General features: G+C 46.3%; 1 protein-coding gene across 1 annotated transcript; it reads right to left on the bottom strand.

Annotated features, from left to right (window-relative positions):
- Positions 1–12,814: 12,814 nt before the first annotated feature.
- BIN1 (bridging integrator 1) lies at positions 12,815–63,466 on the bottom strand (the record flags this gene model as incomplete). Its single annotated transcript, XM_010150896.1, has 17 exons — positions 12,815–13,570; positions 16,902–17,003; positions 18,402–18,512; positions 19,147–19,239; positions 22,830–22,853; positions 24,640–24,747; positions 27,557–27,685; positions 31,596–31,746; positions 39,243–39,325; positions 41,013–41,088; positions 42,788–42,873; positions 47,977–48,069; positions 50,723–50,830; positions 55,369–55,464; positions 57,132–57,226; positions 57,683–57,737; positions 63,386–63,466. Coding segments are annotated over 17 exons (1,599 nt in total), but the record flags the coding sequence as incomplete, so codon positions are not given.
- Between the last annotated feature and the right edge of the window lie 8,623 nt (positions 63,467–72,089).

The raw sequence follows: 72,089 nt of genomic DNA, 5'->3' as shown, positions 1-72,089 counted from the left end.
GCCTCCCAGTAGGCTGTTTGAATAGTTTCATAACCAGCACGAAAACCCAGCAGCCTCCATGCAATTATCCAGCTGACAGCTGTTTCCACTACAGCAGCACTAACATTTGCATGAGTGAGTATCAAAGCGGGACAGTTTTTGTACGTCAGCACAGGAATAGTTGGCCAGAAGACAACGAAGCAGCCTATCAAAGCTGATGCACATAACAACACAGATAACAGAAGATGGTTTCCAAGTACAACACAATGTGTTCATTCACCCTTTTTACCCCCTTTTTCTTCGCTATTTTTTTGCCTTTTTTCCACACAAGCACCTACCTAGTGACTCTCTCACACTCGAAGGCAGGCAAAGCAGAGGTGCTTTAGGACTGCCATTGCTGTGAGAAACCCCATGGCTGTCAGCAGCAGTGGTGTGTTGTAAAGTCTTGCCCTGGTTGTCTGTCCTGCAGAGAAGGGCTGCTGAAAAATCGCTGTCTTTGCTACCGTCATGCCAATATGCCCCTTCCCCTTTAGCCATGGAGAGCAAAATTTTGTTTTCTCCAGCTCAAGATCTTTCTGATGAGCAAGGGGGAATGTTTGCACCAGCCCTGACCACAAAACCAACCCCTCAGTTTTAAAAACTAGTCCAGTACTTCCTCTAACACCAGCAACAGCTTGTGGAAGCATCCATATCCCTGGTCATTCAGACTAAGATTTGAAAACTGCTTGGATGCCAAATAAACAGTACTATGCACAGGCCTGGGGAGGGCAGATTGAGGAATGACTAGTGTTGTATGTGCATGATGTGTTACACACACACACAGAGAAACACAGAGGAAGCCTTTTGGCTGCTACAGCTTCCACACAGAATGACACAGCCATGACAGCTAATGCCTTAGGAAGTTGTGTCTTCTTTGGGGGGCAGCCACATTTTTACACTCACGCATTAATAAGAAGAGTATATAGGAAGAATCATTCTTCTCCTTTTGCAAGTGCTTTGATGGAACCTAAATGAGGCCTTGCAGGAGTTAAAGAGCACCAGAACAGCGGGAAGTTCAAGTGGGAATGAAGAAAGGTCATTAAGGATTTAACCAGCTGTGTAAAACCCCCAAAGCTTAGAATTAAAAGCTTTTAAAAAGCCTTGGCTGGACTCACTGAGTCATCAAAATTTAAAGGCAGAATTATTCCAAAGGAGATGTTAACCAGACCTTTAACTCAATGATGGAGAAAGAAGTGGGGCAGGAGAGGATTTTAAAAGTTAAAGAAGAAAAAATCCCTTCAAAGCCACCGATAGACTTGGGCTGGTCAGACTACTGATAGCAGTACTTCTGAGTGGCTGTAAATCCCACACTTAATCTGCAGTGCAGAGTGTGAGGAAAACGCACAACTGGAAATTGCATGGGAAGTTGCTGTGAAAGGCTGATTGTGCTGGGTCACCCACACAGCCCCCTTCTGAGCAGCTGACCTCCTGAGGGCTGGCAGGCACCACGCCTCAGGCAGTGGTCCTGCGAGGTCTTTAATCCAACGACCAAAGGCAGCAGTAGACATTCAAGGCTGGTCAGGACTATCTGGGATTCATACTTCCTATGCTGCATCCATGGTTATATCCCGGAGTCACAGTGACCAACAGGACTGGTGCTGGTTGTGACTCTGAACATGAGATTTCATTATTTTTTCCTTGTCCTTTCACATTATTTAGCCTAATAAACCTAAGGACTATTGCATTTCAGGGCTGGGTACATCCTTCTCGACATTCAGGAGCAGGGCTCAGAGAAACAGAGGTACAGACAGGCCTGATTTTGACACCTGAAAAGTCTTCATGGGAAACTTTGTCTTTTGGGCACCCTGATTCATATTGAAAAGCACAGGGTTTAGGATTGGGGTTTTTTTCTCTTTTAATATGATGACATCTAATTGAAGAGATAATTGCACTTCCCTTCCCCTGGAGTTTCTTAAGGCACAGTAAGCCCTACTGGATTCCCTCCTGCTGATAGAGGTGAAAATGGTGCAAGCCTGGGGCTCTTCTCCTGAGGAGTACTCCTTTCATAAGCCAAACAGAGCTGGTCTGCACTCCTCCAGCTGCGTCACCTTATGTCAGAAAATGTTGATTTAGCAGAATCATAAAGTTTTGTAAAAAACTTCACTAACTTTGCTGAGAATATTTGTAGTAAAAATGTTATGGTGAAGTGTTTGGGGTTTGGTAGTGCAGTTTTCACTTCCACAATAGCATCATGTAATTAAAATCAGAAAACAGATGTTTAGAATAAAATGGAAATGTTGAAACAGGAAAATAAAGAAAATAGGAGTTTTATGTTTGGCAGAATTGTATTTTGCATCAGCTGATTGAAACTAAATTTGAACTTCTCTTGCCAATTTTCTTTTAAGGCAAAATTGGAAGTGTCAGGCTAGCCCACAAATAGAAAAATCAAACTTTTCTGTCAACTCCAATTCACATTCATCCCTGCATCATCTTCATCACACAGAATTTACTTTATCAGGACAATAATAACAGCTCTGAGTCAGCTGCTATGGCTTCTGCATGTAGGTCAAGTTCTTTGGCTTGCAACCAACCCTGTTGCAGATCCTATGAAAATCCCACTTACAAAGAGCGTGAGGATCAACATGCATCACACGATCAAGTAACAGACCACAGGAATGGCACCTGAAGTCAGGAAGCCAACAACACGGTCTAGTTTTGGGCAGGGAATATCTTCCTGGCTGGTTCATCAGGAACCCATTTGTTTATACATTATTATTATTATTTATGATAAATGGAGTGTGCTGTAAACCCAAGGCCGGAAGAAGCTATGCAGCTGGAATAAGATGCTCCTCAGATGGCTGCTCTGGGGAGACTGAAATGTTTTTGCAGAGCTAATTGCCTCATAAATTGGTTTTATTCTCCTGGCTGAGGCTAATGTCTTCTTTTAAAGTTAATAAAAAGAACTCAATTTGCTGATTGTTCTGGACTGGTACTAGCAAAAAGAGCTGCTTGGGGACTCTGGAGGGACCCAGACAATTCCTCAAAGCCATTGCAGCTTGGATGCTAAGTGGTGACAAGCAAGGTGTTCCCTGCCTGCTATTTAATCTGCTTTCCAGCGATGCTGTCATGTTGGGTACCCTGGGTATCCCCATAAATGTCTGAAGGGGAGAGATTAGAATTGACAGCCTCCTTTAGCAGACCCAGGGCTTGGGCATTGAGGAAACAGAGCACAGGTTTATGCCGAAAGAGCACATTATAAAACTGATGCTCATTGACAGAACACCCCATGCAGGCAGGTATTATGCTCTGTCCCACCAGCCCTAGATCTTACCCACAGCCAGAGCTGGGGAACAAGAGGAAGAAAACCATCATCCACTTTTTGCTCTTGGTCAGGACAGATACAAGCTATTCCCATGTACTGATCTTTACCCTGACATTCTGAGTGAGTTGTGAGCCCTTCACAACACAAACTCCCTGCCTGTCTAGCCAGGAAGCAAATAAACCCCTTATCCAACACATACCTGGATAAAACTCCCAGTGACATGACATCACCCAGAGTTAAAAATCCGTGAACCTCCTGTTGACTTATTTTCAGTATTTCTTATTTCTAGTGAAAACACTCGTCTTCATTGCGGGTGGGGAGGAGGGCAAAAGTGCTATCTCCTCTGTCACACTGGTGCTCTGGGCAATAGCATGAACTACTTCAAGGTGGGCTCATCTTCTGAGGGGTCAGCAGGTCAATCATGGGTACTGCCACGGCTTTCTCGCTTGCTTTAGATGCGAAGAATTCACCCAAATGCCAGTGCGAATAGTAGGGAACGGTGGTTAACTGTTAAGTTAACCTTAAGCTAATCTGAATTGGTTAAGATTGTACATTAACAGCAGGTTGGATTGGTTCAGCAATGAGACATGAGAGCTTTAAACAGGCATCTGTGAAACTCCCGGCACTGCAAACCCTCGGTGCCTTTACCCAGGGATGCCACACACAGAGGCAGTTGTATGACACTGAATTTGCCAGCGACCTGTTAGCAGACTATCCATGGGGCCAGGAAGACTTGGAGGCAATGGCAAGAGCCACAAATCCACCCTGTCCTCTTGCTGGAACAGTGGCTGGAAGCTCCACACAATCATTGCAGTATCCTTACACCAGCGGCAGCCACCACGCATAGGGTTGCTCTTTGATAATCGGGAAGGTGTCCAGCCTACAGCTTCCTATACGGGCACAAATTTCTCTAGAGTTAAGCAGGGACTGACTCAGGAAAGGAAACCTTAGCAGATATCCAAGGAGACTTTAAAACTTGTGCCACTCATCCCCCCTGGGCACTGAAAGGATCAAGTCCTCTCCTAGTGCTGAGTACAGGGAATTCAGCTCTGATGCTGAGCTTAATTAAATAGAAATATGAAGTAAGAAAGAAAGGCTAATTAGATAGAAATGCAGAGTTACAGGATGTGAATGCTGATTAACCTAATAATAGAGAATAATGCTGTTAAGGGGAGTTAAATGGTTTGTTTAATGGATGGAATGATCTATAGTATATAATATATAAAGTACTTAACAGTAAACATTTAATTACCATCTTCAGTTGCATTTTTCTTCACTCTGCGGAGTAAGAGTGTTTCATAAAGGAGCTACTGGATGGGAATAATTTACACTCCTGCAAAAACATCTACATCATATGGGAAAGAGCAACAACGTCTGCTTCACAGAACAGCAGAAAGCCTGAGCCACAGTGAGCAATGCTGGGAGCTGCAAGATAGGGAGGGAGGAAATAAAATACCTGTCTTCCTGACCTGGTACATCAGCACCCCTGTGGGGCAGGATGTACAGCCTTCCCCGACCTGCCTGCCCATGGGAAGGAGGGCTTGTGAGTCAGGAGATGAGCATGAGACTACACGAGATGGCTCCAGGAGCAGCTCACTGAGGATTTAGGAAGGTGGCCGCTTGTCACAGGGGAACAAAGCCAGCCTCTGGTGTGGGTTATGGGGAAAGCTCTTAGAGGGCTCTAAGCATATCTGGCTAATGGAATCCTTCACCTGAGCAGAGAGAGCAAAGCCATGGCCCAGCAGCTAAAACACCTCATCTGCTCCCAGCACAGATGCTCTCAGCATGAGATTTCCTCGGATTTCCTTAGAGGGGACAGAAGTCTGGCATACAGACGGTGTTCATGAGATATTTGGGATACTTCGTACCAAGGCAAGGCACTCACAGATTTCACAAGTGTCTCTGGGAGGCTGGGTCTCTGCACACCTACCCACAGCACCGCCTTCAACAGCAAATACAGCACATGCTGCAAAATCTATAGTCAGATCTCTCCTGCAAGCCCCTAAGAGAGACATACAGTGAAAATCCTGCACATTAGAGAGGGGAAGTCACTCCAGGAGGCTCTCACAGGTCTCTGAATTGGAAATAGGAGAAATTAGTCTGCCGCACAGGGGTTCCAAACACACTTGACTTCTGCCATAATAGCCAACATCGTGGCAGTTGCAGAAGGTGGTGTGAAGGGGAACATGATCCCCTTTAGGACACAGGGCAATAGGCTTGCACTGCTCCTCTTCCCGGTGCAGCAGCAGCCCGGGTCCCATCCCATTCATTTCACACCTTGGGCTGTGTCATGCTGACCAAATAATGTGAACATGTGCAATTTAATTTTAATGCCGTGCACTCCCGCTGCAGCTCTTCTTTGTCCTACCTTATTGCAGAGCAGCTGGAACCGAGGTGATGACCTGCACCCGCTGGAGCTCAGCCTGGCAGGGTCACCTGTGGAGCAGATCGTTTCATCCCACTTAGATTTCAAAAAACAGCCTTGCTTGCAGGTCCTCATTACTGCACGGCTCTGTCACACACCCCCCATGCCTGATACAGCATAGGTGGTACCTGAATTTCTATATATTAATCTATGAGAAAGTGCTGAGACAAGCAGAGTGCATGTGAAGAAGTCAGCCTCAGTCAGAGGGAGCGCTTCCAAATTCAGGCAAGTCATGGGAAAATGACACTGCTAGGAAAAGAAAAGCTGGTATTAGATTGGGCCCCTCCCAGAGAGTTGGGTACCTGGCTCTGATAACTAGCAAGTCCCCTTACAGATCTATCCCCCAGCGTCTGAAGAACCGATCTCACCAACTACCTGTCAGCAGCGCAACAAAACAGCTTGCACATTCCGCCCATCGCTTCTGGCAGAGGGCTGCGCCTTGCCCAGTGAGAAGTGATGCCTGCTCCGTTACCTGTACCGCAGGGCCAAGGAGAGCAGGCTGGCCATTAACTGCCCATGATGAGCTAATTAATCACGGGCACTTGCTGAATTCCTGTTCCCGCACCGTTATTAATGGCTCTGTGGATTGGGGCACGCGGCAGACGGGCAGCAGAGGCTCCTCCACCTGCTGAAGCAGCAGTCCTGCTCTGCGAAGGGCACCGGCTTCACCCAGCCAGCAAACAGGAGAACTTGCTGAGGTCTGCCCCAGACACCCACCTTCTCCTCCTTGGGGTTGCAAAGTCACTCCCAGCTCTGCTCTGGGGCTCTGCACAGGGTCTTCCCAGGCGATGTGGGCTGCCACAGAGAGACAGCCCTTGTACCCAGGGGTGCTGTGGAGCAACTGACACGGGTCAATGCCAGTCCCCTGCAGCATGTGCGGCCCCGGCCTCCGCCTCATGTGGTCCCAGGCACCCTGACCTCACCTGATTCCACGTGTGCCTCCTCCATCTGCAGGGCCCTTCCTTCTCCATCTGCACCCCCAGAGAGGATCCTGGCTCTCCCTGCACCATAGTAAGGGCTCTCAGGGCCAAACCTAAGGCTGTGCGAGCCTGCTCCTTCTCCAAACGCGCTGCCAGGGCTCATGAAGCCACAGCCTGCACACGGCCAAAGAGCCCAAGCATCACTTGCTCGGAGCAGGACACCACCGGGAACGAATTATGCAGTTCAGCAGAGGTGGCTGACAATGAATTATGCACATTGCTCCCCATCAGCCGCCTTCTCCTCTCCCATTTTCTTTATATTTCTGGGTGATGGGAATGAAACTGCATGAGGAAGGGCAAAGAGAAGGCGTGTCCAGAGCTCCCATGCCCAGGGTTTCACTCCTGCCCTGCAAGCTGCTCTCACAGCCCCAGCAGAGCTGGCCTGGCTCAGCCCGGCAGGAGACACGATGCCACACCGAGCCCAAGTCACCAACTGCAGCAATAGGGGCAGAGCCCTCCTCTTCCCCTCCCTTCCCCACAGGACTTGATTCAGGTATGTCCAAGTGCCACCGAGGTGAGAGGCTAAAAGGCATCGAACTCTCTGGGCCATCTTAAACAAAGGAACCGTGCAGAGTCTGACCAACTCCCCTCGCTGGCTGAGGCTTGCGCACCCACATGCTAAAGCAGAGGACTCTGGCAGTCCACACGTCAAGGCGCTAATTGGCACCGATTTGCATCAGATGATATTCCAACCTTCGGCCAGCACTTGCTATTTACACACAGTGTCCCGCGTGCGGCCGCACTGAGCCTGGAATAAGGCATCCCAGGGAATGACCCCAAACAGTCAGCTATGAACTGAATCCCTCTAATCCTGTCCCTCACAGGTCCTAAACCACCCCGGTTGAAGGACAGAAACACCCCTTTTCAACAGGTAAAGGAAACACCCCATTAAAGAGCAGACTCCAAAGCCAGCCTGGAAATGCAGAGCTCACCCAGAGGTGCCAACAGGCAGAAGGGGGCTGGCTGATACTTGGCTGGATGGGGTAGGGCACCCACTTGGTGTCATACTCAACAAACTTGCCTTAGAGGATGAAGATTACATCACCCTGGGGTTAATAGCTATTAAAGGTCTCAAACCTTTCCATACATGGTACTCGTCCAGTGTCAGGTCCTCACAACAGACCAGAACAGAGATGGCTGCTGGGAGAGTTTATGCTGCTGTTGTACTTGTTCAGAGAAGGACCAGCATTGCCTCTCCATCCCACGTGTGCCTAAGAAACCCTAGTGTTAATGGCACCTTGATAAACCCCTTTGAAGCTACTCACCTCTTTGAGGAGAAAGCAGCTGTGAATTCTTTCAGCTTCTTAGTACAAAGGGGAGAAAATAAAGAGACAGAAAGAGAAAAAGTGACGCAGGATTTAGGATGACACAAATTATATTTCTGAACATCGCCAGGAAACAAAATGGGACAAATCCATCTAGTACTTGTCACTGGAACTGGGCGTCACAGCTCTGAATACAATGGGAATTGTTCAGCTTTGTTTAAACAAAACAAAAATTAAAATATTTTTTAAAACACTCAAAACCCAAACATTTCTCAGGTCATTGTGGTTAAACTCAGAGACCGAGTTAACAGGAGGAACAAAGATTGCCGATACATTGCCGAAGTCATTGCCATTTGGTTCAGTTAAAGAGAAGCAGTAAGCCCAGACTGCATCTGGCAGGTTTCAAGTAGGTACCGTCTACGTGAAATGCAGACCAGGGCCAGGATTAGCAGAATACACTGTAAAACCAGGTGAACGAATTACAGCCATACACACACCAAAGTATGAGCTCATACAGACCAGTGTTCACAGCTGTTGCTTCTCCATTTAGCTTCATAAACAAAATTCCTGAAATGGCCTTCTAATTCTCAGCCCCCCCCGTGCCAGCTACACACTCCCTGCACCAGCCCTGGGGTCACACAGAAGCCCGTTCCGTCAGGAGTTTGCTCCTCAAAGTGTCTAAACCAGAAGTGTCTGCATCAGCGCCAGGCGTGACGGTTCCTGCGTGGCAAGGAACAGTTTCCCTCTGGCAGCCTGGAGAAGAAAATCTGTTGCTTGTTTTCCCAGTGGCAGCATTACTGAGCTGCACTGCGTAGGATCTGCTGACGGACATGCTTGTGCATCTTCTAGCTTTGCACTTCAGGATGGTGGCAAGTGCCCTGTGCTACTGCCAACCCCAAAAAGCGTGGGAGAGGTTGGGAAGCAGGAGAAGCTGGAGAGTGGGGTGAGATGCAGAAGGACGCAAAGGCTACCGAAATGAGAGGCGACTGCGTTAGAAGCGCAGAGGCCTTGTCTGAAGAAGATCAGTAGCTCTTCCTAGAAAGGGCTGAGAGAGACACCTCTGCATCCTCCAGCAAAGGACACTCCTGTTTTGGCTATGGACTGCACGGCATCCAAAACATCCGTAACAGCAGCAGAGAGCATTCATTTTGTCTGGCACAGAGCAGGAAAGAGGAAACTCTGAACTCAGGGTCCTTTGCAGGAGGGACACCCATTATTGTATTGACCACACACATCTTGACCATTCACATTTTGTTCTCAGTCCTAAATAAAGAGGTTCTGGGCCTCCCTGAAACCAAGGTGAGGCAGTCAGTGCATCATCCCAAAATGAAAAAGATACCGTTATCTCCTTAGCCTTGGGCCTTTTCCCTTCAAGTAGCTGTTGCAGAACTTAACTGAGCCAACATCCTAATTCCAGGCAGAATACGGAGCCCTTACACTTGTTCCAGGTCATAAGAGAGATCCCTTTGACCTGGGAGTGCTTGCCTTGGCCACGGTCTTTGGACAGTGGGACAGGAAAGGGTCCTGCAACTGTGAACAAGTCTTCAAGGACTGTGGCAAACAGATCACAAAGTGGGATTAGCTCCAAGCACCTGCATAATCCCTTTTACTGTACCACCTTCAAAGCCAAGAAATGCGAAGGTGGTAAAAGCAGAGAGTTGAGGAATGCCCATGGAAAGTAGCACAGGGTATGCAGGAGTCTGCCTGGAACAACACATTCATCTTTACCTTGGGACCTTTCCCTAATTCTATCTAATAAAGATATATTACTGACATTGCTAAGATAGAAAAAGAGAGAAAAAGCAATGCCTTATTTCTTTTTCTTATCAGTTGGGCAAATAGCAATTCCCACTGCACAATGGAATTAGGCTCAAATTGGAGTAGCATCATAAATCTATAGTCATAAATCTGTGACCAAACCGAGACCGACAGAGCAAGAACGTCTTTGTTCTGAAGCCAGGCTACAAAACCAGTCAATGACATGGGATGAGAGATGCTTTTGTTGTTCACCCAGTAAAACAATCAAATGGAAGATCGCGCCTTTGCTGTGCCAGATAGCAGGTAATCCCTGAAATGCATCCAGTGTACCTGTCAGGGGAGCAGAACTGGGCAACAGGCTTCTCTGGGTTCTCTTCAGTGGATAATGTATTCACCAAAAAAATGCAGTTTGGGATTAGCTGAAACCAGTCATCAGATTAAGAAAAAAAGGCAAAGGCAAAAAGACTATTAACATTAAAACATTTTCTTTCAGCATTTTCCAAACAGAAGGTTTCACATTTTTGCTTCAAAGCAACTTATAGCCCAAGTCACGATGTTTTGAAAAAATGAAAAAGTAACCCTACAAATTAAATGCTTTATTTTGGTTTGAAAGGATTTATATATAAAATCCCTTTTTTCCCTTTTTCATTTCACTGAGAAAAGGAAAAAAACTCAAGTTGTCTCAGGTCACCCTTACAACTTTTTTCCCCAGATTTTTCAGTTCAGCCTGCAAACTGAAAAACCACCGTGGGCACAGCCTACTTGGTGTTTACTGTCCCTCTTTCTATTGCAATCAGTCCTAAGCCAAAGAAAATGGGAAGTTGATTTCACCAGGTAATACCAACCAGAATCAAGGCATTTAGCAGATGTAAAAATGCTGAAAATGGGAGTTGTGGCTGTTTACAATGGGCTGAACATGACCCAGGGGATAAGGGATCTCCCAGCTCAAACAAACATTGCCAACATAAGCTTCCTGCTATGCCATCCTACTCTCCTATAAGGCAATTTATAAGCTGTGGGTCCGATCCTGCATTTGACCGAGACGTGCTGACACCACTTACTTGTGAGCTGTGCAGGATCCAGGTAACCCACCCTACCTGCTCTACGCAAGGGGTTTTGGGGTCGGGGGAAGCAGATGGAGAGACACATCCTCCCCACTAGCAGTATTTGGGCATCACTCATGTGACCTGAAAACCACATCCCTTTTTTGCGGAGTGTTACCACTTCTGCAGGGACAATACAGTACTGGATAGTTGCTCTGCGAGCTCAAGAAAATGAAAAGGCCTTACAGGGATTTTTGTTGGGACAGTCATCTGGTTTAAACACAGCAGAAGACAACAACAACAAAACCAGCAAAAACCCCACAATAAATTAGATATCAGCACAGCTTTCTAAATGCTCTAAAACAATTTCTTGCAAGACAAAAAAAAGCACAGCTCTGGTACTTAAAATCTTGTCATTTAAAAAAAAAAATTAATCCACAGGTTTTGCATAAAAATAAACATTTTAAGCTGACAGCATTATGTTAACTGGATCAACCCACTTTTTAATATATATATTTCTATGTATATTTAAATGTATATTTTTTTCTATGAATACTCTTTGAAGTAGTAATGGGAGTCACAAATGCATAAAAATAGATATTTTGGAAAAAAGAGTAATAATAAAGAAAACCCTGGTGAAAAATTAAAAAAAAACAAACAAAAAAATCAAGCAGGGCAGCATTCTAAAGTAGTGGCTCACCTTGGAGGTGCTCATCCAACTTGTGGAGTCCAGTCCTTCTGTATTGTGAGCAGTTACTCCTTAATACTATTGGGTTTTGTAACAGTGATGTAAAATAAAAATTTTTGCATGCTTATTTAAAATTAAAAAAAAAAATAGGAGAAGGGATTTGAGTATATAGGACAGAATTTGATGCCTGTTACATTGCTGTAAATAACTAGCACGGATCGTCTCCCAAGCTGAAAGCGGGAGGAATTCCAGCTACTCTTGCACTTATAAGAATATATTTTCTGATAAAAAGCTGGTCTGTCCCTCTGAACTGAAACTGAAGAAAAACAAAAATCCACTTTTTCCCTAGAATGCTTTTTCTGTTGTCCTACAAATAATCAAAACAGACTGGAAAAAGGTGGGATTTTCAGTAGTGTGTGTCAGCATTCGGTGCATCTTTGACAAAAGCCAGCTCCTAACATTTAGAGAGATTATTTCAGAGAGTGATCCTCTTCCTCCACAGCAGGAGGTAACCTCACTGTTAACACTCCCTTCTAGGCAAAAGGATCATGAGGGGAGGAAAGCCATAAAAAATGGTAATAGCCCAACCTGCTTGCCAGCTGCATCAGTATTCAAGTAAAGTCTGAAGTACCTTTGTGGGACTTTAGAGTCTTGGAGGGTCAGACCAGCTTATTTTAACAAGTGTAATATGCACTTTGAAACAGCCTTGTCATCTGCTTGTTTAAACTAAAAAAAAAAAAACCTCAAAAACAAACAGGAACAAAGGAAAGGTATAGGAAAGGTCTCAGCATCAATATTAGACTGCAGAGTGTCTTCTGGACGCTGACACTTTGATATTCTTACCTTCCTTAAAATATCATTAAGTCATGCAGCCACTTTAAATGAGTATTTCAAGAGTCCAGTTTTCGTAGAGGTTAACTTGACCACCAGCACAGCACTGGAGAAAGCTGATCTTACAATATTTCACTTACAGAACTCTTCAATGGAAAAGAAGAAACAATTTCCACAAATAACAATGCCAATTAAAAACACAGAAAGCAAATTGGGTTTTCCTCATGTTTTTTCTTAGACATTCTTTCAGGGGAAAAAAAAAAATTCTCATCTTACCTCTTTCTTAAAAGCAAATTTTCTAAGCAGCCAGATTTTCGAGCTATCTTCCACCTACAAGAATCTAAGCTTTTCTGAAACCACCTACAGGGTTTTGTGGGCAGAGGATTCCCTCTTCTAAATGGCATCCGCTTGTTTTGTCTTGTTCCTCCTCTTGAATTTGTCCATTCACAGGCCAATACTACTTCGAGAATTTAGGTATCTGCATTTGAAAGAACTTTGGACTGAGCACAGCTTCCCACAATCCCTCCTCTCCATGCCCTTTCCATATAGTTTCTTCTACCTTTACATGTACGAGAATCACAGTTTGTGTAACATTATTTAAAGGAAGAAAATAAAATGCGCACACACACACACACACACTGTATTGGTGAAGACTATACACTACATGTTTTTTTTCCAACAGCATTAACAGAAAGTTTGGCCTACTGTAGGTTGAACATGTAGGGATGGCTGAATTTTTACGGTTGCCATGCAAGCCACCTTCAAGACAAAACAGATGAACCCACCCAAGAGCATATGCAGCCTCTACTCTCAAGTCATTAGACAAATATTGCTTTTCCAGGGATCAGACTGACATCTTGCCAATTCAGTCAATGCAGTATTTAGAGAACCACACTGAGTTGCTTCTGCATCAGTCCTCCGATTCCAAATGCTGTTAAAACCAAAGGGGGAAGAGGGTATTTCACTTGCCATATTATTATTAATATGTATATATTTTGATAACACTTTGAATTTCAATTTACTTCTTGAACCTTGCCCTTTGAGAAGAACACACCCTTTAAGTTGCCGGGTTTTTTTCCAGGCTTCTGTTCCTTTAAAATTCTCTCTTCTTTTCATTTCACTGTTCTTTTTCAATTATCTACCAGAAAAATTGCTTTCTTCCAGCAGAAATGCGGCTGGTGGGCTTGGGCTTTCACTGCACCCGCTCTGTGAAATTCTCAGGGAAAACCCCTCGGCATTGGTCAAGTTCCTTACGCTGGATCCAGTCAGACTCCTTCACGCCCATCAGCCATCCTTCATCCTGGAGGAGAAGACAGAGATCAGATGCTGAGGGATAGATGTCAGCAGGGATTTTTCTTACAGGGTGCAGGCCACAGAGGTGTCAAGGCATTATCAAAGCCATGCTCATGTTTGGCTTGGAGACAATCCAGGAAGAGGATGAGGAAGAAGGAAAAAAATGCTTTCATTCTCTCTTAAACAGGGAGAAGTCTACATCCCACCAAGTCTGTACCAGAACTCCTATCTGACCCAGAGTGTCTGGAGATAGTGAAATCATAAACAACTAGCAAGTGTATTAGAAACATTTCATAATTTGCACCCACTGCAGCAGGAGAAATTCTGCGAAAGAAAGTCTCTAGAGCTACAGGACGGGAATTACCTATCTCACATTTTGCAACCTAAATATGAGGGGTCTAGCAGTCTCCACAGTCATAAAAGAGACAGGCACCTCTGCAGTGCAAGTCATCCCATTCATCGTGGGCACAGATCCTTTGGAAAGGATGAATCATTCCTTGGAGGTGTTCATCCCCTGCTCCACTCAGGGCACCTGGATGATGAGCATTTTAGAGAAGTGGCACAGGCAAAACCAAGTCTTGTTTGCTATACTGAAATTCTGGTCTATGAGAAGTGGGAGCTGAGCTCCCAAACGTGTGCTACACATGATGTAAAACTCAAGGTGTCTCACAAGGGTCCTCCTTAGCCACCAAACCTACACATCTATAAACAGGGATGAATTTTCACTGCAGCAAATGGCATCCAGCCTGGTAGAACCTGCTCCAGAGGAGAAACCAACTTCCCACCCTCTGCCTGCAGGGTGTCTAGCATCAAGATTTCCGCTCCATCCAAAGCACAGGAGGGAGACGAGATACTCTGGTGGGAAGGCTGCGCTGCTTGCTGCTCAGGTGTGCAACCACCCTATTCTCTGCTTGCCTTGGAGGGAGATGCCACCATCAGCATGCAAATATATCCACTCACGCGAGTCATTTGCAGCGGGGCAGCCTAGGGATTGAGACTGCAGCATGAGGGAAGAGAGCTGCACGGGGTACTGCTGCCTCCAAACTCAACGGCCTGCTCCGCATGCACTCCTCTGGGACAGAGGTGGTGGGCATGCACCAGGCTCGCTTAGAGACAGGTTACCACATCCATCTACATAACCTGCCTGGGCAGAAGTGTTCATGCAACTCGATGCTCTACGCTGTGGGGAAACAAGGCATGCGCATGTGGTTCACACAGTTGTTGTGACACTTCTGCTTTCCTGGAACGGGTAGGAGTTACCTGGGTATTCACCCAAGGCCAAGCAATGCCTCCCATGGGGCACATTTTGCTTTCTGCTGCCACTCTGCAGCTTCTGCCCACTTGTCCTGTTTTCTGCACACTTCATGTGGCAGCAGCTCAGCCCAGCCATGGTACCGGAGTTCCCTGCTCCTCGCAGGCTGTACTGGGTGCCTGCAGGCTCAGTTAGCCCCTGCTTCTGCCTTAGATTTGAGCATTCAGGGGATGTCATGGGAATGGCATGAGATGGGAGCCCATCTGCAGCAGCCAGCTGCAGGGGCTGCGGGAGGACTGACGTGCCATAAATCAGGAAGACAAATGACAAAGGACACTGGGCCCAAGTGTCTGGAAGGCAGCTTCCAGCTCACAGCACAGCAAGCACAAAAGCTCATCCATTTGCACATAGCGTGTGCCATACAGCATGCATCACTCCCACTGCATCCTGCTACAAAGGGTTTCCTCAGCTGCAGGGATTAGACACGAGGACCCAGATTGACTCTTGCCACTTTTGAACCGCATCACTTCAAGTACCAGCTTAGAAGTGCTGCTGCCCTCAACCCTTTCTTCTGTCAAGAGAGATGAATCCAGACCTGGCCAATGTACCCACAAACCGACACCTAAGCTGCAAGACAGGGACATGGATCACAGCCTATGATCCTAAGCTTCCTCCACTGTCTTACACAGTTCATGCACATGTTAACAGCCAGCATTTCCTGGCTGGGTATGTCGAGGTTAGGGAAATGCACTGTAGCACAGGATACACTGTAGGAGGGTTAGAGGGCTTCAGTGCAGCTACAGCATCATGTTAGCAACACTCAGAGCTCACCCTCTGCAGCTTGGAGAGTCTCGAGTTCATGGCTGTTGCACCCACATCCAGCTAGAGTGCAAACACAGGGCATTGAAAAACTGCTCCACAGATGCCATCTCCTACCACAGGAACTAAGGGAGCTGCCACTCATTTCCCATCCAGAAAGCTTTCTGAGAAAGAAATGCTCACAAATGCTTGTGCAGGGCAGTCCCACTCAGTGGAGAGTCTTCTCCCCATAAGGAATCGCTGCGTCTTCCCCATACAACCTTTCCCTCCAGAACACCGAGCTCTGCGGGAAGTGCCAGCACATTTTAGTGCCATTTCACAAGCAGCAGCAAGATCTGCCTCCATCATTCCCAAAGCCAGCAGCTCCACCACAAAGAGGATCCACATCTTCTCTGGCCAGTGAACTACACCACCTTCCCTTTAGCCCTTGTGGAATCCAGATCTTGTCTGGGCTTGGCCAAACCCAAAACGCTGGTGACTACTGAATCAATTTGGAGAATTCCCTTCCTTTTCCAAACAAAAACCTGGAAACATGAGCACGAATTTTATAAAATCACCACCTCGCTCAGCCAAAGTAGTAAAACTGCTGGAAGCCCTCAAACACAGCACGCGAGGAGGATTTACTCAGGGCTTCTAGAAAGAGCTCGGATTAGAGAAAAACACCGGCAATTAACCAGGTTAGAGATGGACAGTTCTCTGGGGCTGCGCAACCTGCTCCAGCCTTTGGTTCTGCTGCCATCTCCTGACCAAACTTTGCCTTTTGGAAACAGCCACTGCTATGCTGAAGTGCAAGGCATCATTCACGGCAAGCTGCCTTCTCAGAGCTCCAGCGTTTCTCAAAAATGGAGGAAACATCATCATAAGCTGTGGGTCACTCCTGCCAATGCCACAGACTGCACTGCAGTGGTCACAGGGAATGCACATCAAGTTTAGGAGCAGTGAGAAGGCAAAGGATGGGCTTGGTGGGGCCCCCTGATCAAGGAAGCAATGGTATTGGCTCAAATGCCCTGACAGGGACAGGAAGCCACAGCTATTTCACATGCTTTATGCAGGATAACGTCTCCATTTCCCAGTCACAAGCAGAGTGCTCCCCTCAGTTGCAGGAAGCCAATCTCAAGCTCAAGGACAACCGGTTTTCCCACCAGCTCCCAGCCACAAACTGATGGCTCTGCATCCAGCCAACCAACTGTTAGTGGAGGGAGAAGCAGCTCTGGAAATCCCTTTGGCTCCTCACAGCCCAGGCTCCCACCCTGTCTTCTCCACTCACCTGCTCCTCAGGGTTCTCAAATGGAATCACAAGCACCACGTCCCCAGCCTTCAGCTGCAGCTCGTCGCTGTCGGTGGCCGTGTAATCATGCATGGCCTGGACCTATGGGGAGAGGAGAGGTGAGCTTGGGCGAAGCCAGCCCTCTCTCACCCAGCTCTGTAGCGAGTAACAAGGCTTTCCAATTCATTGGCTCACTGGATGATTCCGGTTGGAAAGCACCTTTAGAGGCCATGTGATCCAATCTGCTGCTTGAGGCAGGGCAACCTTGGATCACAAATGCCACATCCACGGCAATAACCTCTTCCCGGAATCCAATGGTTACGTGCTTGTTCATACAGCCTGGCATGCAGCTCCCCTCTGCCACAAGGGCATCCTGGCAAGTCTCATTCAACTTGTTATGCATCAGCCCCTCTCCATCCTTCCTTAGAAGGGTTGAATTCCCAAAGTATGGGCCTACAAAACTCACAGAGTAGAAAGCCTGTATTCATTCAAATTATGCCCTGCCTTGTTTTTGCAGCTGGACTGCAAGAGTAGTAGAGACTATAGCCTCCCATCTCTGTCACAGCCAGCAGGTAGAGGAAACACAGCGAAAAGTATCAGTTTGGATCTTTGAGTGATTGTATCCTGCCATGTTTTCTCTCTGGTATTCAATCTAATTCCTATCAACACCTGCATTACAGCCTTTCTGCTTCAAATCACAGCCCTCCACTGCGAGCACTACAGTCTATAATGCTGCCTGTAACCAGTCTTACTGTGACGAGTCTCCTATTGCCCTTCAGGGGTTTGTCATTCTTCTGCATTTGGTGGAACTTCCAGGGAAAAAGAAAAAATTTAAAAAAAAAAAAACGGAGCACAGACATGCCTAAAGCGGAAGGAAAGCCTTCCTATAGTAGCAGGCTGTCATTTCTCACTTTCAGGGCATGATCCATCTGTGCTGTCTTGCTATCATATTCCATTATTAAATGTTAAATTTGTGGCCTATCTTCACTCAGAACCACACCTTTAAAATAAGCTGCAAGTGATCTTTGGCATATTCAGAACACCCACCTGAATTCCCTGTCTAATCCTGTATTTTTTTCCTGTTCATCCTAGATTTTTAGTTTCCCCAAACACGAAGTCCTCTGTCCCTACTGTTTCCAACTCTTCTTCATTTGCCACTTGCATCTAAGTTAAAGTTTGGAGCACAACATCTTATCTACTATCCAGAGTCTGCAACTGACACTACCACAACACCAGAGAGAGAAACAACAGCAACAGAGAGAAGGAGGAAGTTTGCTATACAGCACAGCCAGACATTTACACCCTTATGCTCTTACACAGTCCTTTGAAGCATCTGGAACTGATGAAGCTGGGCTACTGGGTAGAAAGGTGTATCCCTCCTTCAGCTTCCTTTCTCCCTTCCAATGGAGCATAGCCCATGGCCATGCTGAGCAAAAATAGTCAATTCATTACAGGAAAAGATATCACCAGGAACTCAGTGCCCCACCACCATACACTCACTTTGAACAGAAATCCTGGGGGCATGTCAGCTCTTTCAGATGAAGCACCTCCTTCCACAGTGCCATTGACAGTAGCAGGGAAAGTTTCCACGACGACAGCAGGCAGAGAACTCTGGTAGGCAGCAGCAGAAAGGAAAGGAATAAAAGCCATTGAGAAAAGAGAATCCAAAATTGACACTCCAAGCCCACCACAGAGAATCCATATCCCAAGCCCCATGGCTTCAGCGAGTTTTCCCAGCACACCAGTTAGTGACAGAAAAACCCCCAGCGGCATCAGAGGCAGCAGTGAGAAGGCAGAAGAGGTGACCACTGTCTTCCTGGACTTAAAGCTGAGGTGAAGGGCGCCAAAGTGGAGGATCAGGTTGGGGGACCCTTCCTGAAGCAGCAAAACAGCTGCAAAATCCTCAAAGGAACAAGCAAAAGCACAGGGGAGAGAGAGGGAGCCTCTGTGTGTCCTCCCAGCCCTTCCTGAGTAGAAAGAGTGAGCTGCTGACGGGCGGCAGCTCTGCCTTAGCGTGGCTGGGGACAGCAGTGACGGTGGCAGTTTAAAACCCCGTGTGCCCACCGATTCAGCAAAGCCACTGAGGTGAAGGGCTCCAAAGTAGAGGATCGAGTCAGGGGACGTGGTAGGGATGTGCTTTTCCAAGCAGCCACACATCTCTCTTCCCAGCCCAGCCACCCACACGTGCTTGTAAGACAAAGGGATGTGATGGAGTAGAGAGACTGGTGTCTCTCAAGGTGCTTACTGATCCTGAATCAGCTTCAGTTTTAGATGCTTCAGCTCCAGCTGCTGCTTCTGATCCAGCTGCTTCAGCTCCTGCATGGGCTGCTTCTGCAGGCTGCAATACAAAAGCCATCCAGGTGGAGAGGTTACACTCGTTACAGCTACCTGTGTGTGCAGAGAAGTGCAGCTCAGCCTGCCCAAGGGCTCTGTGCTGCTGACTGCTGCCATCTGCTGACAAACAGCTGAGAAACCTCAGGGTCGTGCTAAATTTCTGTCCCCCTCTTCCTCTGCAAGCCAGTGAAATCAGAGTAAAGCATGCATTCCCTCACTCCAGCCACGCAGCAGGCAATACTCCAGAGGAAATCAGTGAACCGCCCAAACTCCGGTACGCCTCTGTCACGGTCTAAATCACAGTCCTACTTCACACGTGCCCAGTATGTATTGTTACATACAGACTGCCCACGTGTATGTGAATTCAGGTCTGCTTGCATACCAAGGGACAAGGATCTCTCACTAGGCTACTTGCGTGGATCAACAATCAAGGGATATTTTAGCCTTTGTATACTCCCAGAAACAGAAGGGGCTGCTAATAATGTTCCCAGATACGGAACATAGTCTGGACCCAGCATCTACACAGCATTAGCACCGTATCAAACTGAACTGAAAACTCTGCCAACTTTCAACTAATTTGATTTCAGATAGGCCCAAAGAGTCATGAATTTGGATTCTGTTGTTAACATTCTACTACTAAGCATTTGCTATGATTTTCCCACATGGTGTGTGCACCTTTCCGTTAGCGGAGAGGAGAGTTTCTAATGCACAAAAGCTGCCACCACGAGGGAGAAATATTCAACATCACCTACAAACCACTGCCTGGCAGAGACTATTCTAGGAAGCCCGGGGACATGGGTTTCTGTGCACAACACGAGACCAACAGAACATCTCTGATACGCTTCCAGCCATTCAAGCTTTTATTCTCCCTTGCCAGAAATCAGGCTAACCTTGTTTTAATACAAAATTAAATCTATTCATTTGCCCCTCCCAGCAACTGCAGCAATGCTGAAAGTAAGTTGGATCTGGTCGCATCAATGCTACAGACCAGGCCCTTGGGAGACTGGCCAGGCAGCACCTGGGAAGATTCCTGAGAAGAACCTCAAGGGTCTAATTTGCAGCCTGAGTGTCTCCATGGCCACTCTATATCCATTTGTTCTGTACACCCGATAGCACATGCACCTCTTCACAGCATCTAACCAGATACCTACTTCATGCTTACACAACTGCTATACAGACGTTTCCCATTTTTAACACATGTGAACAAAGCAGCTTTACCAAATGTATGAGGCATGTAGGCATGCTACACACACGTACCCCTGAATACAGCCACCATCAGAACAAGGCGCTGTCCAGATTTCTTAATATTGCAATTTTCATAGTCCTGACCCTACAAAACCCCAGTGTAAAGCAACAACCATGGTAACCCTGAACTCTACACCATCTGGCTACTAGCCATGCACTGGCACAATGCTCCAAGTAGTTTTCTAATGACAGCAGCAATAATGAAGAAATAAATCCTTGATTTAACAAAAAGCCACTACTTTACCTTCGGCTGCTCCAATGGTGCCATTTAAAACATGCTTTCCCCTCCTATCACGTCCTTCCTCATGTCTCCCAATGCCCACGTCCACAGGCCTACATTGCCAGAGGATATGATAAACAACAGACCTCTTCCCTTCCTGCAGAGGATTCCCACCTCAGCTCTGGTGGTGCTAAATGTATGCATATGAAATGCTACAAAGGCTTCTCCTGTTAAATTAAATTCACTCCCCGGTTGCTTTTTATTTGGATTCAGTGAAACTGGAATTGGGACGGGCCAGCCCAACTCTGGCCAAGCATGTTTTTTATGTGCACAAGTCAAAAGGAGCTCAACGTGAGCTCTTTTTTTAAAAGCAGCAGATTTGCAAAACCAGTACTTAATAACCAGAGAAACTGAATGTAAATTAATCCCCTGGATTTCAACAAAGGGTGTTTTCATGTCAGCTACTTATTTTTCTATTTTATGTACCTGTGGGCATCACAAGGCCTATAAAAGCATTTACAGTTGTAGAAAGATCCTATAAGGAAAAGAGGAAGAATTGCTCACTGCTGTTGCCAGGTTTGAAAGCTTTGCTTATTCCAACGGCATCATACACACCAAATCCAAGTTTCCTACCCTGCAGAACTAAGTAAGTTCTGCCACATCCAAGTTTCTATGCAGTCGTGAACCTCATGGGACTATGTAACCATGCCACAAGTGTCTCATCAACAGCTAAGAACAACATTAGAGCAAGAACACTTCAGAAGGCTTGAAGAGCAAGAGGAGGATTCCACAGTTATAGGGAGCTCTGCTCTTTAACCATGTATGGTATGTATGGTGACAATTGGCATGGTGAGAACATCTTGTCTAATGGCATTGGCCGGTTGATTAAATTGTCAATTGGGTGAAATCTGCTTGCAGGAAGGGAGAAATGGCCCCAAACACGTTTTACACCCCACGCTGTAACCACAGCTCAATCGGATAGAGTCATACCTCACCCCTGCCCATTCACTTGAAAAGCACATCTTTTCTTGCAAAACCCAGATTCCTTTTTTTTCTTACCAAGACAGAATGACAATGCACATACAGGAGAATGACAGATGTTAAACACTGATGGCTGATAAAACACACAAGGGAAACATCTTTCTCAGGATGACCCAAGGTCATGTGAAGGAGAGTACTAGCCTCAGTGAGTCCTTGAGCCAGGCTCTTGGCAAGGCTTAAATCATGACCTCCCAACTGCTGACTTAGGTGGTGATCTGCCCCTTAAGGGCAGATAAGCATAAGCCAAGGGCATGTGCTTACATCTACACCACGGGATACAGCCAGCTCAAGCAGCGGGCTTCAGTACCCACACCAAGCGTTTCCTGCCGCACTGCTGGCTGGTGGTACAGAGGGGCTCAAAAGTAGTTGTGCTTGAAATATCTCCCAATGGGCTAATACACAGCAATCTGAGACTTTCCCAGGCCTGATATATCCTAGAGGTCATAAATAAGGGTCTAGCTTTGGTTCAGATGCAGAGCATGTGTGGCGTCTCCCTTGTCAGCCAGCTCCAAAGCTGAGATTGAGGCAGATGCCAGGTTAAATCTTGGGCCTGCACTTCATTTTTCAGCATAGACACAGGCTGAGTGATTTCACATCAGCCTTTCTGACAACAACGGTCAAGCAAACACCACAGATAATTCCAAACGTGTATGTATACTCAATGGTACAGGCAGTAAGTACAAGGGGCAGCTGAGACGTTGATGCATCACACACAAGACCAACAGGATGTACAGAGATTACAAAATACTGGGGAGTGAAGGGTAAGGATGATGGCACGGTGGAATTAAGTTTGAGGAGAATGTCACAGCATCATGCCAAAGGAAAGATGAATGAGTTAGCAGGGAAAGGCAACAGGGGTGTGTGCTGGTGGAGACTTAAGTATCTGAGTGCCAGACCTGACTTGCAAACACATGGCTGCCCCTGGGGCTACACAGAATGTGCAAAAGCAGGTTCAGCCGCACATGAAGCAACTTTGGTTTAGGGTGTGCAGAAAGGAAAAGCAGCGAGGGAAACAGGTACGCACACAGAGATGGCACTGGCACATGCACAGTACATGATGAGAGACGAAAGCCGTATGAAGTTCTTACCTCCCATAAATCCCAAGGTAAAGACTAAGCATGTCAAAGAGCAACAAAAACAAAACATGTTTACACATGTGATTATTTCAGTGAGTACAAACATTACAGATGCTGATCAGACTGAAGCAGACATACACATTCAACATCACTGCCTGTTTTAAAAATATTTTTTAGTACCTGCATTTATACACCCCTCCCCACTACATATTCAAATTTAAGTACCAAGGCATTTGAGTAAGGGTTTTTTCTACCTCTGGTATGAAGGGAGACAGCCAAGCCACATTCAGTTATCAGTGGCAGACCACATAGCCAGAAAAAACAACTCACGAGTTTGTGGTCCATCAGGGTTAAGTGCTCCCATGTATCCACACCCAATAGAGTTAGTACGATTTCAGAACAAGACTTCAACTGGTGTCTTTGGACCAGTAGTGAAATACTTTAACCTCTTTGCCATAGTGCATACCCTATAGGAAATAAATTTGACTGCTTTGAAAACTAGGTGGTTTTTGCAAGGTTTTGAACTGTGGTTACCATGAGAAAGGATTGATTTCAGACTCTTAATGATTTCTGAAGCTAATAATAAATGCAATAGAACACCAAATATGCTATTGCTGAGCAGTTTTGAAAAACCCACTCAATGCAATATTTGTTGCTTCCTGGAAGGGTAACAAATAATTCCATGTTAAGTCTAATTTATACTTGTATCCTACACCAGTATACTCTATTATCCAAGGTATAACTGGTGATACAGGAAAAAAAATCCTAGTAAATAAATTTTTAAAAACCCAACCTTTATTCTAGCATGCAGCTTGTTCTGTCAGGCAAGCAGACACAAAATACCAATCTGCCCACTTAAAGTTCCAGAAGGTGGTAGCTTGCCATATTGGTGTGTGTCAAACTATGACAGTAACTAGTATTTTGCAAATAGAGTACTTTTATTTTAAATAATCAAATGCCTAATGGTTGATCTCCCTAATAAGAGAGGTCTTATTGCTACAAAAATCTGTGTCATATAGGCCTACTTCACCTTGTGATACCGGAGAAATATTGTAAACATCCCAATTATGTTTATTGCAATTTTTAATAGCAATCACAGGCAAAAAGTAACTATTTCATAAATGGAAAGTCTCAGTGAGGCCAACAGCCAAATTCAGGATGCTCTTCAAAGCCTCCAGCCATTTAGACATAAAACGAAGCACAGTCCACCTGCCTCTGACAACAGACAGGGCCAGGTACAGGCCAGACCAGAATACGGCATCTTTCTTTTTGATACTGACTGCACTATGCTCAGGGACGAAGCTATTTCTGAACACGTACCCAGAAAAAGAAATCATCACTTGGATCACTGCACATCACTCGAATATGTATCTACAGCTCTATTCACCTTAGGTAACTGCACATTATCAAAGAGTCTGTCTATTAGAAATCCCTTTGAGAGCAATTTATAGCAGGAGCACAAAATAGAGGCTGAATTCCCATTCACAGAGCAACAGTTTAAATCCATATAGCATATGGAGGATGCTAATCTAGGGAGGGACATACATTAAGTTGAACAAGTTGTCAACCAGTAGATCATCAGAGCCAAGCACAAGCATCCCACAAACACACAGTGCTAGATTGCAGCATGGCTAATAGTCACCTGATTCCCACCGGACTTACACATCCAGCCGTGAAGACCAAGGTGCCCATCTGCAAGACTGGGCACCCAGGCCAGGCACCCACAGCTCAGGTCTACATTATCATTCACATGGGTGGAGATCACTCCACACTTGGCTACAAGTCAGTTATGAAGAGAGAAGGAATGGTGACATGAACCAACCTGGGAGGCAGGTGTGGGGGTCTTCCCCACAGTGGCATCTGGTTTAATGGGATCAAAATCCAGATCCAACAGGCTGGCTCCCTCCTGGAAGGGCCCAGGGGCATCAAACTTGGCAGCAGTGAGGAAGAAAAGCAGTATGAGCATTAGACACACACACACACAGAGTAGAGGGAGGGTATGTGATATCCAGGAGCGAAGGCTGCAAGCGCAGAAGACGTGGTGGCAATGCAAACACCTGATGTGACTCCTGACTGCTCGGTGCCTATGACCACGGGCAGTTCACATGAGTGGCACTGTAAACCAAACCTGAGCCTTTCTTTTCCACGGGACTCATTCATCTTCTCCCCTTGCCAAATCAGTTGACATGGCATAAGCATGACCTGCTGTGGTCAAAGGATCGCTGCCACTGTTGCCTCAGAAGGGCTTCTCTTCTGTTGACATCTGTTCCCCACAGCCTTTGTACTGAAGGCCCAGGACAGACTTTGTCAGCCACACACAGAAGAGTCACCACCCATACAATCTCAGGAACATGGATCCAGGTAGAAAAATGCTCAAAACATCTGGAAGGCAAGCCTGAGGGACCTCAGAGCTAACTCCCAAAGTTACTAATTCCCTCCTGAGACAGAAACACAGAACATGACAGTTCACCCTAGCTGAGGGATTTGAATCATTTCTCAGTCCAACAGTGATGTTTCCAATGCTTTCCATTTCAGGATATCTCAGAAATGAGCCTCCTAACACAGCATAAATTTGACAGGCTTTGCTACTCCCTCTGATTCATGCTCTAGCTAAAGACATTGATGGCACATTCGCTGATTACCACTGATAAAACACTCTCTACAAAGGACATGAGTCTTTAATATTCAAACTGAACTATCACTCCTGTTTTTTAGATTTAACCTAACCACAAGACACTCCTTTCTACTCAGCTTCAGAGAAAACTGCTCTCTCCAAGAAGTCTAGAAAGATTTGACCCTGTTTCCAGACCTCCCAAGTTTGCTAGCCTTGCTGCTTCAGCTACCTTTTGAACAAAATACCAAACCTGGCAGGTTGGTCTGCACAGTTGTATCATAGCTCGACCACAGAAAAACTCCCGGAAAGCAGCATGCATCACAACTTAAGAGAAAGTCATCTGTGTACAACCCACACCACCATCATCTCCTAACTTCATCTTACTCCAGTTCTCTTACAGATTTTTCCCTTATGAACATCCTCAGCTGTTTTTCAGACCCACAGGCATGAGGACAAAGAATCATGCTCTCCCATCTCACACTAATAAACCCTGACCACTATGCTAAAGCCAACTGGCATTCTAGTACACTCCTCCAGCACATCCAAGTCATTGGAGATGCTCAAACCCCAGTCATGAGTTTTGTTTGGTGGTGAGACACCAAAGGCTCCAGTCATGGAATAATCTTACCTGCCATTCAAGATTTACACGCAGGGGCTAGCACCCCTTGTATTTACCCAGATCTCCAAAGAGACGTCTCATGGGAGCTAAGACATCCAACAGAAACAGCCCTGGGCAATGCGTTGAATGCTAGCAGTTGTTGGTACTTCAGTCAAGATGGTTGTGGCAACCAGAAGCCTCCCTCAGAACCCCCATCTAACTGAATGTCACAGCAGATCCCATCCTACGTCAGGACACTGATCAGGTGTGGAATAGTATGTCTGGCTCAGGGCTGGCGTTCACATGGAAACACATGATACAAACCATGGGACAAAGAGAGGTGTCCATTATGATACAGGAGAAGGAAGCAGAGAGAATGAGAGAGGGTTGCTCAGCTGCCTGTGGTTCTCCCTTTTCCAACACTGCTGTCAAATCAACTCTCTGCTCTGCAAACTTTATCTAATGCAATGCAAAACCTGACGTGGACTTCCTTCCCTCCCCACTCCACCTGTGCTCCTCAGCAGCTGGGTGGAAGGTGGCAAACCAGAGGCAATGGAGCACCACGATGCAAGGAAAAGTTAGGGGATGAGTCATCGATGAGCACTGATAGAAACATTACTTGTGCTTTAACAAGCATTTAGGTGAAAAAATATATATACGTATAGAGATATATATTAAAAATGTAAATGCAGGTGTCTCATGATAAAGCCAGAAATCTGGTCAGGCTCCTATATATGTAAGGACTGCCATTCTCTGAGATGCAACACAGAATTCCTCACCTGGGCATCCTCTCTTGCAGGGATGTAAATTAAAAGGAAACCAAAGAGGAAAAATACATAATTTGAAAATGTTTTACTATTTTTAGGACTCCAAAACGTGCCACATGACAAGAAAGAAATATTCTGATGGGAACTGCTGGCTCGTAAAGAGTGACAGGCTGTGTCAGCAGTCCTGAATTCAGAGCAGGCGCAGTCTAAACTGGAGGCACCTATTTCCTGCAACGAGAACTTCCTGCAATTTCTGTTGGCCTTTCCTGTGCAGCTGTGGGCTTTAACAGTTACCACAAAGCCCACGCGTGAAGACACGGAGAGCATGAAACTTCCTTCTCTAAGAACTGGCACAGATGCCAGGGTCAGCGCTTGGGGATGTACAAGAACATAAAACATCTGCTTCATCCATACCCAGGATGAGGGGGTCTAGAGAGATCATGTCATGGGATGTGAGGGGAGCAATAATCCATGGGCACTGCTGCTGAACAAATACAGTAATTACTTTATGGTATCTTTTACCAGTTGCATTTCCCCTGTTTCTTCTATGAATCAAAGCTCTCAAAGGACAATGTGTTGGTCAAAGCTGCCTTCTAGCAACCCTTCTCCAATCCATCCCTTTGCCTTCTAAGGCCCAGTCTTGAGCTTGCCTTCCTCCTTCACCTGACCAGGTTTCATGGCTTGATACCTCCAAAGAGAAGAAAGGTCAAAAGGAAAAGTTCAGAGGCAGACAAATATAAGGCAGGGCATAGCAGCTAACCTGCGATGGGGTTGTCACACTTATCTCAGGGACAAAATTGTCATCAAACAGACTGATGATGTTCTCCTGCTTGATCTCCTTGGAGGGGGTGACTTTTGGAGGCGGAGGCACCGGAGGCCCTTTCCTCAACTGCATGCAAGTGAGCACACAGCCACAGCACAGACGGCGACACCCAAAAAAACCAGAGACAGGAACAAGGTTAGCCACAAAAACTGGAGGTGGGGGAAATCACAGGCACAGAGCAGGCTCCAATCAACTCCATCTGAAGAGAGAGGGTGAAGGGCTGAATTGAAACAAAACAAAAAGAAAAAAAAAAACACCACACGCCTCCAGAGAAGGTTTGGCATCATTAGTTACACTTCAGCCGTGGGCAAGTTTCCCTCTGCAGGGAGAAGCGTAACACAATTAATATGCATTGACAGGACATGCATACATAATTAGAGCATGTGCAACCTTCAAAAGAACCTCTGGGAAGGGAGCAGATCAATTACTGAGAACGCAATTCAATAGACCAGGCCAGCACTGCCCCCCTTTGATGTACTTACCATACCTATGGGAATGAGCAATCAGGCTTGGTTTGTCCTAATATGAGCCAATGCCCACGAGGACAGATTCCGATCTGCCCTGTACTGGTTCCCTGGTGCACTGGGTATCAGTGTACTCTAACAAAGGTTGGAATGAGCTCTTGATTGTGTCTTATCACTTCTCTCTTTTGGGCAAGAGCAATTCAAACTCCTGAGAAGCCAGGACTGCTGCAGGCCCAACTCTGCTCTCAGTTTCACCAATGAGCATTGACCCTAAAGAAGTCAGTGCTTCCCAAACGGAGATCCCAGGGAATGCATAACAAAGTCTGACGTCATGACTCTAACCTATCCTAATACCCCCCACCCCATCATGCTAAAAGATTCGGCCCGACACTGCATCAACCCCCCCATGGGAAGCTGTGGTAAAGCCTTCCTAGATCAACCCATCCACACCCTCTTCACATTTTCCTGTGCCCCAGGCTCAATGCTCATTTCTAGATCAAATCAAACTTTGAGAAGCTGCTACTGTGTTGGAACAAAGCAGCCATGCAAGTTCCCAGCACCACAGCAATGCTTAAGTTACTTGATCTTCTCATCGTACCTAAGATCCCAAGGCTGCAAGACTCAAGGTCCCAAGGCAACAGGGACCCAGTGTCAGGTTCAGATCTGACACACTGCAATCCCCAACTCCTAGTCCTGTGTTCACACTCCTCCAGCATATGACTGAGCTCTACAAGGCATTATACAGATTGTTTAGGATATGCCCAGTTTTCTACTGGGTTAACTTACTTTAAACAGTGTGAGTGAGTATGCGAACACACATTTTTCACTGAATAGCTGGCTATAGGAAACAATCAAAGTAGTGTGTTCACTCCATGTGCCCTGAGAACAATCCCTTCCTGAAAATCCCTTGCTTCCCGGTTGCAAGGAGGGACCAGAAATTTCAGGGAAAATCTGTTCACAGAGCAGAGACACCATCTGCAGAAATGGGAGGCTCCAATTACTAACTCTGAAGTCAAAAAGATCCCAACTCTTCTGCTATTTACTTCTCTAAAAGTCAAGTAAGGAAGGAAGTATCCTTCCTTACTAATGCATTAGTACCTTGGAGACCAGTTTCTAACATTACCTCCAACAGCAGTCTAAATCCACATCCCAAAGGCAACAGGATTGCATACTGATGTTGAGTTATAGCTGGAAAGTCAACAAACACAAACAACTTCACTGCCTAGAATAAAACAAATCCTTTAAAGTTTTTCTGCTGACTTGGATCCCAGAGATCTGTCTAAATTCAACACAGTTGCACTGATTTTAGAGGTGTCATTACAGTGCTTCAGTGGTGTAACTGAGAGGAAAAAAGTCTGACCTTTGAAATTTCAGAGACCCCTGAAGTCCTGTATCATCATATTACTCAGTGCTGAGAACAGACAGCAGTCAGTTCTTCCAAAAGACAGAAATAAGCTGGGTTTGAGAATTAAAGTGACAGTAAAAGGGCTATTTTTTACCATAGGGGGACAGTTCAAAATTTAATTATTATTTATTTGGTCTCTTCTGTTTTGCTTTCTTTCTCTCCACAGCCTTTGCTTATTGTTTGTGTTAGTATTTCAGACAGAAAGAGGCCAGAGAATTGTATTTGCTTGTTGCCTTTTGCCCTATCCTCCCCCAAAGTATGAGGCCCTTGGCCTCCCTAGGAGGACACTAAAACAAATCACTTACCTATAGGTCAAAAGTAATGACACCTGTGAAGCTTCCACTCTTAATGTCGAGCACCCTTGGCACCAGACGTGGCTCTGAGTACGAAGCCCCAGTCCTTGCCTCCCCCTGGAGCCAGTTCCATTCTCTTAGCACCTACTACAAATAGGGAGTGGAGCTCTTGTTTTTCACTGCAGTGAGGCCCGGGAGAGTGAATTAAATACAGGCTGGGAAGGAGCTGCCAGGTGGTGGCAGCATTAGCTGCAAATCCCATTTCAGCCGTGCCTGTGGCCCAGCTGAGGCTGGAATATTCTGCTTGCTCGACAAGGGGTGCCTCCGGCCCCATTCCTGTGGGCAGGAAGGCAGCAAGTGAATGAGCAAGCACTCGCAGCCTGGCAAAAACAAGGCTTATGTGTGTGCTATTTAAAGGAAAGGGAAGAAACCAAACTCAGCAAGACAAGTCCACAGGCAGGGTGAGTGAAGTCTGCAGTGAACAGCTCAATAAATCTGTGAGATTCCTTGTTCCAAGTTTCAATCAATTATGACAATTTCTGAAAAAACAGGTAGGAATTCTGGATAGATGTGCACTATCCTCTCTCCCCTATGCACATACCCTACCCCAAGGTTCTAGGCCAGAGTGGTGGCAAAGTCACTCTAGGCTGTGCAATACTCAGCGGTACAGAGACCCTGGAGAAGTCCTGAAAAAACACTGCCAGGTATCCACGTAACTCACAGGGCTGGAAAAGACCCTTTGCCAATGTACAAGCATCCTCTTTTTGTCCCTAGATAACCCTGAAAAATCAAAAATGCAGTGAAGGGAAAAGTACTGTCAGAGGGTATCCAGAAACAGGAGACAGCCTACACCACAGACCTGGATTTGGAATCACATTTCTACATATGAATGACAACAGCAAGGAGGTTTTGGGTTGTATCCATCTCTTTTTAGAAGTGATAAGGTTTTCTCTTACCAGTTTGGTCTGAACCCCTCTCAGCTTTAATTCTTCCTGGAAGACTCTTCCCTGGTGTCCCACTTACTGAAATGCAAGGATTGGCACCAGACATAAGTGTGGCGGCCTAGTTACTATTTTTTCCTGCTAAGCTTTTCCCCCACTCAGCAATAGAGGGATGGGAAGAGGAAGTAAATGTTTTATTTTCCTTAAATCCCTAAGTAAAAAAATATTATATGCTGGGCAGCAGGAGCTACATCTGCTATTTTCAACACATTGCTGGGTATCTCCTGCGTGAGGAAAGGACTAACAAAGGCCACATGGACGGTATCAGACTCCATATAATGGACAGTCTTCTTCCTGGTACCTAATTTCTTCACAGTATAAGAACATAATGCCTTTATTTTTAGCATAATATTTTATCTTGGGTAAAACATCATGCAAAGTACAGATGTTCTCCTTATCAATATTCAACTTTTTTCTTTGAACCTTCCTCAGTTACAGAAGTTCTTGGGAAGAAACAGGACCATTGAATTCCACAGGTTAATTCAAATTAGAACAAACTTCCTTGCCTAGCTAGAACTCCATCCTTCCCAGATTTTCTTGGCCATCCTACCAGACAAGGAAACGTATTACTGGCCTCCCACCTGTAGAGGCATTCAGAGACAGCTTAGTTCTTTCCTATGAGATGTAGAGATGAGCAATGAACAACTTGCATTCCCAGGAATCAGTGGAGAACTACCATTGTCATGTCTTATTCTCTGTGCTCAGTAGCCGGAAGAGGTCCGAAGTAAGAACTGATGGATGTCTTTGATTCATGGAGCTTGTGCCATCAGCATTCATACTGTAGAGACATGGCCAATGTCATGGGGACACTACCTGAGATGGTGATTTTGGGATGTTTGCCCCAGGCGTTTCCAAAGTGGACGATTCCGGCTCATGGTTGACAGTCTTGGTCTCGGGGCTGGTGATGGGAGATCCATCTGGTGGAGGCGAAGGGCTTTTATTGGCTTTCGCTGGGGTGCTGTCACTGAAGGAAGGGGAGAGAGAAAGGGAGAGAGAGGGAAAGAAAGAAAGAAGTCTGAGCCAGGCCTAGGAGTTCCGCTAACCAGCACAGGTCAGTGGCCTCCATTATCTCTTTGCTTCACTGCCCAGACATGTGACGAAGACACTTGAAGCCTCTACAAGCTTCTGAGAAGCATCTTTACTGAGTCACTTGCAGTCCAACATGCTGCAGCAGCATTACTGTGCAGCAGGCTACTCACTAAATTCCTACTGCGTGGATATACTTTGCCTCAGATGAAGAAAAACAAAACAAGAAAACCAACCAGGCATCTGTAATTCTGATAACTTCTAACATAAGTGCCTGACATTAAGTCATAGTCTTTTCATACAGAAAAGACTAGCAGATGGGGAAAGGAGTTCTGTGCAGCTCAGTTTTAAATTCCGCAGATAATTTTTCTGCGTGGTGGTGTACTGACACCTGCATGGGTTATGACTAACAGATTTGTAAAACCTTGACTAAGGCTGTAATCATAGAATATTATATGCCTTTGCGTGGTACAAACTGGCTAAGCTGGAAGAGGAGCAAAATAGCCAGAGGTTTCACAGATCATTCCAGACAGCAAAGAAACAGTGACATTCTGGCTACTAATAAAGATTTCTCTGTTATGGAAAGTCTCCCCAGCCTTGTTTTCAATGGTAAATACCTTCTGCTCTTGCCTTTCCAGTTGGTCCTTATTCCAGGATTGTTTCTGACACAGTTAAGAGGGATTCTTCAAGGAATTAAGAAGCAATGGCATTTGCTGGTTGATAACTTGGCCAGATTTGGACAGATTTTTCAAAGGAAGGGCAAGATGCATACGCCTTTCCCTAAAGGTATGCCCTGGACAAGTGTGAAGTCTGTGCTTCAAAGTATGGAATCATGAGATATAGTAAGAAGTTGGTCACCAGAGAATTTCGACAGGAATAAAGGTAAAACTATTTTCCCAGCGTAATTCTCAGGAACAGCTGAATCATCTTGGCTGAAATACAGCTCCCCAAAAAGCAACTAATCGATTTATCTCAAGTCATGCAGAAGCACAGACACTGGTAGGGAAGGTTTTAGCAGAAGTGGTTACAGTTTAGCAAAACTATACAGAGCTGAAAACAGAGTATTACAAAAGGACAGTGCAACCTCATGTACAGGAAGTGATGTTTGCCTCCACTTAAAAAGTTGCAATTCTTGAGAAGTTAAAGGCCTTGGGAGAAGACTGAAAGGAACAGATCCTTTCCTACCACTTGAGACAATAAATCCTGGTACAGAACCAGTTTCAGAGCAATGCAGACCTGATTCTACAGGGACATCAAGTAGTTTATTTCTTTACTCTGCCCCAAGAGAGTCCAGAGCTCCAGACATCCACTCACTCTTGGATGCCCGAGATGGGTTGGTCATTGGGATAACATGCACGATGGCCTCATTCCTAAATACTCATGAGTAGGGGGACAGCAAGAGGAGGAAGGGTCAGCAAGGCATTTCAACATATCTCCCCTTCCAAGCAAGCATCTCCCCCTATGCTCAGCATTCCAGCTTTCAAGCTCCCCACCCCATTCCCTCTTCATTCATTTCACCCTCACCCATTCCCCCCCCCCATATCCATATCCCCCCACAACACTTGCTCTCGTGTCCACATGCAGGTCGGATGTTTCTGATGACACCGATGGCAGCAGCACACCAACATGATGCAGCAAACCCAGTGACGTTCTCTGCCAGCAGCTCTCGACCCAGGGCACACACGCCAAGGGGGAAAAAGGGGGAAAGGAAGAGGAAAAAGGGAAGAGGAGGGACTAAAGAACACGTACACCAACCCCTGCAGCTCTTCAGTTGGACTAGATATGCCTACAGTGGCCTTCCTCAGAGATCCCCAGAAACCACTTCAATGCAGTGGGTACTGTGAAGGATTCTGCAACATTACTAAGGTTGTGCTAAGGAAGAATTGGTCGGAGGTTGATAGTAAAGGAGTCCTGCTCTAAATGGGAGTCATCAGAGAGAACTCATTCACAGCATGGAATCATAGAATCCTAGAATGGTTTGGGTTGGAAGGGACCTTAAAGACCACATAGTTGCAACCCCCCGGCCACAGGCAGGGACCCCTTCCACTAGACCAGGTTGCTCCAAGCCTCATCCAGCCTGGACTTGAAGATAGAAATGATTTCAGGAGAAGAATGCCTTGCTGCCATTCCCATGGCAACACTGTTAGGGCATTCACCTGAGACTGACACGATGACCTTGTCGAGCCCAGCCCCACTTAAGAACCAGGTCTGAACCTCAATGCATCACCTCTGGGACCTCAGGGTGGGTCCTACAACACCCCCTTATCCCAGTGAGGGCTGCTGCAGGAGGATGGAATGGTAGAGATGGATCATCCAGGACTCCCTATGATTGAAAAATGATTGCTGCAGGGAGGTGTCTCAAGAAAGGAGGGAGTGCATGTACAAGGACTCAAATGTGGGGGGAAAAAACAAGGCTTTAAACCAGGGAAAACTCAGGAAGGTGTGAGGCAAGATTATACTCAATCTAAATATTTTGCTTGCAAAGATGTGAAGAAAATGTCCCCTGGTGCTAAAGCGGGGGGGGGGGGGGGGGTGGGGGGGGTGGAAAAACAAAAAAACCCATTACCTTTCCTAGAGTTGAAAGCAATTTGGGGAAGATGAGTGACACAGTGACCTAGAGCTGGACTGCCAGGACTCCTCAAATCTGCAGACTATCAGCTGGCCTACCAACACAAGGATAGACTTCTCCTTCTAGGGACCTGAAGAGGCCATTTCTCATGGTAAGAAAGGAGTTTAGGCTTATTTTCTAAAGTCCAGGAAACAGCGTTTTAGTGCCTTACTTCTGGTGCCTGGCAGTGACTTAATTTAGAGGTATCTTGGCAAAAGGCTCTCACATGAGAGGCAGCCCTATTTCTTCCCCTCATCCTACAGGGGCTGAGGGGGCCCCACACTGAAGCCCTCATTAAGTCATTACTATTTACAGCTTGTTTGATGTGTTGGCTGATCCCTGTAGGAAAATGCCAGTACTAATTTTGGCTGAGCCTTTTCTAGCCCCCCGAGTGACACCTTAATTCCTGCACTTGCTTTGCATGCATTTAGCCAGTGTGACCAGCAGGATCCTTTGGCCTTCACGGGGCCCCAGGCAGCACACTCTGCAAAGTCCTGTCTCCAAACTGGCTGCTTGCTCTAGGAAACAGGGAAAAGCAAGAGTGTGGGGACTGTCTCCACTGACCAAACATGAGTAAGTACCACAGTAAAAGCAAACCAAAATGACAAGGTCATTACTCTCCATTTTTTCCTTCCCATGAGCAATTGTGAAGCAGTGCCAAATCCAGGAATACCAGGCAGGGAAGGGAAAGGAGTGTCATCTTTCTTCTGCAAATAGAGAGCTGGGAGCAGGGTTTAATGCAGTTACAGCAGCTGAAAGAAAAGCCAAAAACCTTCCTTCTTTTAGTACTGCTGAGCTCCCAGACCCCTCGTGGGGCTTCCTCATCTGTTCTGGAAGAGCAGAGTAACATCTGCAGACGAGGCTCCCATGTGCTTGTAACAATCCTGCATTAGAGGATGAAACCTACTTTCCAATATGGTAAAAACAGAGCAGTCACCTCCTGCCAAGTTCTCAAGTTAAAAAGTAAAAAAGGTTGGCATCTCAGCCAAGGCTCAAACAGGGCTTTTTAGCCAAAAGTAATTTTTTTTTTTTAAACGCCAAAGCAGGCTGAGTACTGGAGATTAAAAAAAAAAAAGAAAAAAAGAAAAGAGAGTAGGAGAAAGGCACCTACCTACCCAGACGTACAGTGACACAAATGTACACTCTTGCTGCAGATCAAAGAGTGACAGAGTCCCACGCTCTCCTTCCCTGGACCAGGGGTTGCATACTTCTCTCTGACTCCAGCAGCTGCTCTGCTGCTGGTTCAACCACGGACCGGAGACAAACATCCAGAGAAGTACTCCTGTGAATCCTTCCTTTACTACAGTACAAAGCCTCAGAATGGTAACACCACCTGACATTCCTTCACTACTGTGCATTTGAGGATGTAAGATCAAGATTTGCTCATCAGCTATCCTGTGAAATTACCATTCTCCACCCTCCCACTTCACCAAGGATGCACAGAAGAGACAAAGAGAAAGGGTGTGCCTTGCCATAGTCAGTGGGAAGCCAGCATCAGAAAAGCAAGGATCCCAGTTGCCAGCAGGGCATCATCTTGAGAAGCATGATTTTCCCCCCCCCCCCATAAGGACCCCATGGAGGGGGTACCAACACAAGACTAAGAAAAACAAAAATTAAGGGGAAGTTTCTATGCCATTATGCAGCAATTCCCACTTTGCTCAAGAGCACGTTCTTGCCAGAGTCCTTGACCTTGGCTATGGTAACTCCAGACATTGTAGTAATCCAGTTATTTGATGTCATCAATGTCTTGAAAGGCAAGCTGCTGACATCAGTCTTCATACACAATAACAGGCTTCCCTTTCTTTCAGCCCTGGACAAAATTCTAAATGGATAAAGCAAGATAGTGAGGACCCTCAACAATGGAGCATGTAAGGAGCAAAGTGTCCTTCTCCCACCTCATCATCCTCCCAACTCCAACTGGTAGATAGGACAGGAGTTTTGAGTAAGACCTGCCTTGTGGTCCTCCCTGGCCAGGCAGAGAATGAAAATGCAGCATTTCAGACCTGTTCAAATGGGCAAGCCCCACTAGGGAAAACTAGAACCTGTCAATCACCAAAATTGCTTGTATTTCCTATAGAAAACCCAGCACCGTGCTTTTAGTCACACAAAAACAACTAAACAGACAATGCCCGAGTTTTGATGCTGCCCTCTTGGAGAGGAAAAAAAGCAAGGATTCAAACCAGGCACACAAGCAGTTAATGGGATTATCCAGACACAGAGAGGTCTCAGCAGGACCCAGCAGGCCATGAACACACCGTATCATGCAAAGGACCCCTCTCCCATCACAGGGTTAACACGTGCCAGGCTGTTAGAGTCCAGCAACAGCCTCTCCAGTTTTAGGAACCAAATCGAACACGTATCGAAATGCTGCTCTCCGTACCGGTACCTGCTCATCTTTTTCCTCAGCCTGGCGAACAGTTTATTTTTCTTTCTGTTGAGGATGGCACGCAAATCATTTCCGTTACAGGATGGCACAGTCAAACCAGGGAAGAAAAGTTAAGCCATTCACTTGGTGCCACAAAACTCACTGCAATCAAGACGACAAGGTCTCTTCTCTCACTCTTTCACACACACACAGAGAAACACGTACACACCTCCCTTAGTTCCTAGAAAGCTATGGCCTGGTTTGGAGATGGTGGGATAGAGCTTTTTGGGACTGTCAAAGATCTGCATATATGTGAGAAAACTAGTGTTTTCCCTGCTCTTTGGAATATGGGGCCAGGTTGCACATGTGTAAGAAGAAAAAGGAAACTGTACAGACCAGTGGAGAATGTCAGTGTCCTTTTTCACAGGTAACCACAGCTCCTCACTCTCCCCTGTAAATACTGGTACACAGGAAACAACCTCCCCATTCTCCTTTACATATGCAATCTGTGCACAGTCTTATACATGGTATCTAATCAGCAGCTTTCCTACTATGCCTCTTTCCAGTTTTTCAATCACACTAGGATAATGCTACAGATCTCCTAAGTCTCCTAGGCATCTGAGCCCTGACTGTTCAAACTTTTTCAAAAACAAATCCCAAACGTGTCTGAAGTGCCCAGAAATACATCAGCTGGTCTGTGCTGCTGTGCTACATAGCCAGCCTCGGATTTGTCAGCCACAGTAACACTTCTGCAGGGCATTGCACCAATGCCATAATGATGTACACAGATAATTGCCTCTCTTCTCACACCTCCTCCTTCATTTCCTGCCATTGTATCCACCTCCAACTCCCTTCCCACTAGAAAACAGGGAAGCATCTGCTCCTACTGCCGACTACAATGGGCAATCAGATCCGTGAGGGCTATTTCCTCCTGCATGCTCTCGCTCCAGCCCTGTGCCACAATGACAGGCCAGATGTGGAGGAGAGACAGAAGTGCCTTGCAGCATTTCCCAGCCACTGCAAAACACTTTTATTATCCTGTCAGACCTTTGCTACGTCCTCCCACAACACCCTGCTCCACTGTGCTCAGGGGGAAGAGTGTCGCTCTGGGGCAGGTCTGGCATCTCAGCTGAACTGAGCAATGTCTACAGCCTTCATCTGTCCTGCTACCTCATCCCATTCCCAGGGCTCTCTCTGTTGCCATCACAGACAATACCACACATAGCAGCAAGAGGATGGGCACCACAGCCCCCTCACAAGGCTTCAGTCTTGTTGGGCTGCGGTGATCAACAGTCACCACATGCTAACTCAGGAAGAAGATACTATTTTCACAAGAAGCATTTCTACAAGCATCTTGGAAATTTTGTGTTAGCAATCCAAAATTGAGGGGTCAAATTTGACTCCAATGTCTTCTTTCTTTAAAGTTGGCAAACACCACACACATCGCTGGAACAAGACACGCAAGTCATCAACACACGACTGCAACACGAGGTTAAACTGGGAGGAGTGACAAGGGAGCACAGAGGTCTCAACAGCTGATCTAGCCCTTCCAAATCAATGCACTCAGACTGCAGCTTGCCCATACTTCATGCTGACTTCACCTCCTCCCTCCATCAATACACCAATTGAGGATGTGGGCTGTGCTCCTGCTCCCCCAGCACGTCAGATCAGCAGCAGCTGGAAGCCAGAGCCCAATGCTGTTTCATCACTCACGAATTTGGACAGGAGCCAGACACGGCCTCATCCAGAGTCCGACCTCTCCCTCCCCTCTCAGTCCTAGAAAATGTGCAGACTTGCACTTAACCAAACAGGACTGGATCCAGCTCAGGAAAGAAAACTAATGGCCTGGAGGACACTCACTCCTTGGATATGTGCAGACTGGAAGTGCTCTGAGATCAGGAGGCCTTGTATCAGTGAGGCTGCCACTACATGGAGAGAGAGGAAACGCATCCCAGCTGGGTACATAGGAGGGGCAAAATGATTTTGCAAACGGGAGGTTCCAGGTTTGGAGAGCCAAAGGAGGAAGCTGGGGAAATAAATGGGCTTTTGGTGCTCAGGCTCACAAGCTGCAGGTACATGGGGGAAGCTTTTGAGAGAAAGAACAGGACAGGTGCTGGGCAACTGGACCCAGAAGGAAGGGCAGCTCAGTATTACATGTCAATGCATGGAATTCAGCTTAAAAAAAAAAAAAGAGATGAAAGTTGCCTAAAAACAAGCATGTAGTGAAAGCTTAGGCCTCCAGATGCTATTCTAGAGAGGTAAGAGGTATTGCATTGTGTCTCCAAGCCTCAACCACAGTCTTGGACATGCTCTAAGTAGCCTTGGAGGGCACTGGCTGGCTACACGCAGGCAGTCAAATCACTCCCCAGCAGACAACGTGGAGGTTTTGATACCGCTAGCAGAGACATCCCTATCCGTCCTCCCTCGCAGAGAGAAAGACACCGCTCCCACAGTTACTGACCTGGGCTGTGCTTTAATGGGAAAGGCATTGCCTGAGTACTGCTTGTCTAGACCCAGCAGGACATCATGGAGGTTTTGGTTCAACTGCAAAAGAGAAAAAACAAAAGAGAAAAAGGATGAGAGAATAGCCCCAAGTGCCAGAAGAGAGTCTGGCCTGCACAGGCTGACCAAACACAGATTTGTGCCCAGACATGTGCACATATTTAACTATCCCAAGAGAGGACAGCCCTACATCTGTTTCCACTCCTCTGTGGTGTATGAAATGCTAGAGTGCTCAGTCTGTTGAAGAACTGCTGGCACCTCGTGGGATTGCTCTGTCTCCCTTGCACACCATCCTCTTCGCTTCTCTATCACCTGCCCCCACCAAAGTGCTGCCAGGAACCATTGCAGAAGCACACAACAGATTTACCTGATGGTCTGTGTGCTAGAACTGAAGTTTCTCTATAGATCTGTAGCCAAAGCTGTTCCTCAGATCTGCTCATAAAGCTTGGAATGTGGCCATTTGAACCATGGGGCTGAAGTCAGCTGGACTTCCAGTCAACAGCAAGCCTTGACTTCATAGCCTGCCAGGGCCACCTAGGTTTGGGCAGGACCTGGGTATCTTTGCAAAAATGCAATATTAGGGGTTAAAGTCTCCCTGGCACCAAAGGCTGCAATATTCACTCCAGACACTCCTATTCTGAAACAGCCGATTCACAAACAAGATGAGATGCCAAATATATCATTAGGAGGAGGAGGAGGAGGGATCCAACGCAATCAATGCTGGAAGCATCATGCCGGCAACACCACCAGTTAATTGGATACTATAGCAGTAATAAGAAACAGATGGTTCTTATGGAACAAAGCAAAAGCCCTGCTCTCATACAAAACTCCTCAGGAAAGAAATATCCGAGACATGACACAAGAGGAGAATTCCTGTCTAACTAGCATCTTTCCCATATTTTGCTGAATGTAAGTTAACAGTAATAAACTGATAATTGTAACAACCCTCCCTCAGGCTATTAATTGGAAAGGTCCCCATGAAACATCAGTAGGGCTCAGAATTGATGCATTACACCCAGGCAGAGGGCCCCTGGCTGCTGGGAATTGAAGGGCGATAATGTTGCCTGTTGCTTAGCGGCTGCCTTGTTGTCAGGATGACACTGGGGAGAGGAGGGAATACAAGAGTTTTCCAGCTGGGCTCTCAAGTCACTCATCAAGATTAATGCAATGTTTACAGAGGGTGTGCAACTCAGGAACAGCGTAGAATCCTAAGGAATTCATGACTTCTCTAGTTTTTAAGTGCATGAACAAGAACGTACTTGTAAATGAAAGTGGTGCTGGGGGGGTTTCCCACAGACCATTCCCGAGGTCTCTGCTGGGTGCTGGCACAGAGCACCAAGATCCAGAGCCTGCCACCCCCAGGTACAGCACTGTTTACTGTTGTGATTCCAGACCCATGGCCAACTGTTAGCCCATGCAAAGGCCATGCTAAGCACTTACTGGAAGTGGCTTCCCATCCCTCTAGGGATCTGCAAATGAGCTCTGCCAAGTGACAAAAAAACCCCACTGCTGCACGGCTCTGTGGTCTCCTCCCTGTGTTCCATCCCTTTACATTACTATCTCAGGCAGCCTTTCTCCTAGGTGGCTCAGAAGACACTAAGGGCTAACATTTTCCTCCACTCTGGGGTAAATGCTCTGCTTTCTCCAGCTGTTTTTTCCAGATTTTTTTTTTTTTTTAACAACAGAGAGAAGAGGGTGTGTTAGTAGGATAAGCTGTTATTTGCCTTACCTTGCTCATTTCTTTATGGAAGTTCTCTTCTAGGCCTGCTATACTCTGGAATGTGTTGACGTAGAAACCAACACGACTGCCAAATGAAAAATGATATAGAAGAACTTAATGGACATAATGCTCTCCCAAAAACTGTCAGTTCTGCCCCTTCTGCTACCTTCCACCCACCACTCCATCAGGTCTGGTACATGCAGGAAGAGAAGGATGGCAGAGAAGCAGGAAGGGGGTGATGGAGCAAAGGCCAGGTATGGCACAACCATGTCCAAGGTGAGGAGGAGGCCAGATAGGATAGGATCTGAATTGGTGCTGGTAAAAGGGAGAGGGAGGTGTGGGGCAGGGGGAGTGAAAGAAGGAAAGAAAAAGAGCACCAGTGGTAAGGTGATGGAAAGGAATGGGATAGAAAATGTGATGCCAATGGAATGTGGGGACAGCTGGGGGAATTGGCAGGAGGACAGATATTAATCCACTCTAAAGTCCCTCAGCACCAGGGGAAGTGAAAAAGCATGAACTGTCTGCTTGAGGGGCAGAAGAGTAAGAAAACAAAGGATAGGCACAGAGAGCAACAGGAAAGCAGAAGGATCAGCTGCACAGCAGGAGCCTGTGAACAACCTGTGGCAATCTCAGCAGCTGCTTGCCACCCTCCTTCCTCTAGCCGGCCTGGCAGCTGCCAACAGAGTGCTGCTCCAGCACCCAGCTGGGGGAGCAACAGCAGGAGGCAGATGCTCTCTAAGGACAGTGGCATCACTCTTCTGCGCTCGGAGCCACCCAGATGTCTGTATCCCTCCTAGCTCCTTCCTCAGCTAGGCCTTAAAGCAAAGAGCCAGCACCGCCAACCCAGACGTGATCACTGCATTTAAAAATAAGTAACTAGAACAGTCCTAGGAGGATTTTGCCTGCTTTCTACTGTGCCCTTCCCATGCATCAGTTTCTGCTACCCTCCAGTTCATTCTCCAAGCAAACTGTTGGTCTGTTTTTTTCTCCTCCTTTTCATCACCATAATCACTGGTATGGCAAATCCATGGTCTCTCAAAGTTTTCCTATTGCCACAGCCCATTTTCCTCTGCCCAGGCTATGTTTTGTTAAACAGAGCACAACAGGACAGTTACAACACCTAGTTCCTCACTGGGTTCTGTGTCACATAAGCAGGAGCACAAGCAGGGGCAAGAGAAGGCAGCCACACCAGGATCCTTCCCTCATCTTTGTTCACCCAACTGCCCAAAACTGAAAGTGGCATCCAAAGAAGAGCGACCTGTCCTTTCAGCCTCCCTCTCGTGTTAAACCTGCTGGTCCACAAGGTGCTCATAAGCTCACATGGTGAGACACAGTAATCACTTCTTGGATGCCTCCAACCCCAGTGACTGCGTAAACCCCTCTGACATCTCATCTTCCTTTGATCAGTGAGCTGACATACCTACTCAGCTGCAGATGTTCCTTCCAGCCAGCTCCACACCCAAAGTCTCAGTGACCCAGCCTCCTCTGTCTGCTGGCCACTGCCCAGGAAAACTGGGCAGAGTTGGTGGGGCAAAGGGATTAATCAGACAAAACATAGAAAAACAGTTTTTCTTTGTGATAAAACTGAGTTTTTCATGAGGATCATAAAGCAATGCACAGAAAGCCCAGGGTGAACCTGGCTGGGGAGAATTCTAGGACAGACTCCCTGAGATGATCTAGAAAACAAGAGCAGACACCTGTTCTGAGCGAAGGAGAACAGTGATACAAGATCTTGGATGTTTGCTTCCTTCCAACCATCCCTTGGGAAAACTTTCAGTACTCACCTATTCCACAGTGAAGGCAGCTCCTCCTGCAGATCAACGTTCATCTCTTCAAACACCTTCTGAGCCTTTACTAACTCTTCTTCAGCCTTAATAACAGAGAAGGGAGATTGTCAACTCCAGCACAGACAAGTACCCTGTAGGCCTGGGATAAGTGTGACTCTTTTGACTTCTTTGGGAGACCAGGCAAAATTCTGCCATGGGGTAATCTCCATCCCAAATGAGTCTCCCAGGAACCAGGGTTGCACCACAGGTGACCTGATGCCCCTTCAGCTTGCATGTGTTACTCTCAGGCTATCTCACAATGGATTTTCCTGTTTGAGTACTCAGAAAGCAATTCAAACATCCACTAATGTGTTTTAAGTTCTATAGATTTCCCTGGCTTCAAAAACTGAATGGAGCCAGTCAGGCAGTTCAACTTCCAGCTTGGACACAGATTAATTTAATAGTGGCCCCTGCCCCTTGCCAGGTCTCGGAAAGAGCAGAAATCCTAAATGGCATCGAAGAAGAATGCTCGCCCGTGGGGACCCTCTGCTTGGGTAAGGTCATGTCAAAGCCCCATCTCTTCCAAAGAATGGAGGAGGTCTGTATCCTTGGCTGACACAGTGCCCTCACAAAGCCGACCGGAGAAGCAAGGAAGGGTAGGCAAAGCAGCAGTTGTGGCAGCAGGAGGCCAGGCTGGGGGGCTTCAGCAGCAGGGCTTGGTTTCAGTGGTCTCACCCATGAACAATCCCTGGCTGGCTGTTGGCCACCCACACCAAAGAAAATACACCTCATACAGGACCTCCTTCTCCTAGCTGAGAGTTTAAATTTGATCTGTTCGTTTAACCTAGACACTAACAGACCCCAGCACCGATGCATGAATTCTGTCGGGTTTCAGTGACAACAAGGATGATCCTGGTTTTCTGCTGACAGCAGACACCAGCAGCAAGCACATTCCCCTTCCCAAATTTGTCCTGAGTGACCTCTTCCTCTTTCCAGTGCCCTGACTTAAAACTCAAGTCTTGCTAGTTAATATATTTCTATTCTGTAATTTGCAACAGCACAGCATACTCCCCGTGCAGTAGGATGCAGGATAGCAAATCCCTGCACCAGCAACTTAATGACACATCTTAACAGGATGGTCAGCGCGACTGCCTACTTGTATGTGTGACAACAGCAGGCATGTCACAACACCACACGGCTCTGCAAAGAGCCCGCAAGCCACCGGGGAACGATCTCTTCATGAGTCTGCAGTCAGATTCCCACCCCTTCTATGAAATGAAGATTTATCTTCTTTCTGCCAGCTTAATTAAAGGAATCCAGCTTACTGCTCCTTAGTGACATGGATATGCAAAGATAGGATTGATGGGAGAAAGGACTTGGAAATATTTTGCAGTTCAGAGTCCTGTTCCTCACCGTGTTGCGTAGGATCCTTACACTTTCCATTTCTCTCCTTACTTACAAGCAAGCCATGGAGTCTCCGACACTTTCCATCTAGCTCCAACTTGCAGCAGGTCACTCACTGCTGCCAAAGGCAAGGCTAAGACTTTGTACTCAAGATCAGAAGATAAAGGTTCCCCCAGAAAATTACATGACTGGGAGGTATTAAAAAGTTAAGCAGACCTTGTGAGGAATAGGCAGGGGGAAAAGAGGCCAGAAACCCCTGCATTTCGCTGCTATGCTCACTGGAAAATGCAACATTTTGAGGGAGTTTGCAGAAAACAAACAAAAAGCCCATTTAAACAGACACACAGTTTATGCTGGATCACAGATGATGATTACAAAGACTCATTCTGTTTTAAAATCCCTCTATGAATGAATGTTTCCAATGTAACCATTTTAAAGGGAGGAAAACATCCCAGTGCATCCTTTGGCTTTGTCGTATTCTAATTTCCAAACTAGAACGGAACCAGAGTCAACCCAGGAGATGGGATAATCTGGGAGATGAGGCACCATTGAATGCTGTCAGTTTTTCAGACACAGTGCATATTAACAGTCTTTGCCTCTCTGGTTTATCTGTTCAGAAGGTCAGTGAACCTAGAAATCAATGTGAGACTATTCTGACATCCCGAGGCAAAGGCAACGTTCACTCTAGAGTAGTTGTAGGAAACAGGGATCCATCTGATGCCTGTGGCTCAGCTACAGCTCCCAGTCCCAGGTACAGCATTGAACTAATTCTTCACTCCTTTGTCAGCCCAGGGACCTTCTCACCAGTGGGATTTATTTTGCCTGTAAGCAGGGGTCCTGATACTGGATAGCCCTGACTGCTTCCAGCTAGAGCCAAAGACAGACATCTGCTTGGTCATGAGCCCTACTAGAAGAAAGACAGCTCATGCAGTATGGTGAGGAAAGGAGGAAAGATAGAGGTTTCAGGGGCAGGGCCCATTGCTACCGTATCTGTGCGCCTTCCATTTCAGCTGTCATCCTTGCCAACCTGATGAAGAACTGAGGCAGAAGGCTGTAACACCCAGGTCCTTGAAACGTGATCTCAGAAAACTCTTCCTCTCCTCTCCCTACCTGAAAGGGTGAAGGTTTGAGCAGGAGCTGGGCAACACAAATGCTTTCCTCACCTTTCCCCTAGCCAAGGATCAGAGTGCCAAGCACAACCCTTTCAACTCTGACAGGAGGGCAGTTACTCCCCATTATGTTTCCTACCATCGCCGCACTCACGAGTGTCTGGCAACACCAAGCCTGGTACTTCCAGGCACTCTGGTGACCATTTCTCATCAAACACTATGCTGTGAACTGTGGTAATTAGGTGCTGCTCAGTAAATAGTTCAGACCTCTGTGAGCAGGGGTAAGGAACAGACACAGAAGCGTTGTTATCGCTGCAGCGCCAAAGATGTTGCTTTTTAGTCTGTATTCAGCATTTCAGGGGAGCTCAGCAAAAAGGCAAGAATTTGCTGTTCTAAGCCACATTCCCTTTTGTTTCAAAAAGCACGGTAGACAAAATTTGTAACTGAGAGCATGCAACAGCAAACCCCCGAGGAGGCTCTACAGAAAGCCCCCACTGTACTGTTTTTGTTAGATATCTGCTAAAGGCCTGAAAAGCCAGCAGTTTGCACACTGGAGGGAGAGACTTGGGTTTACAGAGTTGAAATAATTGGTCTTGCTGACCCCATTTTTGTTTGGTGGGTGTAAAATTATGAGGCAAGAAGAGACAGCAACACAGTTGCTGGTATGGGGAAGGACTTTCTTCTTTTTTCAGGCTTAGCTTTCTGAAGCACTTCAATAAATGCATTGTCATCAGCCTTCCTCCTTTTGTCAGGAACTTAATGAGATTAAGGTTGTCAGTAACACCTTCAGTCTTAAAGACGTGCAAACATAAAAACTGACACCTTTTCTTTTTTTCCTGCCTGCTTGTGTTTGTAAAGAAAAGAAGGAAAACCTACAGGTTCAGAATACAAACCAATCTTCTCTATTGAGATTTTTTTTTTGGTTAGTCCCCAATCAAAAATTTAACAAAAAAACCTAACCAAACCACAAACTCGCAGAAGTAGAAACAAAAAAATGAAGGTTGGTAATAGTATTATTTAGTTCAAGAATGAAAGAGGAAAAACTTAAAGGAGGTCTTAACGTGATTTGAAAATATCTGGGGTGAATGAAAATATTGATGTCGCTTAGCAGGAGGTTAACACTCCCACAACACAGAGGGTGGAAAGATTGCATACCCCCTTGTCACCTGCTTTAGGGCAAGTGAAATTTCACCCAGTACAGTGAAATTATCAATCGACTGCGGGTAGCCCGTCTGAGATCAGAGTGCAATGGATGAGGGAGCAGGCGTGGGTACTGCTTCTCCAGGCAATCTGTGGGCAGTGGTATTGCTCCCAGTCACCCCAGCCAGTCTGAGAAGAGGAAAAATGCCCCAAGAGCTGATTTATTTATCTGTGGCTTGAGAAACTTCCCATACCTGCTTTCCAGTCCTCTGGAAATACCACCAGCGAAACAGACCAGTCAAGAACCACAACCATGCAAATCGTTCCCAGCAGAGGCACAGGAAAAGCCCCCGGCAGCCTGCCAAATGTCCTTCTCCCTTCAATCAAGAATGAATACATATTTCCTCCCTTCACTATGCATCTGAAGCAGGGCTGCTAACAGCTGTTCTCTTCCCAGGCTTTACTGATGTGGTAATCTAGCCTTTTCCCTGATCTGCAGTCATAAACTGCCTGTGAAAAACCCAGGTGCTTTATAAGGTGAGAGCAGTTTAGTGTTTCCAAACTGCAATCCATTCACTGACAAGGAATGTGAAAACTAGGAGCGTTTGAATGAGAACAGATGAGCTCACCAGGAACTCTGAGCAGGTAACTGGCACTCTCCCAGCTTGGGTAATGATTTACGATCCCTTGCCCAGGGAAAGAGTTTTCTTCTTGCTGACTGTTTTCTGTCAGCTCCCTCTTACCCCTTAAGGAACTCGAAGGCAAATACCAAGGGAGATTTCATCAGGAAGCCACACTTCTCCTACGCAAATAGGACTGAAATTCTTAGTCCCTGCAGTTTCTCCAAGCTGCTCTCGTGTCCCTCAGGATGCTATAACCAACATGTTCGGCCAAGTTCTGCAACCATGACCTCAACCTGGAACTGTTCAAATGTATTACACGGGGTAGAAATTCCCTGGTCTGGGCTTCTCTGCAGACTGAACCTCTGTACACCTGGACACAGCTCATTTACACCTCAAGAGCCAGGTCAGAGCCCATTTTGGAAACTTGGATCTTACCGTGGGAGAATGTTGCAATTTAATTCTGCAGCCATAGAAATAGCTTTTGAAGCAATGTGCTTTTTTTTCTTGGCTTTACTCAACAGCAGAAATGAGAAGCCAATTTTTTTCAATGTTTTCCTCTTTTTTTTTATTTGAAACAGCAACAATAAAAATTGATTGCTTCTCTTTGAAGAAAAAGTAAGGAATAATTGGAGAAATTACATTACATCACCCTCTGTCTTGGTGTTATTCCATAGCCTTTCTTCATCCTGATTTCATTTTAGGGAGAGAAAACCACAGTCCAGTATTAGCACACCTGATTAGAAATCAATCAGGCAGCCACAGAATCATCCATCGGTCAGCACCTTCCACTTGTCGGCTGTGGCTCGGGAGTACCAAGGACACGCTTAACAGAGGGGACTAGAGTGAACGTTGCCTAGAGATGAGTTGCGTGGTACGATCTAGAGCCCAAAATAGCACATGCAGGGTTAGAGCCAGGTAGATCAGCAGTCACCTGATTTCGGAGCAGATTAGTTTGCGCAACGAGGTGAGCTTGTAGCTTCCCTTGACACCACTGAGGCGCAGCTTTCTCAAGCAGCGAAACAGGCTGGGGGAGGGAGCATGTTTGAGTGAAAAGAGAAAAAAATAAACAGAGAACAAGAGAGACACAAACATATATCTTTTAGGATAAAAAAATTAAAATCACAATCGTGTTTCTAGAGGCTGGGCCAAACCAGCAGCACCAAGGTGAGAGAAAAAATAACCACCAACAAATATCCCAGGACGGATCAGTTATGAATCCTTTGAAGCATGCCAAGTTTAGCAGAAATTAATGCTCCAGTGTGGGCTGGGGTACTGCAGACCAGCCAGGCAGCTGCAAAGAGCAACAGATACAGTTGTTAGTGACCTAGCACACAGACAACCCTACTCCAAGTCATGGCTGTGAAGCGAGAGCTCCTTGAAAAAGAGGTCAGGATTAATTAACCACCATAATTATTTGCATGCAACAGCTGAAAGTCCACAGTGCTTTATTTTATGGCGAGTTGTGAGTTTAGCAGTAAGTGGTAGGAGTCCTGAGTGGGAAAAGAACATCCATATATTAGAGAAGAGCCCATATAGCTCCAAAAAGTATTCGCATTGCTATTTGTGTTCCTATACCATGAAACTTCAAATCAAGTCAGATCCCATCTATTTGTACGCTGTGTCATAAACAAGATTTCTCTTCCCTAGGGGCCTGTCATCATATTCCAAAGCACCTTACACTAGAACAACCCTGCATCAAAGGTCACATGAGCAAAATCTCAGTCACAGAGGCGAACCTCTTGCATCAGCCTGGTGCACGCTGAGCACTGGCTGCTGCCCACAGCCCTGCAGAGCTGCGTGACTGCTAGCATGGGATCACAGGCTGGGCTGTGAAACCTGCCCATTTGTGAGAAGAGCGTACACACATAACTGCTCCCATCTGTACAGGATCAGGACAGTGCAATGTGTCACGTTATCCCATGCATGAGCTTATAGCCTAAAGCACAGAGGGTGGAAAGATCTGATCCAGTGTACATTTTGGCTAACGAGAAGATTCCAATCAAGTAGTAAGAGACACCAGCACAGGCTGAATCAAGAACAGAGCACCAACTCCTAAGTCTCAACATTTCACTCTTCAGACTGCACTGTTCTCCATACTTTAACAAAGGAACAACAAACAATCCCTTCTTAATAATGTCTTACGTGAACATTTGAGGCAACATGAGCAAGTGCAGCAACGACAAAGGTGGCCAGCCTCTTTGGTGCAGGCAGATCACCAGGTACCAACTTGAGTAGATGAATTCCTACAAAAAACATTTTCACTGCTGCACAGATCCCACAGGCACACACCAGAAAATACATAACACTTAATACCAGGCCTCAGGGAAATTCTTCTCTTACCCACAAACACAGTGAAGTACTGCTTTGAGCAGAAGGCACAACCAGCCGGGCCTCATGCCTCGCATACAGAACCAAGACTTGCTTTGCCACACAAATGATGCAATGACACCTGAGCCATCCATCTCTCTCCCCCTTGTCTTTCAAGGTTAATCACAGTGCACGTACTGGGTGAGCAAATGACTGATGACTTGCAGCTTAAAAATAAAAGTATTGTCAGTTGGCCATTAAATGCAGATCTTTCACTCAGGGGAGAGATGCATCTTTATTTCTTCCATGCAGGAGAAACCTCCTACCAGAAATAATCCTAAACAAAAGACGACAACTCTTCTCAACCTGGTTAAAAAAAAAAAAAAAAATATAGATCTAAGGCTCTTTCTTTCCTGCACTGCTTCTAGCCTGAAGGGTCCCGATGTGCCATGGCCCACATTCAAGAGAACTAAAGATGTCTCCCCAGTCCTGGACTATTCTGTTGTGTCAAGACCTGTTCTGTGGGGTGAACCCATGGGTGCAAATCCACTCAGGGTACAGGAATAATCCACAGTTTATTTTCTGGGCAGGTACTCAAACCATGCACCTTCTCTAGAAGGTGGTTAGCACTATCACCTTTCTTCAGCTACATTTAAAAGAAAATCTAAACTTTATTTTTAATGACATTTATTTTAATTTTTTTAAAAAATCCTGCACTTGCATGTTGTGCATGCTCTGGGGTTAACCCTAGATCAAGCTGTTCACAGGCATGAAAGAAACCACACCCTGACAAGAGAAAACTGCTTTCCTTCTTTCAGCCATATTTATTGTCCAGTAATTGTGACCAACAGAACAGTCATCAGGTGTACATGGGGTGCATTTCCACCAACAGACTTGTAATTCACACTCCTAAGGGTCTCTGTCTTAGAATATCAGAGGACTACAAACACAACCAACCCCAAGCAACACTCAAACACTGCGGTAAGACAGGGAGACAGAGCCCCAAGAAGCAGACAAAAATGGGCAAATTTTGCTGGGGCAGTGCAAGACTGCTTCTCCCAGAGGCACATAAACTTTCTTGACAGGGGTTAGGCATCCTGCAGCATCTGAGGAAGTGCATGGCGGCTCTGGCCGCCAAGAGATGCTCACTGATGATGGTGAGTCTGAATCAACAAAAGAGAGACCTCCCTGCTTTCTAGAACTAAACAAATGAGAAGGAAATACCTAGCCAAACTTCACCAGTTCACGACACCTCTCTGAACAAAACACGCCCAGTGAAGAGGTAGAGGTGCACTTAGAAGATGCTCAGTAAGACAAATGCAGACATCATGAAGTGAATGGATGGCTGCACATCCTTCTGCTTGCTTTACCTTCGCGATTTTGGTTTCATCCTTCTTCTTTGCGGTTTGCAGGGCTTCAAAGTGGTGTCTGGCGCTGTCATAATCCACAAGCTTCCTTCCTCGCTTCGCTATACGAGACTAAGAAAGATGGAGAAAAGCGTTGTCACAACTCTAAGGAAAAGTTGTCACAGCCTCTAAGGAAAAAGCCCCCACTCTTCACCCAACTTCCAGAAAGCCCCATGTTCTACCCACACAAGGACACTCACTGGATATTCCACACAGGCTGCCCAGAGAGGTGGCCCTGGGAGCCACCTGTGACAACCACCACTCCAGAGGGAGGAAAACCCTCCAGGGAAAGTAAAGGGACACAACCAACAGGCCCCCCCAATTAATGTTTTCAGAACTGTAGCTCCGGCTCTTCCTAAGCCTCCTCATGTGCCTACATCATCATTTCCAGGGCCTCCACAGGGCTGCAGCCAGACTCTAACCAACCAGCTCACAGCCCTAGTTCATGTGGAAGCTCAGAAGATTAAGTTCAAGAAGGCATTTCTGTTACCAGCACAGCAAAAAGCACGTGCTCAGAACATGCCTAGGACAGCAGTTTTGACCCTGCAACAGGAGTCCATACAGAAATGGCTGCAGCCGCAGGCAGTGGTCCATTGTAATTAGCTATTAAGAAAAAGAAAGGCAAGGGAAAAGCTGTAGCACTGGGTCACTAATAGGCAAGACATACTGAGGCCACAACAAATGTGAGGAAGGACCCAACCGTGTACCAGACACGTGTTCAGGAATGGAATCCTGACAGGCCCATGGGTGAGAATCCAGAACAGACTGTCAGGCCTGTAGCCTGATCCTCCATTACCCCTCTTCATCTGGAGTGCTTCAGGCTCTCTCTCCTGCCGCAGGGATTCATGTTGGCAAGCCTTAGGCCCACTGGATTAAGAACCATCCACCCTCCTCAGATCCTCACCCCCACACTCTCTACAAGCACAAGTCTTCTCAGCCTGACCCTAGCAGCACTCCAGCTTGCATAGCCTGGCCCAGCGTCAGTAACCAGCAGTTTAGAGCCAGGCTGGAGAACTGGAGTGAAAAGGCATGGCAAGGGGCCAGGAGGGTTTCTAATTAACCACAGCACCTAGGGGAATTGAAAGCGCAAGATTAGGAATCAGCATTGGGATTTACTTGCAAAAGCAAAGTCCCCCCCTCCACTGCACTTGGCAGGGAGATGTGGTCTCCTCTCCCACGGCTCTTCTAGATAAACTGCAAAACCACACTCAGGGCTGATCTTTCTGCCAGACCAGCTGGGACCAGTTTGCACGTCTCCTACACATGCTCCTCTGCACTTTCAGCAAATGCTGGGGCAGCTCTGTGTGAGTCACGGCAGATCTGCAGGATCTCAGCCACACGCATATCCAAACAGATTTCAAAGCACTCAGCTCACTCCAAGAGAGGAATCACGACGAAGCTGAGCCACCTCACAGTTGGGGTCACTAGAAGACACCTCCCCAGCATCACGCTGCCAGCCAGGGACAGAGACAGGATGTCACAGGGAGGCTGGCTTCCAGCAGCATGACAACCTCTGAGATGCTAGTTAATGCATCTTCCACACACGCCCCAGATAAAACACATGCCCAGATTATGGATTGAAGAGAAAGCATCTTTTCCCCTCAGATCAGACTGGTAGAGATAGCTAGAGTTTTACCCACCTCTGTGACACGACAGTCACTTGTAGGTTACCCTGCACCCCACCAGGGAGTTTGAATCAAAGTTACCCATGTCTCAAAAAGGTCACTTCTGCCTTTTTTTGCAGCCCCCAATCTTCTAATCCCCACCCTCATGTTTCTGCTAGAGTACACGGAAACGACAACAGTACGTGGAAATGCTGCAAGGTAGGGATACACTGTGAGTATCCACTGGTCACACGAGTGCCTGTGATGGCAGTAATGAGACACAGCCCAGTCCTGGAAGGCTGCAGGGTAGCTTCCTTGTGTGACTCTAGGAGAGCTGCAGCCACCCACCACTATCTGATGGTAAAAGCTGAACTCCAACAGTTTACTGCTTTGCAATAAAATCCATCTTAATTTAAGCTTCCTAAAAAACAAAAGCAAAAAAAACCCAAAAATAAACAAACAAACACCAAAGAAACCCACCCCCATGCACCAAACACACCCACATGACCACAAAACACTTCCTCCCCTTACCAATATTTGAGTCTAGACCTAGTAGAAACAAACTACCAGTTTCATTGCAAGACAGAAAAAAAAAAAAAAAAAAATCACCAGTTCCACAGCTATTCAGAACTTGGGTTATGGTTCATCTCTGGACTCACTGCAGAGACCTGTAGTCTCATTGAATACTCTGCAGCCTCCACCAGAAACTCACTCAGAAATACTGTGTGTTATGCAAGAGTCCTACTCCAAGAAGCTATACGTACTGACCGGCAAAGAAAGGATAACGTACTTTCTGCATTCCTGTTTTTCGAGTTACAGAAGACAGAGAGGCTTTGTTCACCTCTCCCCACCCAACATTTAAGAGTTATTCCCTTTAACTTATAAAAATTCCTTACTAAAGGAATGCTATGTTTTCACATTCTTGCTATGGATCCCATTGGAAGTCCAAAAAATTCAAGGGAATTTTTCCAGCCACTCAAGTGAAGGAGATTTCAGAATATGTTAGAATTTAACAAAAAAATAATGCACGCATGATCTAACTCATGACCCATTTGAATTACTGGGCAGTTAACAAAAAACGTGCCTTCACACAGCTAAATTAAAATCATCTTCTCTCCATAAATCATATTTCATTATCACAGTAATGCCAGAATTCCAGGAAAAGCAGGAAATTTGCTTTTGTGGAAAACACAAAACAGAAAACTATTACCACATCAATGAAAAACAACTGAAATATTGTGTAAATTACTTAAGACTGGAGGTTTTTTTGCCTGCCATCCTCAAGAACTCCAATTCCTTACATGAAGCCAAACTAGACTTTTGTACAACTGTAGCAACCTTCAACCACAGTACTTGTAAGAGATTCAGCCAGTTGAAGATACCAGACTTGATCTGAGCAATTCTCACTGCTCTGGGGTAAGGAGGATGATGCATTCAGCTGAACTACCAATAAAAACATATTGACCTTTTTAAATTCATACCACTGAAACTCCATTTTAAACACTTAGCCAGCTCTGTGAAATAATATCCATATCTTTTGGTTGAAATAATATCCACATCTTTTGGTTGAAATAATGTCCACAGTAGGAACCAACAGAAAGGCAAACTCTTATTTTAGGAAGCGAAGCAGAGGTCAGTAGTGCTCTCTTTAAAGCATTACTTAAATTGTGCATAAAATTGCTGTAATTTCTATTTTTTAGAACATCATCTGAGGATTGAGAAAGGGACATCAGTAATAAACCCCTTAGTGGTCCATTTGGAAGACAGAAATGGAGCTTTCTTCCATGGACGCTCAGTGCCCAACACCTTGAGTTTTGGTGGAATTCGGTTGGTCCCAATCTTGTGCTCTTTTTAAAATCGCACCGTAAAACCTCAGCAGGACCCCAGCAGAATTAAGAAGTCTCAAAGACATTAAGCACAGAAGAAAGGTGATACTCCGAGGCGACCCAGTGCACAGCCGACAAGGCTGATGACACGTGAAGCAGTGCAGAAGCATGAGTCCACGGCGAGCCTGAAATAAAACCTGCTTAGGAAGCAGCACACGAGCCCCCGCGCTGCTGAGGCACACGGCATCACGCCACGGGGAGTGATCAGCTCTACAGCCTTGAGCAGGCGGAAAGCAACGGCAAACCGCTTCGCCCTTCCCCATTACAGACTTCCAGGGACAGAAGACGCTGGAAAAATGAAGCAAAACCAAGGAGCCCCAGGAGACAAGGACACTGCTGTTCAGGGCTCATTTTACAAGCCTGTGACCTGCCCCCTTTGATACAGCATGATCCTCCTGAAGCAACAAATATTGACAAACGTTCTAAGAGACATGTGGTGGGGAAAGGGTTGTTTTCACTGGGAAGAAGCCAAGCTGATACTTCCCATATGGTGATATCATTACTAGTGCTTCCATATGGTGAAGACATTTCCTGCATAACCTTCTCAAAAGGAATGGAGAGGAGGTAACTGTGGGGGGAGGGAGACGACATCATTCCAACCCAGGTCCCTACGTACAATCTCCCCCAAAAAGACACACATCCAGCATTCCCTTTTCGTCACAAAAAGCAAAGCTGAACTTCAGGGAACACACAGAAATCTGCCTTCCACACCAGCCTCTACCTATGAAGCACATTTGCCACTCACTACTTCCTTGTAGTACAAAGTATGGAGGAAGTTAAAAAAACAAAGGACTGAAAAAGAGACTGAAAGCTTGCAAGTTATTGCTGACGCTGCCCTCCTGCACTGTGACACAATAGGAAGTTTTAGGTATCCTCCTCTTTCCCACTTAGGTTTTCCCTTCAGTATCTTTCCCCTAGATTCTTCACTCTCATTTCAAGCCCAAAAGGAGAACATAACATTTTCACATGACCCAGAGCTGCAAAGGTCTGAGCTGCCCTAAAAGGAGAGCTTGCAGCAGCACAGCACACACATCCTCCTAAAGACGGGGATGCGAGAAATTGATTCACAGGTTTCATCTGCCGTGAGTCTCTAGGTCAAAAGGTTTAAAGAAAATCTTACTTTAATATCTGGAAATTGGCCAAGGTATGTATCCATGGTCAGAAGTGCCTGATCCACCAGCTTCTGATGGAAATCTGTCCAGAGGAGATCATTGTTCTGAAAAACAAAAGTAATGAGCTAGCTGTTAAGAACACGGAGCGCTGCTTTTCTCTTTTTTCTCCACAAGTCCTAACAGTCAACAATTTCTGTTCCACAGAGCTCTTAATAAATAGTAATCTCTTCGGAAAACTAAGGAGCAGAGAAATTAGTTGAAAACAGAGGTCACGCTGAAACTGTAGAATCAGAGAAGAAAGCGTGATGCTGCTAAATCCAGTGGCCTCCCCAAGGACACAGAGCCCTTCATGAAACTTCCTTTGAGGGCCTGTCTTTTCGCCTGCAGTGCTACTTCATCCTTGATCTTATCTCAGGCACAGTTCATTTCCCATCAACACTCTGGATTGCTCCCCTCTCCTGTTTTTCCACTTAATGGGTTTTGGCTAAAATATTCAGGGAAAATGACCACTTCATGTGGGATTTTTTTTTTTTAATTTTTTTTTTTTGGTAGGAACAGCACTTTTTTCTTACCTGTCTTTTTCTGAAAGGGAGAAATATAAACAAAGACATTAATGGGGGGAGGTGGAGGGCTGGAAACATTCCTGCAGATGCTCAGAGTAGCTACAGTTAGTTCTCCAGCCCCCTGGTCCCTCTGACCTCCCTTCCTCAAACTCTCTGAAGGGACAGTCTCCCAGGAGGCACCGTAGTGGCTCAGGAAAAAACAATAGAAAAAGTGAAGCCGAAGTAGTTGAATTACAACTCCATTATTTACTGCAGCAGCACTTCCTAAAGGCAAGTTTCCATGTTAATGCAAGAATTGACCTGGAAACGTTCAGGTTTTGTTTGATTTATCTGCTTTGAAGTCAGTATTTCCTGGGCAAGATGCAGATGTTATTTCAGGTAAGATTTTCTGCAGGGGAAAGCAGAGGAAGGGGAGAGTCCCTCTCCTGCTCCCCTCTCTATTCCTTATCCACACTGCTCCAGTGCCATAGACAGCTGCAGACAAGCCCAGTCCTGCAGCCTCATGGCAGATGGATCCACAGAGCTCAACTGCCACAGCTGCTGCTCAGCAGAACAGCTGAGTAAAAGAGCAGAGGGCACCTGCCTCCACCTGGACCCAGCATACGCACTTGTCAAGGGGGATCCAAGCTGTCAATTCACAGGCTGTGCCCTAAGCTCCATGGAAAACACCTGCACAAGTTGGACAAGCATCACCTCACCAAGGTGTGAGAAGAACAGCAGGTTGGGGTGACACCAGGCTCAGCCAAACGAGGTAGCAACCAAAACATGGCACCTGGTGGTGGTGCTGTGAGTGGGAGGTTGTTGCAGCTACACAATGGCTGCTCTGACCATGCTTTGGCCATAGATTTTAGCCTCCCTCCCCTTTCCCTTGCACAAAGCATAAGCAATACATCCAGTTGACTCTACTGATTCTTTTTTGGCATCCTCTGTCCTTGTTTAGCCACTGCCAAGAGAAAAAAAAAAAAATCACTTATGGGCATAAACATACAGCTCTGTGTAACATTTAAGCATCCAGGGACAGTGTTCTACGCAGACAAAAATACAGGTCACATCCCTTCTGCTTTCCCTTCTTCCCAATGCTGAGTTTGCATCTCCAATTCTCCTACCAAGTCATATGCCTGAAGATATGTGGTGCACAGATACACAGCCCAAAGCTCGTATCTGCTGACAGACCAAGCCTGGTGACCCCATACCCTGGACAGTCTTACCTCTGCTATTTTATTTGTGTCATCTCTCCCAGGCCAATCTGGCTCATAAACTTCCTGCAAGCACTCTGTCAGCTTCTTGGAGGCCTCGTGCATGGCTAGGAAAGAACAGGGAACTGCTTCAGAAAGAAGGAAATAGTGTGTGCTTCACAGTTTAACCCTCACCCTGAGGAATGGGGACACAGGAGGGTTATAACAAATGCTAAGCTTTTCAGTACAGAATGTCTGACCCTTGATAACAGAGACACAGAAGGTAACCAGAGGGAAAAGGGAACCAAGGGTGCAATCTTATCAAACTCTTTGTGTTTTGTCCTCCCCTAGGAAAAGATGTGAGAGTTTACCTGCTAAGACACTATGACGTATTTGGCATCAAAGCACAACTCCATTCCACACCAGCTGCTCCTCAAGGATTCTGAAAGATTCCCCACCCAGACAAGGCTGACCTTTCCTACAACCCACATCTGAGGAAACACCAGGGAGGGGGTGGCTGCAGAAACCTCACTGCGTAAGCAAGCACAAGAGGGGAAACAATCCTCTGCTTATGCAGACCTTACCTTTTACGGAAGCCAAGTAAGTTCGGAGGTCCTTCTGCAGCCTCGTGCCTTCGGACTGTGAACGGAAGGAGATCAGCAATTATTCTCTCATATAAAGAGAACATGAAACACAAATGTCAACAGGGAGACCACACAGCCCTCTGACTTGGTAAGCCCACAGCCAGTGACCTGCAGGCATGTTTGGTCAACAGTATCACCATAGTACCGAGTAACTTGATGTGGGTAAAGCTGCGATTTGCTCTTCCCAGCAGAGCCAGCTTTACTGTTCCGATTTCCTACAAGCAACTAGCAAGGGTCCTACGGGCAACAATCAGTTTATAAGCCAAGGGCTAGTGGCTCTATGCAACAAACGTAACTGAAGGGAGTCTGTAGGATATAGAAGATAGGTACAATTGATTTATTTTATACTGGTTTGGGAGCAGCTTAGCTCACCACTTTTTCCTGCCACACTGCAAACCAAAACTCCAGTGCAAAGTAGTTAGAAGGGACCTCTGGCCTACCCAAACATTCTAAGTTGTTCTGTGCAGCAGAGCTTGCAAATACACAGTTAATGAACTTTTTCTTTACCTTCACTGTGGATGTGACCTGCCAGCAGCAGATCTCACTCACTAGGAAACAAAAGGATTAAAAACCAGAAGCTGGGCTGAGTTTTGCCAATTTGGAGCCTTTAGAATAGCTGAGTGCAGTACAAGAACCCAGATTAGAAAGGTTCCTAAAGATTTTTACAGAAAAGTCGGTTCGCACATGCACACATACATATGTACATCCAGACAGTGACATTATACAGAAAGGAAGGGAAGACCAAGGCTTGAGAAGTTGACTAACACCACCATGGAGCATGTCAAAGCAAGGGAAGGAGCAAACATTGAGGTTACCTTTGCAGGCAACCTCTGGAGTATGCAAGAAGTACAGAAAAAGTTTAAGAGGCAAAGATTTCTGTTCCAAAAGTTTCCCTTACCCTGTGGGATCCTCACTAACCCCCAAAGTGCCTGTAAAACCAAGAATGAAGGAAAGCAAAAACTACACCTCACACCTTCCTCACAGCCTGCTGCCATTCCTCCTCTTCTTTCCCAGTTTGTGTCCCATTGAGGGGGGGCAGCATAATGAATTTTGACAGTTGAAGACAATTCCAGAGACAGGGAGCTCACAGGCCATCTCTGGTAGCTGCCTCAGAGCTACTAGCTTCAAAAGCAGATGTTTCCCATCAGCCCTCCCCACCACTCAGGCATCTCTTGCCTCAACTGTGCTTATGCTGTGATCCCTTGTGCTCTCAGTGCAGCTGTGCTCTCTAAGCAGAGGCTAAATCTGCCCAGCTGTTGAAGTGGCAGTGCTAGCATAGCTTTGTGGAGAAATCCATCCGCTTCCAATAATATGGTCCAATGTGTTTTCCTTGCCTCGAAAGTTCTGGATGAGTTCACATTTGTTCTTTTCCTGCTGCCATCAACAAAGGAAATGAGGGATGGAAAAGAGCTGGCCACTTCTATAAAAGAAAGTCAGGCTTCAGCATTAGGAACTGACCCAAAGAGAGTACAAGAGGAAAGGAATAATGACCACATCTACTGCAAAAGTCCTCAGAGTTCTTAAAACACAAAGCAAACAAATGTAGAGCCTTTGCTGGCTGAAGGTGAAAGTGGAAACCTGGACAGCTGAGACCTTCCTAGCAGTGCAGTCAGAACTCACCAGGGAAGAGGTGCCAGAGTAATCAAAGAGCACACACACTGGGGACCATCAGGGAGGCTGAGCTGACAAGCAGCAGTTCAATGAAGCTGTAAGATGTGTTTGCTTGTGCCTGATGCAATCAAATACTATCAAATACTGTACAGAACCGAAACTTTCAGCACCCTTGAGTGCACATTTAAAAGATGCTTCCTAAACTCAGAGGTTAAAAAAAAAGTAGGGAAGAGAGTTACACTGGAAACTGGAAAAATCCATTTCCCAGTTATCAAAAAGCAGTAGGTTTAAAGGTGTGCAGAAGGAAGTTATAGAGGTATGGTTGAACCTCAAGATGTTCAAAAATCTAATAGCATTTTTTAATTGCAAGAACGTAACAAAAAAGAAGAAATAGCACATATATTTATCTCAGAATAACAGAACTCCACAAAAGGAAAGTAAAACTAGGACAAAAATTGAAGATCAGTGCTGAACCTGAACCCTATATTCACTTCTCATCCCTGCAAAACAAACTGACTTAAAACCTTTGCACAGGGACAATGACACTGTGTCCTGATGTACAAGTGACCTCAATAAGTTGTTCTACTCCAACACACAAGTATCCTCTTGTTTGAGGAGGCTTTGCCATACTTGCAACCACAGTGTAATTCAACCCTGTGAGCCTCTAACACAACCAGGTATAATATGAAGGACAGTACGTAGAGAAAGATGCAGTTTTAAAAATAGAAGTGCTGTGCTTGGAAGCTGGAAAAGCTCTCTCTCCAAAGACCTGATGAACTACCTATTACTTATAGCTCTGTTAAACACAAGAGTGGTTTGGTTTCCTTCTGTGCTTTCTTGTTTAGTTGCAGGGCTGTTATTTACAATACCTTCCACTGAGCACTAGCCAAGTACGTGATGTTCCATAGAGCTGTTGCTTGGTAGTAGACAGGTTTCCTAAAACTCTTTTTTCCCCAATCTTCAAAAGAAATTCTTTCATCCTAACATTAGACTGCAACTCCTTCTTTACATAACCTCCCTGGTTTTGCAGTTCCGATGGGAAGGATTTTTCTTATCAGCAGGGATGTTCTATACCTGACAGAGACAAGTAGTGTCCTGTTCCAGATTAGGTTAATATAGGACTGGAAGAGCAGACTGTGCATAAAGGTGCAAGAGGAAGCAATGAAACAACAGCTCCAGATAAGCTTCCATTCAGCAAAACTGTTAAGACACAAAGCATGAACAACTGGTGAGAAGATCCCATCCTGGGGTACCAGGCATGCCTGAACTTGATTTGCTACGCAGGGCTGAAGTGGAAACTGCCGGGCACGAAGGGTTGTTGCCTGGACAGAAAGTCTCTCTCCAAACTAGACTGTAATGGTCCATGGCCAACCTGCTGCAGGAGCAAAGATTAAGTCCACACTGCTTGCGCTGCAGGCTGAGGCTGTGCCGAACACTGTGGGGTACGGGCAGGGATGGAAGCAGCTCGTGCCAGCAGCAGCTTGTCTCTCATGTGTTTGTGTGAAACGCTGTAATCTAACACAGAACTTCCACACGAATGACAGCTCACAAAGGGTATCAAAACCGCTCTGCCAGGCAGAAGCACTGTGTGGTGCCAAGCGTAAGGGCTGCCACCAGCCTCCCACTGTCTCTCCAGCGAGTATTTCTAACACAGAGGAAGAGAAGCCAAAGCCTGGCACACCTCGGGCAGGGGCTCTGGTGCATCTTTACAGGACTATTTCCAGGACAGACCCTTTTGTCAGTGCCTGAACTCAAGTGACACTGGGGAATGGAAGGAGGAGGAAGCCTTTGAATGAACTTTTTGGGAGGTTAATTGCCAAAGATAATCTGTCATGAGGGAATAACATGGGAGCCAGTCGTGCTGCTTGTCAAGCCTTCAAGAGACACAAGCGAACCTTGGAGCCCTGCAGAAGCATGGTTATGTCCAGGTCATTTGTCACGCAGCAAATCCATCTGAGCTAAAAAGCTCCCACCATTCAGAGACCTCAGAGTGGTGCTCTTATACGAGCCTGAATGGACAGAGAGCTGGGAAGTGCAATGCTTCCCCTTATTTCCACTCAACCACCATTTGAGAGAACCACAAGACACCTTAGTTGAAAACGAGTAAGTGATTTTTAGACCTGCTCTACATTCATCGACAGCCCTCGCATGGGAACATGTGTCTAAGTGGCCCAACACAGTCACTGCCATCAGAGGAGCCTCTAAATCAAGCAACAAACAGGGCCACTGCCTGGTCACACCCCAGTCAGTCCCACAGGGAAGCTGTTCTCTCACAAGCCTGCAGCAAAAGATCAGCTTTCCTCCAGACTTTCCCACTGGAGCAGACTTTGTAAGGAAAGAGCCACAGAAATCTTACACATAGCTGTACTACTCACGCTTATCATACATATAAAAATAAAAACAAGTGTGTACATATGCATATAGAGTTGAAGGTGTTTTTTTCCAGTCTGGCTGGCATCGTAACAACTCCTCAGCCCTGGATATTCTAACAATCCAGTTAACTCATATTTATGGTTTGTCCTGTAAAACAGGCATAGTTTGTATTCATTTTAGTACTAGGGACACTGAGGGCCCAAGCAAAACCAACAGACCCCATGCAGCAAATGCAGAGCAGTCTCCAGCTCCTTAGATAAACTGGAGAATTTAGTTCATGGCCTGCCCCTGCAAGATGGGCAAACAAATTCAGCTCTAAGGGGTACAGCGGCAGTGCTTCTATAACAGGCTTCTCAGTCCACCACTGGAACTCGTGGCTTTGGAAATTGAAAAGCTATTCCAGACAAATCCAAACTTCTTGATCTGGCTAAGTTTTTCAGTATTCCTCCTTTTAAAAGGCTATTTTCTGCCTGCCAATACTTAAAAATTGTATGAGGAAATCACACCTGATAATGTCATGTTGTCAGAAGGAAGCCAAACTGTATTCCTCTGTGTACAAGAGAATATCATCAGTGGACGTGCTATAGAAATGTTGCATGAACTTCTGGAGCAACAGTGACTATCACTGCCAAGAGAACGTGCATGAGTCTCCAGGAATCTGCAGTCAGCTCCAGTTAGACACGAGTTGAAGTCAGACTGAAAGATTTTCATTATATTCAGCTGAGGCAAATCCCTTCTCAGCTGGTTTTGTGACACATAACCACATCTGCTGAGTCTTAACAGATACGGTGCAGCTGTCACAAACAGCTCCAGAAAAAGTTTCCAAATATAGGAGGGCACAAAGTGGCTGAAAGATGTCTTCAGCACCACCTGAGCATTGGTGTGGCATGCTTTTCCTGCCGCGAAACACTTTCCTTAACACCAAACACAATCCCTGGGGCAAGTGATGTTTTTCCCCTCCTATGGGTGGCTGAAAGCTCCAGATAAAAAAAAAAAAACCACACACACACCCAGTTCAAGATGTAAACCGAGTGCTGTTTCAGTCGGAGGGTGGGGGAAATTGCTACACTGCTAAAATATTTTTGTGCGCTAAAATATAGGGATGAAGCAGGCACACGAAAGAACAATGACTCAGGCCTGACACAGTGATTGTGCAAGGATGAGGAGAAGCCAGACTTAGATCTTAGCCATGGAAGGAGGTTCCCTTTTCACCATTTGAGCTTTTTTGTCTCTTTTGCCTCCCGTTGCACTTAGGAAACGGAATCTGCCTTGCTCCACGTTATTTTTGATTTCTAATCTGTTTGCTATCCATCTTTCAGAGACACAATGTTGCTCTCATGTCTCTGCTTCCAGCTCAGCCCGAAAAATTACATTACAAAGCAGCTGCTATCTGAAGGAAGTGTCCTGGTTGAGTTACTTATTTTCCTAAACTTGGGTCTCGAACAAGTACCATTTTTCACCATGCACTCCCCCTGACTCCGTGACTGGGACACTGGAAGACAGTGTCATTTCTCATAAGTGAACAGCTACAAGTTGTGGGTCATTTCAATAGGCCTATGGCATCCTTTAATTTAATGGGCTTTAATTGCATATTGCAGGAGATGACTGGAAGCTAATACCGAAACCCAGGGTGTAATTACATATCACCAATTATCTTACCAGCTGTTTGTTGAAGTTCTGCACACACTGTTCGAACTGCTCATCTTTTGTCTCATCAGCTTTCCCAAGCTTCTGAAGGACCTGCAGAGAGAGAGAGGAGAAAGTCAGGAGACTTCAAACACAGACACAGCAAAGCAGAGACAAAGAAATAGTTGCGAGTTTTTGCTCATGAGAAAGAAGGAAAGCTTAAAAGTCTCCCTTATTCTTGCACTCAGAATTTCTGAAATACTTCTCCACATAGTCATAGTTTGAAAAAGGACTTACAGACAATCAGGATGAACTTAGACCTCTTATACTTTGCTATACCAAAAACCATGAGTGAGATTTGTCCTTCTCTGGTCTAACACTTTTTGCAGACCAGGCAATAGCAACACAGTTCTTTCATCTCCTGGACCAGCAAGAAGCAAACCACATCCTAACATGCCTTATGTTGTGTGGTTACACTTAACCTGATTTAATACTTGTCTCTGACCCAGACAGGGTGGAGTTTTTGCTCCCACAACAGCTGGTCTGTTCTCGAACACGGAAAGCCATGCAGCGAACTGCTTAGAGAGAGAAGGTGGCTGAGCAGCTTCTTTCCACCTTCTCTCACTATGCACATGCTTGGCAGGAGCTGGCTGTTGAAAGCAACTGGGGACCTTACAACATGAATCTACAGTGACAATGACAGTGTCAGCAGCCAGCCCTGTTCCTCTCACTGCCTCCCTGCACGGCACAGCTCCCCACAGGCCTGCAGAAAAGTCCTTATCAGACTACTTCCCTTATCACACTTCTCTCAACGATCTCTCCATGCAGCTAAGTGGATTGTTCCCAAAGCTTTGAACAAAGCAGTTCATTTACTGGGCTGGAAGGTAGGGCCATCACAAGAGGGCCAGGCAAACTGCAGCTGTGGAGGGGGGCAGCATGTATTTGTCATGCCCCAGGCAACTCCAGCAGCAGGGAGACAGGGATGCAACCCATAGGCTACACTCGATTACATCATCTTTGTTAATTGAAAACAAAGCCTGAAAGTGTCAAAAAAAAGTCTTGTCTAACAGAGAAAGGCCCACCCAGCCATGGTCACAGTAGGTTCTGGGCTAGAAAGGAACACCCTGAAAAGCAAGGGAGCCCTAAGTGGGAAGAGCATGACTGCCCAAGAGGCAGAAAGCAGTGTAAAACTAAAGTCTTCTTGCTCTGCTGAGCACAGCGGTTCTTTAACCTCAGGTCTCAGCCATCATGTTCAGCCCCTCTTGGGGTAAAGAGGGACAAGATGGAAAAGCAGGTGCATGTTACTGCCACCAACTCTACAGGAAGGCCACTAGGAAGTGTCTGAGGGACTGCCAGGTAGCCATGACAGCCATGCAAACCCGCTTCCCTCAGCTCCCTTTGCTACACATGGATCTTCTCAGAGAATGTATGGAGGACATTTTCCCGGCAGGGCAGGGATCAGGCTTTCATGCTTGGTCCCCAAAATGGCAGTAAGAAGGTCCATGCGACTAGATGTAGAATAGAGTCCAGTTGGAAGGGTCCTAGAATGATCATCTAATCCAACTGCCAAAGCACCTACATGCCCACTCTCATGTTTTTACACAGCCAAGGTAGAGGACATTTGTGTTATGTCTATTTGGCTAATCTCAGTTCCCCTCTTCCCCACATACACACGCATATTCCCAGCTCACCCCTGACCACAATAACTGACTCTAGCACTAGACACAGTAAGTCATTGCAGCCATTCAGCACCCTACTCATAAATCCCCTTATTGAGGCTGGGATTGAATGTCTAGTAGGGAATCACTGTTTTTCATTCTCCCCCACAGGAACTGCTGAGCTATTCAAGTGTCAGTAAAAGGGGGAGGGGGGGGTGGCAGCATCAGGGAAGTATACATACTGATGAAGACTGCAAAAGCTGAACCAAAAAACCTCCACAGTTAGAAGCACAACTTTGTACAGCTCAAGTGCCTAACGCGCTTGGTAAACCTGTCTACAGGGCAGGACATAGAGAGCACCAACATTCCCTTCTTCCTCGCAAACCCTTGGCACGGAAGAGCTTGTTGGAGAGCAGATGCATCAACACTGATTGGACAGGCAGAGTCCTGTACACCAGCCACTGATGCCTCCCTTGCTCATCTGCTCCAGTGACAGGGCGTGCACGCCAGCGCTGCACAACACTGCCATGCCAGCAGGAGAGGGTTCAGTATGGCCTCATCTTCCTCATCAGGCGGCATGGGGGACCTCTTCCTGAAAGGATGCTGCTCCAAAGCCCTGTGTTCAGCTGTACTCCCCTAGCCTACTACATCTACCGCATGTGGATTTCCCACCTGCTGGGTGACTTCCTAGATGTTCAAAGAGCCAAAATGCCAGTAGCACCTATCACCGATAAAGTATGCAGGCTGCAAATTTCAAAGCAGAATGATGTTCCCAGTGTGCAGATCAATAGAATTGTTGGGGACACAAAGGATCTTTTTATGGGGGAATGCATCTGTCTGGCTAGTCAGGAGGGGGAATGCTTTCAGGCCTGGAGGGGAGGGAAGGAGACTGTTTAACTGGGAGGAATCTGGAGTATGTCGCTGGGGTCAAAGGTTTAGAACAGCCTCAGTGCTTCCTGCTGTAAAACACTGAGCAGCACCCACAGTCTATTCACTGCGATGGCCGCACGCCTGCTTCCCACATGCAGTTAATCTGCCGTTCCACTGCTCCTCTGGGGACAAGCACACCGAGCCTGGGGTCATCCAGCCAGCTGGGAAGATCTCCTTCCGCTATGCTGAGGTGCTCTGCACAAGTCCTGCAAAACGCTGGGCACTGGAAAGGGCTCTAACTCACAGCCTGTCTCCAAGAAAAAAACAGCAATGCTCAGCTGAGGAGCAGCTCTGAATGAGGGTGAGGAAGTAATAAGAAACCCTGCATTTTCCCACAGCAGCGACATGGGGCAGGTGAAACAGGGCTTGGAGACACCAGCAGAGCAACAAAGCAAGGAAAACAAAACCAGTTACAAGAGAGGGGCTACAAGAAGTGAATCCCTGACTATGCTAAAAAAACCTGCTCTTGCTTCCTACACTCTTCCCCCACCTGGTAGATGAAGGTTTGTGCCCCATGCCTGCTGGCCCTATGGGAGGGTCGCAGCCATACAGCCCACTTGGATCCCTCTATTACTTGCTATGACACAACAAGGAGACAACAGCCCTGGGCCGCAGCAGGGCCAAGGTTATCTTCTCATACCACTCCACCTCAAAAACAGATCTGCCCCATACAAACAGCCCGAAGGTCAAACCTTAAGGTTACTTGAGCAGCATCAAATGATGTCTCCACAAGGCTGGCCCTCAGGCCTGCTCCCAGCTCTCCCATCAAAGAGCCATACAGTCAAGCTGCACTAACAAATCCCTCTGGACCCCCTAAACCATCCTGGGATGGAGCAGACGGCCCTGGGTGTGCTGCTGACTGCAGGCATGTCTGTGCTCACTGCTAATAACTGGTGAGCTCAGGAGTCAACTCCCCACCCCAGGCCAGTATGTGCCGTCATAGGTCAGGCTATTCCGGGTGAGCCACGGCTGCTCCCTCCCTTCCCCTGCGACGGTTTTTAATCCTCCAGCTTGCTGCAAAGCCAGATAAAGTTCGGATGGAAACTTCAGGCTCTTTCATAGCTATTAATGGAGCAGATTTACCAGGGTAAGAGTCAGGACCCCACTCGGCTCCCAAATCTGAGGGTGGATCAGAGATGGTGTGATCTGTCAGCTGCTGTCTGGAGGCAAACCACACCAGGCAGCGGGCATGGATCTGGCATTTAAAAGATTAAGAAGCAACCATGGCTAGGCTCCTTGGTCTGCCCTTGACCTGAGAAGTCCTGGCTCTGCATAAGAATAGGGACCACTTCACAGAGTGCAAGCTAGGGTGAAGGAGGGAACACTTCGTATGAATCCCACAAAACACCTTGTGGGCTGGCTTCCATTTCCTTGTGGCCTGGATTTCAATACTGGGGACTCCAGTATTGCTGTGGGTTCCACCCTTGGCTTACTGACAGGACTGGGGGCATCATCCCAGCTAACATTTTTGGCCCCAGGCACCGGACATATTTGGACACTTACACACCATTTTCCAGCGTTCAGAAACCAGGGCTTTTCCAACAGTTAGCCAGATCTGCAGGTGCCCTGTGTTTCTCATAAAAGCTAGGACCACAGGCACCTGACCAACTACTGCAGCATCTCCAAACAGAGCCAAATTCCACCCATGCAGCGTCAGCTGTCCCCACCTTTGAATTAAAGGAACAAGGAGATTCAGAGTTGGACTGAAGTTTTAAAAGCACTTTAAGATCCTAGAAGGCAAGATGCTATTAAAAAGTAAATAAATGATCACATTCATCTCTCATCACGGATGTATTGGTAATCTGCTGCTGCAGACAGAACTATCTGCAGGAAGCTCTGAATTGATATACTTTGAGAAACGAGATAACACAGAAGAAGTGACAGAGAAATCTGGAAATCCTCTGAATCTGGCATTCTGCTAGCAATGGTCAGAGAAGCAAAGGCATGAAGCAGCCTTCAAAAACAGCAACTCTTCCGCAAAATGGAAAGTTTGCTTAGGGAAATCTGAGATGCAGGTTTTTCTCAAAAGCAAAACTGAAAGATTCCAAGGATGACTGAGCATTACCTAAACACAGCTGTTTTGTAGGACTCAAAAGGAAGGATCTCATCTGGCTGCAGTTTACCCTGTTTTCTTCCAGGTGCACAGGGGGAAGCATTCCCAAAGGGCAAACCCTGGCACTACTTAGCACAGGGTCTCCCACGCTCTGCTTTAAGCACTGGGCATGGAGGAAATGAGGATCTGGAGATCAGCCCTGTGACCACCAAACTGACGTAGATCAGCAATCACCATTAAGGACAAACACTTGCCAGCAGCACAGCACTAGCCTTCAATCAGCAATCACCATTAAGGACAAACGCTAGCAGCACAGCACTAGCCTTCTTCAAGCAGCTGTATCAGACCAACTAAAACACAGTTCTGCTTTGCTCTAAAAAACAACTGTAACAGATTCACGTTACACTAATACAGAAGTATATGTCAGCTGCTTAATGCACCCACAGTTCTCACTCAGCACCTTCCTTCTTTCTCTTCTGAAATATCAATGCCACAACAAAAGTCCTGAAAATCCAAATATTCCCAAACACCATGTAGACCCATTCTGTGAACCAGTAACCTAATAAAACTCTACCTTTCCTAGCATATGGGTCACCCAGGCCAAAGACCAGTTTAGAGAATGTAGGCGATGAGTAGGAAGACAAAAAACACATGCAGTTTATAGATCCCAAAAGGAGCTAAATCTTCATTTAAAACATCTGATTTTAGGGTGGTCGGGCCTTGATGAAGAGAGAGTCATTAAGCCCACAGCCAGAGCAGGCACAGCTTGAGCCCTGCAGGTCCACATCTTACCTCCGCTGTATCAGAGAAGGGGCTGTGGTCACATCTTACTGACATGGGCCTAAATGCTCTGAAATCACTCCATATCCTGCCCGCTCCACCCCTCACACACGATGCCGCCGACCTTCGCTGCATCTGCCAACTCCAGTGCATTATCTCCCACTACCAACTGGGCACAGAGCCAGTAAATACTGTGACTAATTTTGAGTGGCAACAAATTGGCATGTGCCAGTGGGTCAACCAGCAGCAGAACAAATAAATCTTTGATCTCAGGCCACTGCCTATTCTTCCAAGGAAGACATTATGCTTGGAAGAGGAGGAGAAGAAAATAGTGTCCAAGCCAGATGGGAAGCACAAGGCCACATAACTTAATAAGGTACAAACAAAGGAAGTTTCATGAACATTTTTAAGCCTGGTTTCTTCTCTGTTCAAATGAAACGTGACTTGGTCAGTGAAGCAGATTTGTGATCATGGAATAATTTGGTTTTTGCCTTAGACTCAGGGAGAAAAGCAAGAGTGACAGCGGGAGTCCTGCTCCCCTCTGACCCTCTCTGGGAGCAGGGCACGTCCTCCTGCCCTCCACGCCTGCCTCTAGGCTGGTTTGGGGGACAGCCTGGCTTTCCTCATACAAGTCTGGCACAATTAAGTCTTTCTTTGAAACAATTGGACAAAGGAGAATGGGGGTGGAGAGGAAGAAACTCCAAACATATTAACGCTTCATTTTAAATTGAGAAAACTATTCCCTGGCTGTGCAACCAGCAAGACCCTTGGATCACTGCAAGATGGGAAAGGGCAATGTCACACTTGGTCTAGACAGAACAGTTCTTGTTTGCTTCTTACTTGCTGAAAAGGTTCCATAGATCCTGCAAAGACAAGGCTAATCACTGGGCCAAGAGTTGGGAAATCAGGGTTCAATAGTGCATTTTGTTAGAGACTTCCTGAATGACCTGGGAAATCCACGTCCAAAGTCACATCCATCCAGCTGCAAAGAGGAGCGTTTGTTCAGCATGTCACAGAGTCGCCAAATTTATCCTTGGCATCCCCAGCTGGCAAATGGGAAACAGAGGTACAAAGAGATGAGATGACCACTTTTGAGTGCTCAGCTCAGGACACACTGAGTATGACTTTCACAGGTGTCCCTCTAATTAAAGTATGTGAGAGTTTGCATGCTTAGCCATATTCCAAAACCCAGTCTGATGGGGGGGTGGGGGGGAACCAAACAACTACAGATATAATTTTCTGGTCATGTTGCAGCGTTGAAGACTCAGAGCATCCCCCAAAAATAGGCTAACAGTGAAGAATTAAAATCATTAGAATAGATTGCATGGAGATCCTTTGTTAATGAAAGACTTCTTGAAAAGTTAGATAAGCATCTCAAGTGTGATTTAAGCCTGACTGATACCACTCCACAGAAGGGATGGGCTCTGTAAAGCCTTTCAAAGCTAGCCTTCCCAATTCCTGAAGATGACAGCAACAGAAGGTCAACCACTCTGTCTCTGAACAAATATCCTCCACAAAAAGACCTCACTTCTTCCTCTGTATCAGTCAGAAGTGTAACATACATCCAAGCGTGACTAGATAATAATGGCACTTATAGCCTACTGTCAAAGAAACACATCACTGCCACCTTCCCTAAATGGGACTATATTGCAAAATTTCTGTAGGAGCAAGAGTCACACTGCATTACCTTGAAGGCTCAACTCAAGTATCTGCCTCTGACAGCTACTAATGAGCAGCCCCACTGTGAGCTGCGCCTTCAGGTTACACCTCTCGAGTTTAACATGGCTCAGAGTGGTCATATTGGGTTGCCTTACAAGGTTCATCCTTCTCCCTCACTCTAGTCAATAGGGGGGGAAAAAACCCAGGATCTCCACTTTCTCATTCTGAATTATTTTCTGGAGAAACCTGCTCCCCCGTAATGGGCTCAGAGAGAGTTCAGGCTGAAATTAGCACCTTAAGAATATACCCCTGTTTCTGATCATGCCAGGTGTAAGACAAGAGGTAGGAATATGCACAGTACGTGCAGGACTTTTTTCAAGTCTGGTGGCTTGGAACAATGGTCAGCTTATCTTTAAAGCCGAGCTGAAGTAGTGAGTAATAGCCCCAAGAAGGGGATACACAAAGGACCTGTCCCACTTTTGAAGCTGCATGTTGCACCATGCTCCCCTAAGAATGCCTGCTTTATTTCAGCGTTTTCCTTGGAATACACTGCTGAAGACTCCCCTTTTTCTATGAAGCATAAAAAGCGGATTGTTTGGCTGCAGCAGACTCCTAGAGCAGTTGCCATCCCAGTCCAAACCCAGAGGCCTTCCTTGAGGCAACTGCGGGATACTAGCCTGTGGCGATGGCTCTATGGAGACAAGCTATTCTCAACAGCATCATGTTCTTCACCCCAAGACCTCAAGCAAATCAAAGTTATGGTGCCCAGTTTCTCCCTGTGGGGTGAGGCAGCTAGCACCCACCATAAATAGATGCAAAGACTTGGCTTAGCTGCTACACTGAAACATGTCAAAAACATGTAGAAACGTGTTCATCAATACTCCTACAGGGAGGGTATCACTTCATATTTGCATTCTCTGTTCTGTAAAGGTACTTATATTTCACCATATTCATTATGAAGACTAATTGGAGCAAGTCTGTGAAATCTTTTGCTCTCAAGATGCTTCCTACTTTGCTTGGCTGCCTCTGAGAACACTTCTCTCAAGTTACAGGCTATCAAACAAGGGATTCACATCACTCTCAGTACTGGTTATAAAGCAGTACATCATTATACATAGTACCATTACTATCAAGTGTCCTAAGACAATAGGTAAACACAAGGAGAAGAACTGGGCCTAAACCTCAGCTTGTTCAGCTCAGGACAGCCAACAACGGGAGGGAGAAGGCTCTGGGTACTTCAGTTCTGCACATGGGTCAGTCCTGTGTCCACCCCACAGCCTGAAGATAAGGAATGGGTCTGTGGCACAACAGCAGGGTAGCAAAATTGCAAAGTGTGCCTGAGGTCCAGAGACTCACAATCCTCCCACATGATGAGTCTAGCAGAACTCAGGCTGCTCCTGCACCTGGAACTTAGGAAGCTGGCTCCCATACTCTGCTTTGCAAGTCAAAAATCATCATGCTCAGAGGTAGAGCCCTGTGCCGAGGATAAAGAGCCATCTTGATCACAGGGCCAGAACCCCAATTCATCTTCTGCACTAGGAAAACGGCCATGGTGATTGCCATTACCCAGGTTACCTCTCCCTCTGTTTCTACTACTCTCAGCATCTGCAACAGTACCTGCTGACCCCACTCCCTGTCTCAGCAAGACTCATCTGAG

This window comes from Eurypyga helias, unplaced genomic scaffold, assembly GCF_000690775.1.
Source record: "Eurypyga helias isolate BGI_N326 unplaced genomic scaffold, ASM69077v1 scaffold2414, whole genome shotgun sequence".
In the NCBI taxonomy this organism is placed as follows: domain Eukaryota; kingdom Metazoa; phylum Chordata; class Aves; order Eurypygiformes; family Eurypygidae; genus Eurypyga; species Eurypyga helias.
This window is presented reverse-complemented; position numbering and strand designations above follow the sequence as displayed.